Genomic DNA, 67,020 nt, shown 5'->3' with positions numbered 1-67,020 from the left:
CTTGGAAAGAAGCCAGTTATAAATAAATCAATCAACCCAAGACCGTTTTATCTTAAAGCGGAGGAATTCATAGCTTTATTGGACACTGACTTGTTTCCTCTCAGCCACAAAGAGAAAAAGACCCAAACAAAAGTCCCTACATATTCTTGTATAACTTAAAATACATTATATCATTACTACATATTTATACTTCAATAAATCTTAATCTATAAAGCACATTTCTTATAATTAATTGTTATCAAAAAATCTATAAACAAGCTCCATTCTGCCTCACTTCTCCGCCAGCTAACCTTGCATTTATTACTCTGCTTTTTAACAGGTTCATGCAAATCGCACCTTCCATTTTTTAATTTGATCCAAGCACCAGATGTAACCCAAAACTGCAAATACGTAGTATTTTTATTCACATGGGTCATTTTCCACACAATTATACCCACTATAAAAAAGCCTTTTCTCATATTCTATATATTTTAACTTCCAGAGTTTTCCACTAAACAGAACCACAGTATTTGGGATTCTCAACCAAGGAGTATATAATCCTACTACTACAATGTTATTACTTTTATACATTTTTTAAAAACTGTGTTAAGACTTAAAATTAAAGAAAAAAGCTCCACCAACTCTGACAATTAATAAACTAGTTGTTAATAGCCTAGTTCTTTTTTAAATAGAACAGTCCATTCAACCTAATATGTTAAGCACAACCTCAATACTACTAGAGATTGATTAGTTTTTTTTTTTTAATAAAAGACCCATAAACTTCCAAACTGTGATAGTTATCTTGGACTCACCTCTGAAGACTGCTGACGAGCTGGCTAGCTCTTTGAGCTGAGTCTTCCTTTCCCCAATACAACACCCTGGTAAGAGAACTATGGCTCTAGGAATCTCAGAGGTGACCCCCCACCCCAGGACTGCTTAGACTGGGGGAGAGGGGGGAGAGGCTAACTCACAGGAAACAGCTTTATACCAACCCCCAGTGATTTACAGTGGAAGAATACCTACCTACCCATGGCAGGGTTACAGTACCTAGCACAGTGCCTTGTCGGTAGAAAATTTAATAAACGCATGGCTGCTCTGTTAGCTTGGTGTTCAACCCTTTTGTACCAAAAGAGTAAAATAAAAAACCTGATACCTTGTTCCCCACCTGTCAGGGATTCTCCTGTCCTCTACAAAAATGAAAGAAAAATAACAATGACTTAGATCTTCAAGTCTTTTGTTTTCTAAAAGCCAAGACAGACCATTACTCTTGTTTACATTTGCCCTTCAACACTGCCATTCACTACAGATCCTCCCCTAGTGTTATAATTTCTACTTTCATTGCTTTACAACTGTTTGTTTAGACTGTTCACTTTCTCATGACACAGGAGAGGACATTATTTTCATGAGTGGGTTGCTTCTCAATTACAGGTAGGATGAGATATTTTTGAGTTTTCCAGCAGGCAGATAATTATACCTAGAATAAATTCTTGATACACTTCAATTCTTGGGTCAAAGTATTTGTCAGTCTTCCCCAATCTGGATGTCCCGTTCACTTTTTCATGTTTTATCAACCGTCACTTCTTATCTGAGTTTTAAGGCTTATTTCACTCTGGTTTTTGGTCACCTTTTATCTTCTATTTTCAAAAATGCATATTCAAATTAGGTAAAAGGAAACAGGTAAATTTGGAAAAAGTGGTTTCCGTTTTCAGATTTTGTAATTCCTGTTGCTTTTCAATGTAGAAGGGAATGTATCCTTGCAAAGAACATTTCGATGACCAACACAAATAATATATCGGTCTAAGAAGCAAACTTTGTAACAAAGGGACAAAGATCAGGTAGTTCATCATTAGGAAAAATAATAAGAAATATCACATGGAAGATTAGGCATTAACACCTGAATAAAGTTTAAAATTTCAGTTTCTAGGCAGGTATGACACCATTCCTTTTAAGATAATAATAGTGGGTGAAGATTTTCTACACTTCCCAGTGGATTTTCTAACAGTCTATAGGAAAACTATGTCATTTCATGTTTTTAATTTTGTCTTCATTTCAGAAGAAAAAGACCTGAGTGCTGACTTTTTTTTTTAATTTCTTAAACTTTCACAACATTGAGAAGTTTTTCTGCATTGTGTCTTCGCTGATGTCTAAAGAGATTTGAGCTCTGACTATAGGATTTCCCACACTGAACGCATTCATAAGGTTTCTCCCCAGTATGGATTCTCTGGTGATTGATAAGCCCAGAATTCTGGCTAAAGGCTTTTCCACATTCAAGACATTTGTAAGGTTTTTCTCCAGTGTGGACTCTCTGGTGCTGCACGAGGATGGAACTCCTGCTGAATGCTTTCCCACACTCAACACATCCATAGGGTTTCTCCCCACTGTGGATTCTCTGATGAAGAATAAGGGCTGAGCCCTGACTGAAGTGTTTCCCACATTCGTCACATATATGCTGTTTCTTTCGGGAGGGATTTCTCTTTCTTTCAAACCTGCCCTTAGGGAAACAGGTTTCTCCATATTTAAAGATTTGAGGAACACCTATATTGAGAGTGCCGGGAACTTCATGAGATTCTCCTGCTGAAGGAATCTCCTGCTTTGGAGCTAGAGCTCCATTTTCAGTCCTAGCATCATCATCTGAAATAAACAGAAAATGTAAATATCACTCACTTCCTATTTGGGAGGACAGACAACTGAAGAAAAAAAAAAGTTAAAAAAAAAATGAACTTGAAGTAAATAGCTTGTATATGTCTATAAACAGCACTATGAAACTGGTGATGATACTACTGCCTAGTCTCAAAAAAGAAAAATAGGAAAACAACTGATTATGAGGTTAATGAGGTGAGAGCATGAGAACATATGCGGAATTAAAAGGCTGTATCCTAGTGAGTAGTAGCACAGGGAGTGGGTTACATAATGGTGGTCAAAAATCAAAGGGTGGAAAAACTGCAGATGTTTCAGAGAGTCTAAGTTTGTTAGGAGACACAGAGATGCAGCTAAGGTCAGGAGAAAAATAAATCAAAATTTGCCATCAGGAAATCACATTGTTTTGCTTTGAAAAAGGGAGAGATTACATCAAAATACAAAATGTAAGTAACCAATCTGTCAGACAGTGATTTTTCTAAAATGAGCAAGGTAAGGCAGGTCAAAGCCAAGATTAGACTACAAGGAGAATATAGCAGTCCTGACAAGAAGCAGCTGAAGGTAAGCTGGGAGCATCCTGTGTTAACTTGGGACATGACACTTAGAAATTCAAGGCTCTTTTAATGACTGAAGTTTTCCTGTAAAAGCAACTTGCTGTATTTGGTATTTGTCATGGTATTTAGACAAGCTATGACTTCTAGGCCTGTTAGATGTGCACAGTGAAAGAAGAGCCTGAGTTACGAATTACCAACATGAGGTACCATCATCTACCTGTAGGCAGGAGTGGTATGAGCAAGTCTCATATAAGACCTTCCTGAAACTTTAAGCTTTGATGAATAAACAGTTACTAAAGGGTGAGCAGAAGCACTCAAGAAACTTGTACATAGTGAGAAAGTCTGTAACAAATGATTAAGAAAGAGACAGGTAGAAAAGGCTGACTAAGAGACACTGAAGAGTCAGAGGAGATTAGTGAGGTCTGGAGACTTGAATAACAGAGAAGTGAGTGTGAAGGTAACAAATGGCACAGAAAGAATTGAGTTCCCAAGTGTGGTAAAGACCAGAATGCTAAAATGAGGCGAGAATTATTCTATTCTACAGTTTAAAGAGGCAAGAATTAAGTCTATTCTACAGTTCAGGCAAGGGAGAAGTTTGCCACCCAGGAAGATGCCACCTCCAACAACCAAAGATACTGGTTCTCAAACTTTACTGCACAGAAGAACACCCCATAATTCAGAGGGGCAGCCTACTCAGAACTCATCTGGCTCACATTACCATTACCTTCAACTACCTCAAGAAATGATGCCCAAAGCAGTTGCAAACACAATTTCATTTTAATTCATATAAATATGAACAAGAAACCTAGCAGTTTTAGGAATATACAGGATTGTATCAAAGTAAGTATGTGGCATTAACTGCCACAAAGTTATGTGGCATTAACTGCCAAGATGCTGGGAAAGAATGGTGTTAGTGAATAATCTTTCCATTTAATTTTTCTGTACTTATGTTGAAGAAAAAACAAAAAAGCTGAAATTCAAAAAGATTTTGGTGATAACAAACAAAAAAACTAGATTTGAAGAGGAAAGCTTATTATACCAGGGGGACTAGGTAGGAGACTGGAAGGATGTAAAACAGGTGGCAAATAAGCAATACATAGGAACCTGGTCTACGGGTGGGTTATGGCTCAGAGTAAGTCAAATGCCCACCAGAAATGGGCAGGCCTTCAAAGAAAGACATAAAAGCAAAGAAAAGGTTGATGATGTTATGTTGAAGAATAAAAGACCCAAGGTCAGCAAACCAATTTTTATCACATAAGAACAGAAAACCTACAATGTGTCTATGTCTAAGCAACCAGGTGAAGGTGATTATTCCCCCTCCCTGCTCCCAGTAAAAATAAGCATAGAGTTCTGGACAAAAGGTCCACACTCTCACTCTCCAGCCCACAAGAGTTCCAGTCCTCACCACAGTGCCTTAGGGAATGGAGCTCCCAGGATGCCCACTTGAGCTGGTTTTCCACAGCATCAAGCTCAGAACTCGGTAATCCCTGAGCTTCTTCTTGAGATACTATCTCCTCCACTAACACTTCCCGTTTTCGTCGACGAAGAGAAACCTGGAAATGACAGGAATTGGTTCAGTTGAGAAGGAATTTGATGAGAATCAAAACTAAAACACACACCAAAGAAATCATACAAAACATATGCTGCAGAGGCCCAGAGGGCAAAGCAGCATAAATAATGAAGGGGGGAAGGGGAAGCATAAACATAATTCTAACTTAGTTGAGTGGAACTAATTCAGGAGCCGTGAATACTGCTATGCCAGTGCTCCTAACACAGGAAACTTACTGGCTGTCCAGGGTCATCTAGTTCACTCTCTAAATCCTCCAGGACCGTCACTGCCTCCTCTCCATTCTCTGGATGATGCTCTCGAACCCAAGTCTGTAGCTCCTTGGGGAGGATGGCAACAAACTGCTCCAGTACAACCAGCTCCAAGATTTGTTCTTTTGTGTGTGTCTCTGGCCTGAGCCACAGACGGCAAAGTTCTCGAAGCTGGCTCACAGCTTCCCGCGGCCCAGGTGAATCCTGGTATCCAAATTGCCTGAATCTCTGGCGGAAAACCTCCGGGTCAGGAAGATGGTTCCAGGGGATACTCGACCCCTCTTCACCATCAGGATCCTCCTCCAGCTTCACTCTTAGTATTTTTTCCTCTTCATCTGGAGTTGGGATGATAAGTATTGAATCCTCTTCCACTGACTGTGCAGACATCCTGATTTTTAATACTTCAAGGAAAGACAATCAAGGCAAGATACCTTAGGGAAATACCCAATTTTCTTCACAGGCACTCCTGAGGCACAAGAAATGAAAAATATATAAGTGACTAAATATTCTAAGAACCTGGACACAGACTGATTAAAGGAAATAAAAATGTATTCTTCTACTAGATTAAAAATTCCAATCAACAACCTGAACCAGAAGTTGGCAAACTACAGCTCATGGCAAAATCTGGCCTGCTGCCCATTTTTGTACAATGCGTATACTAAGAATAGTTTTCACACTTGTACATGGTTGGAAAAAAAATCAAAAGAACACTCCATGACATGTGAAAGTGACATGAAATTAAACCATCTGTCTCCATAAATAATTTCATTCATTTGTTCACATTACAATAGCAGAGTTGAGCAGTTGCAATAGGCACTATAGGGCATGAGAAACCTAATATTTACCCTGGTCCTTCAGAGAGAAAGTTTGCCAAAGTATGATCAACAAAACCTATTTCAACAATCAAAAGGATCTAAGTTAAGAACCAGCGCTTCTCAGTGTTACCTAAATGCATCTGACCCTTGAACACATTATCTACAATTCAGTACTGGTGTTCTTGACACACTTAGGTCATCTCAAAAGCAGGGACTGCTTTTTTATTATCTGTTTAAAAAAATTTTTTTTCACAAAACGTTTAAGGGTTATTTTTTAAATGTTTAAGAACTCCTATGACTTAAAATATACGTTAAAAAAAAATCACTTGCTCAGGAACAGATTAAATAATGTTGGAAAAAAGTAACCACTATGTGCCATAAAAGTTAATTATTTTTCAGTTACCCTCCACACCATAAACACCTTTAAATTAGGAACGACAGGCATTATTAAGCAAATTCTAGGGGAAAAAAGTACTCTCATAACACCTTTGTGGTGCAGATTCTTCCGCTGACACTGAATGACTCACAATCTCCCCAGCTACTACCTTCATGGAAACCTTGTGCCATTTCTGATCCTTTCCTTGGTATTTGCACAGTCATCCCATGCCATTGTCTACAACACGCGTTAAGAATGAGCCACGCAGCTGCTCAAAGTACCCATTCAGGCCCCAGAATATGAAAGCTAATTTCCAAAAACTTCCTGTAACCCTACCAAAAACAGGAATCAGAAAAGATCTTATCAGGTAACATACACACAAGTTTAATTAAATACTCTGTGGAGTGTGGCGACTTTATAAACATGTAGCTTTGGCCTATAGATCTGTTTCTATTCCAAGACCCTACCTTTCTACGGCTCAAGCATTCTATAGAAAAGAAATTTCTCTTCCTTTTACGTTCTCAAACAGCACCCTGGCGGTGGGATGTGAGGAGGTGCGGGGAGCCCAGGCCCGCGGTCCCGACCGTCTTTGCGCGGAGAGCCCGGTCCCTGGTGACCTCCCCACGCACTCCAGCAGAGTGCTGCTGGGAACCGCGCCCCCCCCCCCCCCCAACGACGTCAGCCCCTCTTCCCCGCACTTGGGGCGGCGGCTTTCCTCAGACCGAATGCCACCCGGCCACAACGGCGAACGAGCCCCAGCACTTCCGCCCGCGGCCGGCTGAACTACAAGTCCCAGCAGGCCCACGCGAGGCCCGCCCACTCCCACCTCCGCCCGAAAAGAATCCCAGAACTCTCCGCGAGATGCCTGGGCCTCGAAATAGAACAAAACCGGCCGATGGGGGAGGGGAATCGGGGGTCGCGAAGGACACAGGGGATGGAGGACTCTTCGAGGGTGCTGAAAGCCCGATCTGGCTTTCTGTCTTCCCTTGCCCGTCCCACAACTGCCGGGCACGGAGACCGCGGCCTGTCCCTCGCGCCACTGGAAGAAGCCGAGGAAGGTTCCCGTCAGGCTTCTTCGCTGACTCTTGCCAAGCAGTCTGCAGCCCCCAGGCCAGCGTCCCCCTCACACCCTTCCCCCTACTCGCACAAACCTCGGGCTCGGGCACCACAGCCGCTTCGCTGTCCTCGGCCGACGCAGAAACGCCGCTCAGAAGCCGTTTCCCAGCAGCCCCCGGCGCGGACTGCTTCCGGTCTGTGGGCCCCAGGAGGCGGGGGGAGGCGAAGCCCCACGTTGCCATGGAGATGTGCTCCGGGCCGGGGGAAGGGCTGTCCAACGACAATGACTGCTTTGAGGCTGCGCTTGGCCTCGCGCCTTCCTCCCCCGGTATCCCAGCCTTCTGGGTTCCGCTTGAAAGACTAGGAAAAGAAAGAATTCTGCCACTAAGACAGTCTTTACGGTTTCATAAGCCTTTTCACATGCGTTATCTCATGTGATCTTCACAGTAGTTCTCTGAAAGAAGTATTATGAATATTTATGAATGTTAATTACTTTGTACCAGGCACTGTCACCGTGCTTTACATGAAATTTCATTTTCACAACAACGCTGAGATAGTAAGAACTTTTGTTATTCCCATTTCACAGCTGAGATCATTGAGGCACAAGTAAATAGCTTGCCGAGTGCTCATAACTGGTAAGTGGGAAGCAAGATTTGAAACCAAGGCATGACTCTCACCTTTGCCTCCTACTTGCTATGCCATACAACTTTACTATGACCAGTGTACTTGTCAGGGAAACAAGATGAGACTCTTAACCAAGAGCTTTGGCAGTGAGCTCACATTGAATTTGCAGAATGCGTGGTCATTTTCTGACTTGAGGCTTGACAGTTTGTATTACAAAGCAGCTGCCAAAGTGATCGTTTAAAAACAGAACTCAGACAGCTTCATTCCCCTATTTAAAGACATTTAATGGATCCCTAACTGCCTTACTCCTGCTTGTGCTCCTACTCTTTGCCGCCCTATGGAGTGTATCCGGCCAAGCTGCTCTGTCCTTGGGATTTTTCAGGTAAGAATACTGGAGTGGGCTGCCATTTCCTCCTCCAGAGGAATCTTCCCCTACTGCCTTAATTATGACATAAAAATTCCTTACATTTTCCTGTAAGGCCCCACTAGTCTGTTCCCTGCCCCCACCCCCACTCTCCAACTCTGTAGGCTCATTGTGGTCTGGATCCTCAGCCTTCCTGACCACCTTTCCTCCTGGAAGCCTCTCCACTCTCATAGCGCTGGGTAGAAGTGATCTCATTTATTCACTTCTCTATTTTTTTTTGTTTGTTTTGTTTTTGTCCATAAGACCCATAGAGGCAGAGACCGTGCCTGTCTTATTCACCACAGTATCTCCACATAGGATACGGACAGCCTGGTACATGGGTTGTTGGTCAGTTGCCAAGTTGGGTCTGGCTGTGACCCCATGAACGGCAGCATGCCTGGCTCCTCTTTCCTTCACTCTTTCCTGGAGTTTGCTCAAATTCCTGCCCATTGAGTCGGTGACACCATCCAACCATCTCATCCTCTGCCACCCCCTTCTCCTTTTGCCTTCAATCTTTCCCAGCGTCATGGTCTTTTCCACTGAGTTGGCTCTTCGAATCAGGTGGCCAAAGTATTGGAGTTCTAGCTTAGCGTCAATCCTTCCAAAGGATATTCAGAGTTGATTTCCTTTAGGATTGACTAGAGAACTCGGTAAATATTTGTTGAATAAATGAATAAAGTGTGGGCTGCTCAGATTGCTGCTTTTGCTAGGTCACGTGGCAGGCCTCAGAAACCACAAAGAAAGAGCCCTGTTGTTTAAGGTCTGTGTTAGAAGTGCAGGTCCAGCCTTTCAGAAGCATTCCAATATTCTCAGGCTTCAGCTTTCTGCCTCTTCGGGAAAGTTCCCTTTGCAAAGAGCCCTCAGTCTGCTGGATTGGTGAATGAGAAAGCTCGCAAGTTAGCAGCTGATGGTATAGCACTCCACTACTCTCTAACTGGAGCTTTGCCCCCCCCAAAACCCCTGCTACTTCTGATGACTCATCTCTCTTCATTTAGGGGGTTTCTGAAATCTTTACTTTTTTCTTTCCTACTTGGCTATTGCCACCAACCTACTTGGCTGCTCTTCCCAACTGTTCTCTCTTTGGTGACTCTAAAAGCTAGCTCATGTTATTTTTCAGAGACAAACCAAAATTTAATTTCTCAAGGTTCATGCTGTGTGCTTTAGCAGAATTTGATGGAGGATCTTGTATATACATTTATAATAGATAAAAAATAAACCAGAATGAAAATCCTTTTTCTTTCTTTTTAAAAGCAAGCCATGTACCAAGTTTTTTGGTCCAAATTGTATAGGATAATTTAAATTGCGTTCTGTTAACCAATATGAGTGTGTTTCTGTAAGTATGCTTGTATGCGTGCTAAGTCGCTTCAGTCTTGTCCAACTTTTTGTGACCCTGTGGACCACAGCCCACCAGGCTCCTCTGCCCATGAAATTTTCCAGGCAAGAATCCTGGAGTGGGTTGCCATGCCCTCCTCCAGGGGATCTTCCCGATCCAGGATTGAACCTGCATCTCTTATGTCACCTGCACTGGCAGGTGGGTTTTTTGTAAGTATAGCTATGTCGAAATAAAGTTTTAAAAAGCAATAAATAAATAAAAGGTAGCTCAAGACATTTTTGTTTTATTTTGTCTTGCTTTAAGTGCTTTTACATCTAATTAATGCTGGAAAACTAAAAACATACACATCAAACAGAAGTACTTGGGCAGATTAAAAATGTTAAAATTTAATAAAACCCTTTGCCTGGGATTCATTCTATCATTCCTAATTCTTTCTGAGAGAGTAAATAAAATCACAATGAGTTTTTCTTCTCTACTCTTTTGAGAGCAGGGACTATAAACCTCGGTTTTGAAACCCCATCCTCTGAGTCCCAGGTTTGATTCCTCAGTCAGGAAGATCCCCTGGAGAAGGAAATGGCTACGCACTCTAGTATTCTTGCCTGGAGAATTCCACAGAGAGAGGAGCCTAGTGGGCTACAGTCCATGGGGTCACAAAGTGTCAGACACAACTGATTGACTAATACTTTCACTTTCGATGGAAACAGTGACATACTTTCTTGGGCTCTAAAATCACTGCAGATGGTGACTACAGCCATGAAATTAAAAGACGCTTGCTCCTTAGAAGAAAAGCTATGACCAAGCTAGACAGCATGTTAAAAAGCAGAGACATTCCTTTGCTGACAAAGGTCCGTCTAGTTAAAGCTATAGTTTTTCCATAGTCATATATGGATGTGAGAGTTGGACCATAAAGAAAGCTGAGCATCGAAGAATTGATGCTTTTGAACTGTGGTGTTAGAGAAGACTCTTGAAAGTCCCCTGGACTGTAAGGAGGTCAAACCAGTCAATCCTAAAGGAAATCAGGCCTGAGTATTCATTGGAAGGACTGATGCTGAAGCTGAAACTCCAATACTTTGGCCACCTGATATGAAGAACTGACTCACTGGAAAAGACCTTGATGCTAGGAAAAATTGAAGACAGGAGGAGAAGGGGATGACAGAGGATGAGGTGGTTGGATGGCATCACTGACTCAATAGACATGAATTTGAGCAAGCTCTGGGAGTTGGTGATGGACAGGGAGGCCTGGCGTGCTGCAGTCCATGGGGTCGCATAGAGTCAGACATGACTGAGCAGCTGAACTGAACTGAGTAGCAACAACACTATGCTCAGCCATAGGTAATAAGTTGTGATTGAGCTAAGCCATTCATGACTTATCTGTTTCCCTTTGCCATGAACTCACTCTGCCTAGCTAGAGATGGTCATATGATTCAGTTCATGGTCAATGAGATAACAAGGGAAAGTAGTCTCATTTATATCTCAATGAGATGGAAGTGTCTTTCAAGAAATTTATCTAACTCATATAAGCTGTCAGATGTCTTAGCATAAAGTTGTTCATAATATTCCCTTAATATACTGTCTATAGGATCAGTAGTGATGTCCCCTTTTTCATTCCTGACATTGGTAGTCTTGTTTATTTTTCTGCATATGTGTTGCTTGAAATTTATCAATTTTATTAATCTTTCAAGGAAACAACTTTTGGCTTTGTTTATTTGCTCTATTGTTTTTTATTTCATGGGGTTCTTCTCTTTTTAAAATAAGTTAATAGACAGTAAAATTAGTTCTGCTTTTAGCAGATAGCTCTAGGAGTTTTAATACATGTATAAATTATGAAGCTATCACCAAAATCATAATATAGGATAGTTCTATCATTCCACAAATGTCTCTCAAGATGTACTTACAAATTTTCTACTCCATAACCCATGACAACCACTGGTTTGCATGTATGAATGCTAAGTTGACTCAGTCATGTTTGACTCTTTGTGACCCTATGGACTGTAGCCCACCAGGCTCCTCTATCCATAGGGTTCTCCAGGCAAGAATACTGGAGTGGGTTGCCATGCCGTCCTCCAGAACCACTGGTTTATTATCCATCAAAATAGTTTTGACTTTTACACAGTGTAATATAAATGGAATCATAAAGTTAACCTTTTACGTAACTTTCATTAAGTATATTAACTTTGAGATTCATCTATGTTGTTGTTACATGTCTCAACTGTTCATTTCATTTTATTGCTGCCTATTGCTAAGTAGGATTTTACTGTAGGTATCGTTTGTGTATCCAGTTAGCATTGAAGGACTTTTGGGTTAATTCCAGATTTGGGCAATTTTAAATAGAGTTTCCCTGGTAGCTCAGATGGTAAAGAATCTGCCTGCAAGGCAGGAGACCTGGCTTTGATCCCTGGGTCAGGAAGATCCCCTGGAGAAGGGAATGGCTACCCACTCCAATATTCTTGCCTGGAGAATTCCATAGACAGAGGAGCCTGGGGTTGCATGGGGTTACAGTCCATGGAGTTGCAAAAAAGTTGGATACGACTGAGTGACTAACACAAGTGCACACTATAAATATTAATGGACAGGCTTTGTGATCATAAGTTTTTATCTCTCTGGAGTAAATATCTAGAAGTGGAATCGCTGGGTCATATAATTTTATGGACTGAAAGTTTGTGCCCACTTCCCAAACTCACTAGCTGAGGCCCTAACTCACAGTGTAATACTATTTGAAGCTGGGCACTTTGGGAGGTAATTAAGTTTATATACGGTCATGAGAGTGGGATTCATTCCCTTATAAAAGAGACACACAGAGCTGCTTCCTCTCTTTCTCTACCGTGTGAGGACAAGGGATAACGATGGCCATCTGCAAACCAGGAAGAGAGCCCCCCACCTGGGAACCAAATTCAGTTCAGTTCAGTCTCTCAGTCATGTTCGGCTCTTTGCAACCCCATAGACTGCAGCATGCCAGGCCTCCCTTGTCCATCACCAACTCCTGGAGCTTGCTCAAACTAATGTCCATCAAGTTGGTGATGCCATCCAACTATCTCATCCTCTGTCATCCCCTTCTCCTCCTGCCTTCAGTCATTCCCAGCATCAGGGGCTTTTCCAATGAGTCAGTTCTTTGCATCAGGTAGCCAAAGTATTGGAGTTTCAGCTTCAACATCAGTCCTTCAAATTAATATTAAGGACTGATTTCCTTTAGGATGGACTGGTTGGATCTCCTTACAGTCCGGGGGACTCTCAAGAGTCTTCTCCAACACCTCAGTTTAAAAGCATCAATTCTTCAGCACTTAGCTTTCTTTATAGTCCAACTCTCACATCCATACATGACTACTGGAAAAACCATAGCTTTGACTAGGTGGACCTTTGTCGGCAAAGGAATGTCTCTGCTTTTTAATGTGCTGTCTAGGTTTGTCATAGCTTTTCTTCCAAGGAGCAGGCATCTTTTAATTTCATGGCTGCAGTCACCATCTGCAGTGATTTTGGAGCCTAAGATAATGAAGTCTGTCACTGTTTTCATTGTTTTTCCATCCATTTGCCATGAAGTGATGGGACCAGATTCTATGATTTTAGTTTTCTGAATGTTGAGTTTTAAGCCAACTTTTTCACTCTCCTCTTTCACTTTCATCAGGAGGCTCTTTAGTTCCTCTTCACTTTCTACCATAAGGGTGGTATCATCTGCATATCTGAGGTTATTGATATTTCTCCCATCAATCTTGATCCCGGCTTGTGCCTCATCCGGCCTGGCATTTTGCATGATGTACTCTGCATATAAGTTAAATAAGCAGGGTGACAGGGAACCAAATTAGCTGACACCTTTACCTTGGACTTTCCAAATTTCAGAACTGTAAGAACAAATTTGTTATTTAAGCCACGACTGTATGATATTTTGTTATAACAGCTGGAGCTAATATATATGATTTTTTTAGTTTGAATAAACTGAATTTTTTAAATTAAAAGAAATATTGAGCTAAAACCAACATTTGGTACATAAAGAATGAATCTGGGAAATCATGATTGAAAATTCTATCTCTCTATATTCTTTTAATAGAGTGTTTGACAGAGGAAAATGTTTAATTTTGATGAACTCCAATTTATCCATTTTAAAATTTTATTCCTTCTGAGTGAGTTTGTTTCCCAGAAAGCATGGCTATAACATCACTAAAATGTTCTTCCATAAAATTGGATTAATATATTGGGTTGGCAAAAATGTTCATTTAGGCTTTTCTCTTACAGCTTATGAAAAAACCTGAATGAACTTATTCAACAATCTAATATTTTTTAAATCAACAGTAGTAAGAATGTAGGAAGATAACATATTTTTAAAAAGGTTCTATAAATTGTAAAGACCTCAATAAATGTTAGAGGCAATAATACTAAAAAAAATAAATAAATAAAATAAAATTTTATTCCTTGGGACTTCCCTGGTGGTCCAGTGGCTAAGTCTCCAAGCTCTCAATGCAGGGGGCCTGGGTTTGACCCCTGGTCAGGGAGCTAGATCCCTTGTGCCACAGCTAAGAGTTTGCATGCTGCAACTAAAGACTCCACATGTCCCAAAGAAGATCGAAGATCCTATGTGCCACAACCGAGACTCAGTACAGTCAAATAGATAAATACTTTAAAAATAAATAAAAGCAGTGGGGATTGGCACCAAGCTTCTGGGAGCAAAGCTCCTCTGAGCAGAATGAAGTGTTTCCCTCTCTCTTAAAGTGCTTGCCCCATGCCCTCTGTCATTGCTGTGCTGCTGTCCCTCCACTGTCTAGGGAGAGGAATTGAACGAAGAAAAAAGATACGGAACTTCCCTTATGCTCTCTGACCCTTAAGAACCCCTTTTCCATCTCTTGGGCTTCTCTGTGGGCACTTGTGGGTTTCAGGCTTCCTTTGAGTCTTGGCCAGGTGACACCAAAAAGAAAAAAAGGGTAAATTCAGTGGAACCTGAAATTCTAGTCTTCTTCCCCAGTCTGCTTTCTATTATCCACTTTGAGGAGTCCTCAGGGAGCTACTCTGTGATCTTTGTCCAGGATTCTCTCGGACTTTGGCCACCTGATGGGAAGAGCCAGCTCATTAGAAAAGACCCTGATGCTCGGGAAGACTGAAGGCAAAAGGATAAAGGGGTGGCAGAGGATGAGATGGTTAGATAGTATCACTGACTCAGTGGACTTGAATTTAAGTAAACTCTGGCAGATAGTGGAGGACAGAGGAGCCTGGTGTGCTATATAGTCCAGGGGGTAGCAAAGAGTCAGACACGACTGAGCGACTGGACAACTGTGGGACTCTCTTTGGAAAGAGACAGGGTTGGAGTATGCTTACTCCATCTTGCCTAGCACCAGAGCCTCTGTTTTTTACTTTTATCATTCTCTCTCTTCCACTTATTTTGGTTTTAAATGAAAAATATGAAAAGTGGCACCTGAGGGCTTCAGTCCCGCTTGTCTGTAGTATTCTTAGTTGCTCACTCCACCTGGGTCAGCTGCGCCTTCCAGCTCTTGCAACACTGCCTGCTATCATAACCAGTCACAAGAACATCTAGAGACTGAAAAGTATCACCTCTTTTTTATGTCTCTTTTTTAGAAGAAAGCAAACTTTTCCAGAGGCCAGGCAGCAGGCTTTCCCTAATGTCTCACTGGCCTAAATTGAGTGATATGCCAGTGCCTAAATCAAAACTGGGCTTCCCTGGTAGCTCAGTGGTAAAGAATTCACCTGCCAATGCAAGAGATGCAGGTTCGACCCCTGGATTGGGAAGATCCCCTAACGAAGGAAATGGCAACCCACTCCAGTATTCTTGCCTGGGAAATCCCAGGGACAGAGGAGCTTGGTGGGCTACAGTCCATTGGGTCAAAAAGAGTTGGACAACTTGGGGACTGAACAACAACAACAAAATCAAAATCACTTGCAGGTGGAGTGGAATTATTATTATTGGCCTAAACTGGTCATTTGTGGTTGAATGACTATCAAGAAATCAAACAGTAAAACCACCTTTGTTGCAAGACTGCTAAAAGCCAATGAATCAAAAGCAACATTTAATGGACTAATTCAGTTCTTTTGTGGCCTCACTTACATGTCCAACTGGAGATATTCTACCTACAATCCTGACAAGTCCTTCTTCAGTAGACTGGAGCCGGCAGAGCTGTATAGGAAAAGACGGCAGACGGCTATCCAGCTGATCATTAGCTCAGACAGTAGAGTTCCTTATTTTATCTGCCACCCCATGTCATTGTAGACTTCGAATAAAATCAGCCCTCCATCTGAAGACAAACAAGTTAATCTTAGCCTTTAATTCAAACTTGAGTAAGATTAAGAGATGCAGATAATAAGACATACCCATGAGGTTAAAATGTCAGGAATCAATAAAGTAAATAATTAGTATGTGCTCAATCACTTCAGTCATGTCCAACTCTTTTCGACCCTGTGGACTGTAGCCCACCAGGCTCCTCTATCTGTGGGATTCTCCAGGCAAGAATACTGGAGTGGGTTGCCATGCCCTCCATCACGGGATCTTCCTGACCCAGGGATTGGACCCGTGTCTCCTGCATCTCCTGCATTGCCGGCAGATTCTTTACCCACTGAGCCACCTAGGAAACCAAATAATTAGCATATAAGAGTAATTAGAGTTATTTAGCATATAGCTTTATAAAAGGAAGCATATTGAATCCAAGACAGAAATTATAAAACAATATTATTTACTAGACATCCAGGATTCATTGCTTATACAATCCATTCAGATCTTCTAGGACTGGGACTTCCCTGGTGCTCCAGTGGTCAGGGCTCTGCACTTCCAATGCCGGGGCACAGGTTCAATCCCTGGTCAGGGGAACTAGGATCCCACATGCTGCACAGAGTGGCCAAAAAATGTAAAACCAAATCTAGGACTGCTGGAACAGTCTCATCATGGCCTGTCCTAAGTGTTAGTGGCAAAGAGAAGATTCTTTGTCAGTCCCTTCACTAAACACTTGTCTGAATTTTATCTTCCAGATCATCTGCTTTTCAACAATCTGTAGTGTTTCTTCTTCTTTTTCTTTTTGATAGAATATAAGTGTTATTAGGGCAGAATTATAGAAAAGTCTTTTACCTTTTGTTTCCTCCAGTGTTCTTGTGGTAAAATAAACATGAAGTTTACCATTTTAACCATTTTTAAGTGTATAGTTCCCTTCATTCTTTCTGGAGCTATTTCTCCACTGATCTCCAGTAGCATATTGGGCACCTACCAACCTGGGGAGTTCCTCTTTCAGTGTCCTATCTTTTTGCCTTTTCATACTGTTCATGGGGTTCTCAAGGCAAGAATACTGAAGTGGTTTGCCATTCCCTTCTCCAGTGGACCACATTCTGTCAGACCTCTCCATCATGACCCGTCCATCTTGGGTGGTCCCATACGGCATGGCTTAGTTTCATTGAGTTAAACAAGGCTGTGGTCCATGTGATCATATTGGCTAGTTGTCCATGACTGTAGTCTGTCTGCCCCTGATCCCCTCTCTCAGTGCCTACCGTCTTTCCTGGGTTTCTCTTACCTTGGACGCGGGGTTGCTGTTCACGGCTGCTCCAGCAAAGCGCAGCCGCTGCTCCTTACCTCAGACGCAGGGTAGCTCCTCTCGGCTATGCCCGTGCGCTGTTGCAGCCGCAGACCAGCCCCAAGAAAAAGAAATGCAGAAAAGCAAAATGGCTGTCTGAGGAGGTCTTACAAATAGCTGTGAAAAGACAGGAAGTGAAAAGCAAAGGAGAAAAGGAAAGATATGCCCATTTGAATGCAGAGTTCCAAAGAACAGCAAGGAGAGATAAGAAAGCCTTCCTCAGTGATCAATGCAAAGAAATAGAGGAAAACAATAGAATGGGAAAGACTAGAAATCTCTTCAAGAAAATTAGAGATACCAAGGGAACATCTCATGCAAAGATGGGCTCAATAAAGGACAGAAATGGTAGGGACCTGACAGAAGCAGAAGATATTAAGAAGACTTGGCAAGAATCCACAGAAGAACTGTACAAAAAAGATCTTCACGACCCAGATAATCATGATGATGTGATCACTCACCTAGAGCCAGACATCCTGGAATGTGAAGTCAAGTGGGCCTTAGGAAGCATCACTATGAACAAAGCTAGTGGAGGTGATGGAATTCCAGTTGAGCTATTTCAAATCCTGAAAGATGATGCTGTGAAAGTGCTGCACTCAATATGCCAGCAAATTTGGAAAACTCTGCAGTGGCCACAGGACTGGAAAAGGTCAGTTTTCATTCCAATCCCAAAGAAAGGCAATACCAAAGAATGCTCAAACTATTTCACAATTGCACTCATCTCACACACTAACAAAGTGATGCTCAAAATTCTCCAAGCCAGGCTTCAACAATATGTGAACCGTGAACTTCCAGATGTTCAAGCTGGACTTCAAAAAGGCAGAGGAACCAGAGATCAAATTGCCAACATCCGTTGGATCATCGAAAAAGCAAGAGAGTTCCAGAAAAACATCTATTTCTCCTTTGTTGACTATGCCAAAGCCTTTGACTGTGTGGATCACAATAAACTGTGGAAAATTCTGAAAGAGATGGGAATACCAGACCACCTGACCTGCCTCTTGAGAAACCTGTATGCAGGTCAGGAAGCAACAGTTAAAACTGGACATGGAACAACAGACTGGTTCCAAATAGGAAAAGGGCTACATCAAGGCTGTATATTGTCACCCTGCTTATTTAACATATATGCAGAGTACATCATGAGAAACACTGGGCTGGAAGAAGCACAAGCTGGAATCAAGATTGCAGGGAGAAATATCAAGAACCTCAGATATGCAGATGACACCACCCTTATGGCAGAAAGTGAAGAAGAACTAAAGAGCCTCTTGACGAAAGTGAAAGAGGAGAGTGAAAAAGTTGGCTTAAAGTTCCACATTCAGAAAACTAAGATCATGGCATCTGGTCCCATCACTTCATGGCAGATAGATGGGGAAATAGTGGAAACAGTGGCTGACTTTATTTTTCTGGGCTCCAAAATCACTGCAGATGGTGATTGCATCCATGAAATTAAAAGACACTCCTTGGAAGGAAAGTTATGACCAACCTAGATAGCATATTAAAAAGCAGAGACATTACTTTTCCAACAAAGGTCCATCTAGTTAAGGCTATGGTTTTTCCAGTGGTCATGTATGGATGTGAGAGTTGGACTATAGAGAAAGCTGAGCGCTGAAGAATTGATGCTTTTGAACTGTGGTGTTGGAGAAGACTCTTGAGAGTCCCTTAGACTACAAAGAGATCCATCCAGTCCATCCTAAAGGAGATCAGTCCTGGGTGTTCATTGGAAGGACTGATGCTGAAGCTGAAACTCCAATACTTTGGCCACCTGATGCGAAGAGCTGACTCATTTGAAGAGACCCTGATGCTGGGAAAGATTGAGGGCAGGAAGAGAAGGGGATGACAGAGGATGTGATGGTTGGATCGCATCACCAACTTGATGGACATGGGTTTGGGTGAACTCCGGGAGTTGGTGATGGACAGGGAGGCCTGGCATGCTGCAGTTCATGGGGTCACAAAGTGTCGGACACGACTGAGTGACTGAACTGAACTGAAGTGTGTAGTTCAGTGGCATTAAATACATTCCTAATGCTGTACAATTGTGACAGTTATCCATTTCCAGAACTTTTTCATCACCCTGAACTGAAACTCTGTACCCATTAAAAACTCCGCAATCCTCTTTCCCCCAGTCCTGGTAATCAGTATTCTATGAATTTGCCTATTCTAGATACCTCATATAAATAAAATCATACAATATTCATCTTTATTTATCAGGCTTATTTCATTCACTGTGTTTTCAAGGTTCAGCACTGTTGCAGCATGTACAAATTTCTTCCACTACCCCAAAGCAGGGAGCTTCCGTGAAATCTTTTGGAAGCTGATTTGGTATACTGTGCTCAGTCACACATTGAGCGACTGACCCCATAGGCTATAGCCCACCAGGCTCCTCTGTCCATGCAATTCTCCAGGAAAAAATACTGAAGTGGGTAGCCATTCCCTTCTCCAGGGGATCTTCCCCATCCAGGGATTGAAGCCGGGTCTCCTGCATTGCAGGCAGATTCTCTACTACTGAGCCACCAGGGATACATGAGCTAAATCAAGATAAAGCACAGATGTTTACAGACATAGTTAAGTCTCTGGCAGCTTGATTCTGAGATGCTGAGTGTAGTTCCAGGGACGGGGTTTGGCAGTGCCAGTCTTGCTCTTCAGGATGCATGTTGTCTCCATATGAGTAAAAGTCAGTCATGACTCTTTGTGACCCCATGGACTATACAGTCCATGGAATTCTCCAGGCCAGAATACTGGAGTGGGTAGCCTTTCCCTTCTCCAGGAGATCTTCCCACCCCAGGGATCAAACCCAAGTCTCCCACATGGCAGGCAAATTCTTTACCAGCCACCAGGGAACAGGTAGTAATGTAGGTCTTTCATAAAAGTGAAGTGCCATAAAGTGAACTTTCAAAACACAGAGGCTACCCGTACTTGTTTTTACTAATTGAAATAAATCTGAGGAGGATTTTTACTTTCAAGGAAAAAGGCAATGATAGCCTTCAATGTTTCCTTTGCCTCAAGCAGCCCAAGCAGCGTGAGTGGCACTGGGAAGCTCCTCCCCGGAGAACTACCCTCAGCATCTCAGCATCAAGCCACTGTAACTTTGAACTGTGTCTAAGGTAACCACTTCTTTGCTTTACACCGTTTCAGCCTATGGAAGTTTTCAGAGGAGCACTCTTCTTTCAGATAGCGGGAGAAACCTGTACTGATGTAGGTCTTTTGTAAAAGCGAAGTAGTGTAAAGTGAACTTTTGAAAAGTGGGGGATACCTGTGTCAGAATTTCATTGCTTTTTAAGGCTAAATAATATTCCATTGTATGCATATAGCATGCTTTTGCTTATCTGTTGATTTACTGACGAACACTTGGGTTGCTTCCCCCTTTTGGCTATTGTGAATGATGCTGCTATGAACATAGGTGTACAAGTGTCTGTTTGAGTCCATGCTTTCAACTCTTTTGGGTCTATATTAGGAGTGGAATTGCCAGATCATAGGTAATTCTATGTTTAGCTTTTTGAGGAAACATTAAGCTGTTTTCCACAGTGGCTCTACCAGTTTACATTCCCATCAGCAATCCACCAGGGTTCCAATTTCTCTACATCTTTGCCAACACTTGTTATTTTTTTGTATTTTTGATCAGCCATCATGATGGATATGAGGTGGTATCTCATTGAGGCTTTGATTCGCGTTTCCCAAAAGATAAGTGATACAGAACATTTTTTCCAATTCTTATTGGTAATTTATATATCTTCTTTGCAAAAGTGTCTATTCATGTCTTTTGCCCACTTTTTAAATGGGTTGTTTGGTTATTTTCTTTTTTTGTTGAGTTGTAGGAGTTCTTCATACATTCTGGATATTAATCCTTTATCAGATATATGATTTTCAAATATTTTCATTCCACAAATATTTGAGTTTCTATTATGGGCCATGCATTCTGTCTGACACTTGAGAAACACCAGTGAATGAAGTACCTCATGTTCTCAAGAAACGTAAAATAGTGAAGTCAATACAGGAGTAGATATAGTATCCATTTAGTGGATAAAAGGCTATCACATTGCAAAAAAAAAAAAAAAATGGAGCTTATCTTTTATAGCCGATGTTTTTGCTTCCTGGATCCCCACCCCACTGGGTAGGGAGTGTGATGGTTCAAGAGTTGAATTAAATTATTCAGTCTATTTTAAATTCAACTCCCTATCATGGCCATTTCTCCCTCTACCCTTCTTCGCCATCTGGAAGTCTGTTGGGCAATTGTTTTCCTAATGTACTCAGTGACAAGCCCAGCTTCCTCCCCTTTCAAGCTCTCTCCCAGCCCCCTCCAGCACTTCTGCAGAGGTGAAACAACATCTGTGTCTGACCTCTTTGTCTCACCATTCCCAGGATCAGGAGGGCTTTTAGTTTTTCTTTCTTTTGCTGTCTCACGACTTTCTTCTCAAAGTATCATTCACTCTCCTCTGCCTTGGGATTTACTTGCAGTTTGATATTTTATTTTACTTTAAAATATTTTATTGGTGTGTAGTTGATTTACAATGTTGTGTTAGTTCCAGGTGGACAGCGAAGTGAGTCAGTTATACATATACATATATCTACTCCTTTTTAGGTTCTTTTCCCATATAGGTCATTGCAGAGTATTGAGTAGAGTTCGCTGTGCTATACAGTAGGCCCTCATTACTTATGGTTTATTAATTTATACATTTATACATTAATTTATTATTTATACAGTAAAGTGTATATGTCTCCCAATCTCCCCAGCTACCATGTTTGTTTTCTACAGCTGTGACTCTTTCTGTTTTGTAAATAAGTTTATTTGTACCATTTGTTTAGATTCTACGTGTAAGTGATATTGTATGCTTGTTTTTCTCTGACTTCAGTCAGTATGACAATCTCTGGGTCTATCCGTGTTGCTGCAAATGGCATTGCTGTTCTTTTTTTTATGGCTGAGTGCATTAAAAAAAAAAAGATTTATTTATCTTTGGCTGTGTTGGGTCTTTCTTGCTGCTTGCAGGCTTTCTCTAGTTGCAGAAAGCGGGAGCTACTCTCTAGTTGGGGTGCATGGGCTTCTTACGGCGGTGGCTTCTCTGTTTGCAGAGCGTGGCCTCCAGGCGTTTGGGCCTCAGCTGTGGTGTGTGGGCTCATTAGTTGTGGTCTGCAGGCTCTAAAGCGCGGGCTTAGCAATTGTGGCACAAGGGCTTAGTTGCTCCACAGCATGTGGGGTCTTCCCAGAGCCCCAGTTGAATCTGTGTCCCCTGCATTGGCAGGTGGATTCTTAGCCACCAGACCACCAGGGAAGCCCTTGAGTGCATTTCAATATTTTAAAAATACTTTATTTCATGTGATAAATGTGATGCCAGAGTGAGAACAGATTGCTATGGAATCAACAGAAGGGTGTGGGGGTGATCCCAACCAACTGTTAAGGTGTCACAGCTTCCTGGAGGAAGTGGCATCTGAGCTAAAATCTGAAGAACATACAGGAGTTAGATAAAGTGTAGAGGCTGGATAAGAGTTTAAAAGGAATACATACAAAGGCCCAGAGGTAGGAGAAAGACTTCTAATCCAAAATGTGTTTGGCATACAACCCAGCAATCCCACTGCTGGGCATACACACCAAGGAAACCAGAATTGAAAGAGACACGTGTACCCCAATGTTCATCGCAGCACTGTTTATAATAGCTCGGACATGGAAGCAACCTAGATGTCCATCAGCAGACAAATGGATAAGAAAGCTGTGGTACATATACACAATGGAATATTACTCAGCCATTAAAAAGAATGCATTTGAGTCAGTTCTAATGAGGTGGATGAAACTGGAGCCTATTATACAGAGTGAAGTAAGCCAGAAAGAAAAACACCAGTATAGTATATTAACGCATATATATGGAATTTAGAAAGATGGTAATGATGACCCTATATGCGAGACAGCAAAAGAAACACAGATGTAAAGAACAGACTTTTGGACTCTGTGGGAGAAGGCGAGGGTGAGATGATTTGAGAGAATAGCATTGAAACATGTATATTATTATATGTGAAATAGATCACCAGTCCAGGTTCGATGCATGAGACAGGGTGATCAGGGCTGGTGCACTGGGATGACCCTGAGGGATGGGATGGGAGGGAGGTGGGAGAGGGGGTTCAGGATGGGGGACACATGTATACCCGTGGCTGATTTATGTCAATGTATGGCAAAAACCACTACAATATTGTAAAGTAATTAGCCTCCAATTAAAATAAATAAATTAATTTTTTAAATATTTGGCATAGAGAATTAAAGACGTAGTAACAAGAGAGAGAAAGCAGAAATGATAAGCAGTAGTCAGATCATGACAAGCCTCAAACACTTTGTTTAGGAGTTCTGACTTTATAATAAAGCAATGGGATGCTTGTGTTATAGGCAAAAAAGGGACATAAATTTATATTTTAAAAAGATCACTGTGGCTGAAAGAGATGAAGGCACATGAAGGAGACAAAACTAAAGGCCGTTTTGCTCCCTGTCACTCAGGGATTAGCCACAGTCTTGACTTTTTAAGAATACACTAGAAGAATATAGAGTTCATTCAGCATGTTTTCAGTGTTGAAGAGGTGGATCCAGAAGGGAGGAAAAAGGATGAAGAAATAAGAGAAAATGACTGACGGCAGCCAACATCCTTCAGAGGTGAGGAGGAAAGGTGAGGGACCAGAAAAGAGAGCCGCCACCCCTCTTTCATTCTGAAAAAAGGGGAGAGGAAATGATGGGGGAGATGCAACTAAGCTGACAACCTTGATGGGCTTCTGATTGTTTTTTGTTGTTGTTGTTTGTAGTGAAGGAGGCAAAATCATAGCCATGTGCTCAGGAAAAGTTAAGTGGCCAAGGAGGAGTATGGCATACACTGTTTCAACACAGTTGGTTCCCAACCCCCAGCTACTGTGCTATCTTCCTGCTTATAGTTGGTCAGTTGCTCAGTCATGTCCGACTCTTTGCTACCCATGGACTACAGCAATTGCCAGGTTTCCCCGTCCATCATCAACTCCCAGAGCTTGCTCAAACTCATGTCCACTGAGTCGGTGATGCCATCCAACCATCTCTTCCCCTATAGTCCCCTTCTCCTCCTGCCTTCAATCTTTTCCCAGCACCTGGGTCTTTTCCAGTGAGTTGCCTCTTTGCATCAGTTGGCCAAAGTATTGGAGCTTCAACCCTAGGGGTTGAAAACACTTGCTTTACCAGACATACTTGCAACAGGGGAGCATATGTGGAAGTTTGTTGGGGCTTCTTAGAAAGCTAATTTTTTTCTAGTAATGGAGATGGCCATGGCTGGAGCCCCCTTTCCTCTTTCTCCCTGACTTGACCCCAGATGCCATTCCAGAGCTGGGACAGCACTCCCTCTTATCTGAGAAAGTAAGTATGAAGCAAAGGCCCAAAGTGCAGAGACAGCAGCCAGAGAAGTCATTGTTCAGCTGCTGACTGACAGCCAGCAGCAACCTGCCTCCAGATATCTGGTTGGGGAGTCTAATTTGTTTAAGCCACCAAAGGATTTGCTGGATTTTGTATTCAGCATTCCTGATACAAGAAGTTTCAAGGGTAGTGGCAAACATCTGACCTGGTCGCTGAAGAGAACTAGAGAGGAGAAGGGGGAACATAGGATTATAGATAATAATGAAGGCTCAAATGAAGTGAAATTAATTCTAAAAACATCCAATTTCATTTTGGAGTGCTTACTATCTGTGGGAATTAATTTGATGGGGATGCTAATAATTTTTTAAATCAAATTTAGCTCAAGTCATATTAATTCTCTGGTTAGATAAACTAGTACCTCCTACTTATTAGGAGACCTGTATAGGAGCAAGATAACTCAAAGAGCCCAGTGACACCCTTTAAAGATTCATTATTCTAAGAGGATATGATTCACTTCACTTTTCTGGTGGAATAGTTCAGATTATTCACAGTGAAAAGAATGTAATCTTGCAAAGCCTATGGCATAACCAAGTGAAGAAGTACACTTCCCTCAGAATACCTGATTTAGATTCTGTCCTTTTATTCACATAGTACTCTATAAGCACTATGAGTACTTTCTATGAGTACTATTCACAAAAAACTCTTTCTATAATTAAGCGGTAATTCACAACACATATATCTTTTGCTGCTTTAATAGATGGCATGTTCCTCTCTTTAATTACAAAAAGCATGAGACCCAAATAAAAAGATTCCTATGTTTTTAATAAATGAAAATATACAAACTCAGTATTTATGCATATTTACTAGAGCTACAAAGTATGACCACTAACAAAATTCTAAAATCAAAATGTATATTCACCTCTCCCCTTACTAATCTTATTTATCAATATTCTAACTAAGCAGAGCACATACTCCCACATTTGTTTCCAGAGTTACTCCAAGCACTAAACATGGCTGGATTTTCTGATAATGAAATGTTTATACTTCATGAGGAACAAAGAAGTTCCCCATGGGCCCTCTCTTCCCTTCTTCCAAAGGGAGAAGGTTGTCTCTTTTCATGGTTGTCTCCATAGTTGGTAACTGTGGCACCATGGGAGACACAACAATCCACGTATTTTTTAAAAAATCTATTTGTTTACATTTGGCTGTGTTGGGTCCTAGTTGTGGCACATGGGCTGTTGCCCTGGCAGCATGTGGCATGTGGGGTCCTGGTAGCTCCCCAGCCAGGGATTAAACCCACATCCTCTGCATTGGAAGGTGGATTCTTAACCACTGGACCATCAGGGAAGTCTCAGTCCATGTATTCTTGTAATACATATAGAATTCTATCAAGAATCCCTGGAAAGGGGGACATTATGTTATATACTGTCAGAATAATAATTTAAAAAACATATCTGTCATTTAAACAAGAGACTCTGATTGAATTAAATGTGGTATATCTCAATGGACTCTTTAAATTAAACTTTAGTGATTTCCTCATTTGTACAAGAGCATCAAAATCCAAGGTCTTACAACATGATAAATTGTCTAGAAACTCATCTTACTAAGAATGATGAGAAAGACCCAGAAAAGGTTGTCCTGTGATGCTTGAAACACCTTCACAGCTGATTCAGGCCAGAACAGAGGTCATGAAGAACTCTGCAGGAGAGCCATCAGCTGTTAACGGTTCCCATTTCCAGGTGTGTACATCAGCCTTGTTTGGACCGTCTTTTCTTCATCTTTCTTTTTTATGTTAAGGTGATCATCAACTTGATATAAGCACACACAGAAAACTGTTCATTATTAGGACACTCATTATGGTTATGCCAATCCCTGAAGACATGTAGCGCCATCTTAATACTTTCACTGAGATATTTCCAATATAAATTCTAAAGGAGATAATTATTTTTTTCTACACAAGAAAAATATTTAATTCTACACAATTTTTTTTTTCGAATCATGTATTCTGAAGGAAGTGTCCTTCTTCACTTGGTTGGGCCATAGACTTTGCAAGATTACATTCTCTTCATTGTAAATAATCAGAACTTCTCGACCCCAGTGGTGTGAATTATCTTAGAATAACAAATCCTTAAAGGGTGTCAGTGGATACTGAGTTATCTTGCACTTATATAGGTCTCCTGATAAGTAGGAGGTGCTAGTTTATCTAACCAGAGAATTAATATGACTTGGGCTAAACTGGATAAAAAATTGATAAAATTGATAAAAACTTGGTAAAAAATTAGCATATTAGCACCCCTTAGTATCAAAAACAGTATATAGGCTCTTTATACATCAACTATACCTCAATTTTAAACATGCAAACAAAACAGTATGTAAGTTCTTGTGAATTTTCTTAAGAGATGATTCAAGTCCCTTCACTCACCTGCTTCCTAACAATGACCCTGGACGTTTCAGCACAGGTCTTGAGGTACATATTCTTTTTGGTCTCCTCGAGCCTGGCTGGCTATAGTCCATGGGGTCGCAGAGTCAGACATGAGTGTCTGAGCAATTCAAAAACAGAAAATAAAATAGGACATTTATTTTATATTTTGGCCACACAGTGTGGCTTTTGGGATCTTAATTCCCTGATCAGGGATTGAACCCAGGCCCATGGCACTGAAAACATGAATCCTAGCCATTGACTGCCAGGAAATTCCCAGGAAAATTTTTTTAAAAACTAATTTAATCTTTGGTCTAACAACTCCAATGTTCAAGTAATGAAATGGAGAACATCCATTTATATGTCAACTCACACATTCCTTCTCAACAGGGAAAATGTACTTGTCTAAAAAGGAACATACTAGTTTATTGTTTGTGTTAATAATGTAGACAGTTGAATGTGTCTGAGAGTATCTTTGCAAGAGCTGCACTAGGGATGGGGGAGAAAGGGAGAATAGAGGATGAGATTGTTGGATGGCGTCACCTGCTTGATGGATGTGAATCTGAGCAAGCTCTAGGAGTTGGTGATGGACAGGTGATGGCATGCTGTAGTCCATGGAGTCAAAAAGTCAGACATGACTAAGTGAATGAACTGAACTGAGGGATGGAACTCTATAGCTTTAGAATCCCAAACATCTGAATAGACCCTGTACTGAAAAGCAGAGAAGTAAACATTGCTGGCAGAAAATATTCCACATTCTCTCCTGTGGCTTTAATAACCTTTGAAAGGAAACTGGTGCCAACCAAAACTACCGATTTATATTAAAGGAGTATAGATGCCATGTGCCTTCTCCCTCAGAGAAAAATTTCTCAATAAATGCTTCGATTCCCTCACAACACAGATGGGATTTTTTCTCCAGCATGTTTCTTCCTATGTCTGAAAAGATTAGAGCTCTGACTAAAGGATTCCCACATTCATGACATTTGAAGGGTTTTTCCCCAGTATGGATTCTTTGATGCTGAATCAGGACTGTACTTTGGCTGAAAGACTCTGCACACACTTCACATGTATAATGTTTCTCTCCACTGTAAGTTCTCTGATGTAGATTAAGGACTGAGCTCTGACTAAAGGCTTTCCCACATTCATAACATTTGAAGGGTTTTTCCCCAGTATGGATTCTTCGATGCTGAATCAGGACTGTACTTTGGCTGAAAGACTCTGCACACACTTCACATGTATTAGGTTTCTCTCCACTGTAAGTTCTCTGATGTAGATTAAGGACTGAGCTCTGACTAAAGGCTTTCCCACATTCATAACATTTGAAGGGTTTTTCCCCAGTATGGATTCTTCGATGCTGAATCAGGACTGTACTTCAGCTGAAAGACTTTGCACACACTTCACATGTATAAGGTTTCTCTCCACTGTAGATTCTCTGATGTAGATTAAGGGCTAAACTCTGACTAAAGACTTTGCCACATTCATCACACTGTGTTGTTTTTTTCAAGGACAGTTTCCCTGTCTTCTTTCAAACTTTGTGTCTTGTTCACAGGTTCTTCTAAATGTGAGACTCTGGGGAGCATTCACTTGAAGAGTGTTAGAAACTGTAATGCAGTTCTTTATCTGAAGAATTCTTTTGCCTTAAAGCAGATTTCACATTTTTAGTTCTGGTGTCTCTATCTGAAATGGTACACAGACAAGAAAATGTAATCATCTCTTTGTTCAGAGGGAAGGAAAAGGAAATAGAATGATCTGAATGGAGCATAGATTATTTTTGAGCTAGCATGTTTGCAATATAACATCAATGTAGAGCATGGCGCCATGCATGCGTGCTCAGTCACATCTGACTCTTTGTGACCCCAAGGACTGCAGCCCACCGGGCTCCTCTCTCCATGGGATTTCCCAGGCAAGGCAACTGGAGTGGGTAGCCATTTCCTTCTCCATGGGATCTTCCCGGCCCAGGGGTGGAACCCCTGTCTCTTAGATCTCCTGCATTGGTAGGCGGATTCTTTACTGGGGAGCCACCTGAGATTTTAGAGGATGGAGAAGGTAAGGCAGAAAACACTGAGAACATCATAAGGCAAAAGAGGTTTACATACTGATGAGGCAGTCAATGATAAGATGAAAAGCTCTGTGCAAAAGATAGAATGGTGAGTAGGGGTAAAAAGATACTTTAGAGACTGAGGAAAGTCTGGAAGAAAAGAGAGGCCTAAAAGACAAGAAATTATTGGAGAACAGAGGAGCAACTAAAGGAGAAGAATTCAATATGGTAGTGGGTAGCAATAAGCAAGATTTAGTACAAGTATCAATAAACAGAAGTTAGAATGATAAATTAATCACATGATGGGGCCACTACCTCCCTCACCATTTCATCTGAAGGAGCAGAGCTTCTTCAACGCCCACCGCAGCTGCTTTTCTGTGGGCCTGGGCTGGTGACATGGTATCTCCTGAGGGATTTCACAAGTTGGTAGTTTCTTTGCGAGCATGTCCTCATTTTGTCCAAGAAAGACCTAGAAACAGTTTGGTATTACTGAGGCTGAGGAAGGGAATCAGGTTGGGACTTGAGGATAAAATAACAGAAGAAACTATCTTGGGACACCGGAAAGGGGAAGGAAAAAAATAGAGGCACACCCTGATTTCGGGCAGAGCCGGGGGTCCATTCTCCACACTATACAGCGGGTTGTGCCGAGTGGAGCACAGTTTGGGAGCGCGACCCTCAATGATGTGCCAGGGCTCCTGACTGCACCTCGCCCCTCACTCCCACCACCGCCTTCTCACCTGTTCAGCCTCCCCATCGTGCTCCTTCTCCATCTCCTCGAGCATCTCCACGGCATCCTCTCTGCTCTCTGGTCGGTTCTCTTGGAACAAGGCCTGCAGCTCCTCGGGCAGGATGGCCAGGAACTGCTCCAGCACCAGCAGCTCCAGGATTTGCTCCTTGCTGAGCACCTCGGGCCTCAGCCACTGACAGCAAAGCTCGTGGAGCTGGCTCAGGGCTTCCCGAGGCCCCGCGGAGTCAGAGTAGCCAAACCGCCTGAAGCGCCGGTGGAAGGCCTCTGAGCTCAGAGAAGCTGCTGTAGTGGTGGCCAGAGGCTATATTACAGGTCTGCCTTCATTAACACAAGGCAGTCAGGGTCCCCTGAAGTTTGTGGAAGGAGTTTTGATGACTCTCAATTTTGCAGACATCTGGACTGGGAGTAGCTTGGGACCACTAGGCTTTAATCTTCAAGGAGGTGAAATTCTCCTTAAGGACATTCCATAAATATGATTCAAGAGACAAGTGGAAACAAGACAAATGCTTTTCAGAACATCACAGTTATGAGAAATGTTAAGATTGTACCAAAAGTATCCTTAATCTTAACAGAAGCCAACTTTCAAAGAATACTTCCTTCTTTAAGAGAATCAAAGGGCTCATAGGCATTCACCTTCATGAATACTTTGCAATTCATTCTGAAAATCATAATCATGCCCAGGAGGCTGACTACACGTTACAATCAGAGATCAGTCAGGGTTGCAGAGGAACTCCTAGAGAAGAGAAATAAGGGAAGCCTGAGGAAATTTATGACTCTGGGACAGGCTCAAAGGGCCAATTAATTATTTTTAGCCTGCTGCAAGGAGCACTAAGGAATAGACTCATGAGATTACTTTTGCATGGATTTTTTTTTTCAATGTTACTAACTTTTAAAACAATATTGCTTTGGCATTAAAGGAATCATTCAGAGGAAAAAAGCATATTCCTCCATTTTAATGTATTTCCATATTTTCATGTTCATGTCTACTGCTCATCTGTAATATCTAATTTACTTAATCTCTGTATTATAGATTATTTCTAATTTTTACTATTATAAACAATGCTGGGAAGCACATTTTCAGAAAAATAGACTATTTTCCAAAAAACATGCTAATTTTCAAATTATTTCCTTTAAAGATGTCCCAAGGATTTGACTTACTGGGGTCAAAAGAAGAGCGGCAAAATATCTGGCAATTTATTATCAAATAAATTATAGAAAACACTGCATCAAATCACAATGTCACCGGCAACATAGTGATGTATGGGGAGCAACAATTGCTCCAAGTATCACTAGCTTGTTAGCAGGAAGGGGGTGGGAAGACACTTTGCTCAGTAGCGTTTTGGTATATGTATCACTAGTAACTGATGACTAATTAGAAATGTTATATGTGCCCCTATTTTTTCTCTTTCCCATTTTTTTCCCCATTTCACCAAAAACTTCTAGGCACTCAAGATATGGCAGTCACCTGAACAAAGCAGGTGGTGTGGCTAGATAAAGCTTATACTCTAGCAGGAGAGAGACAAGGAAGTTACCAAATAAATGATACAAGCTTACACAGTGAGATGCCCCACCATAAAGGGTAACAATGACAGAGAATTTACTAGGTGCCAAGCACTCTTCTAATAAATCTTAACAAATACCAACTCATTTAAATTCCCAGTGACTTGGTGGTAAAGAATCCCCCTACCAATGCAGGAGACCTGGGTTCCATCCTCTGTTGGTAAGGTCCCCTGGAGAAGGAAGTGGCAACCCATTCCAGTATTCTGGCCGGGAAAATCCCATGGACAGAGGAGCCTGGTGGGCTACAATTCTTGGGATCACAAAAGAGTCGGAAACCACTTAGCAACTAAACAACAAAACAGTATTTAGATCCCCACAAAAGACCTGTAAGGTTCTTTTCATCTCCACGTGGTAGATGCGGAACCTGCCAGGGCAAGCTCAGGCAGGTAACAGACCAAGCGAAGGAGCAGGGCTGGGGTCTGGGTTCAGGCCATCCACACTTCGTGCAGTGCTGCGCGGTCCAGAGGCCGTGCCCGCGGTCCCAGGGAAGAGGAGCAGCAGACACAGATGGTACTAGGCCGGAACAGAATCGGGTCGAGACCTGAGCGACAGGAGGGGTTAGAGGCCACGTGTCAGGAGCCGTCTAGGGGAAGGCCCTAAGCTTAAAGCATCCTCTGGAAGTCGAAAGCGTGGCCACTGGGACGCACCCCGCGTCTCCCCGCACTAGGAGCCGAATCTGTGCCAGATCCACAGTTGCTCTCACTTCCACCCAGGAGACCAAACCCTCATCATCGCGCGAGGGTCCCTAATGAACCCGGTCTCTGGAGGGCAGGCTGCGCCCGGAGCCCCAGATCCGGGGGTTCTTTTCTGAAGGGACCGACTCTCTCTTGGAAATATCTCCTCTAATGAACCGTCTCCCGACGGTCCCCGGACACCTTCCTCCCCTGTGCCGGAGGAGGACAGACTCGGTGAGGTCACAAGAGGGGAGTTGGGGGGGAAGGGGTGCGCGGGAGGGCGGGTAAGCGCGCGGGGGGTGATGCGAGGAGGTCTAGCTTTGGGGTCGGGGGTCGGGCGCCCCGGGGTGCTGGGTGAGGACAAGAGGAGGGGGGGCGCTGACGCGCGGTGAGAGGCCCGGAGGTGCAGGGACGGTGGGGGCCCCGGGGAAGCAAGGGCGGCGTGAAGAAGGGGTAGCCGGGGGATACTGGGCTGTGAAGGGTATGAAGAAGGGGTGATCGGTTAGAACGGGCGGGAAGGGTGGGGGGACTGCCTGGAGGTGGTGTCAAGGTCCGTGGGCGACCTTTCCCCGCCCCCTGGGTGACCGTCGCTTCTCCCCGAGCCCTCGAAGCGCGGAGAGACCTCAACTCTAACCTCCGGCCTGGGAAGGACTGCCCCGGGTTTTGGGCGAGAAGCCTGGGAAGCGCCCGACTGGTTGCTTCCGGTCCCCGGGGTGGACAGGGGGCGGGGCTTGGGATGCGGCGTGGTTGCCATGGAGACGAGCCAAGGCCGCAGCCTCCCGCCTCCAGAGAGGGAAGAGCGAAACGCCCAACTGGTGGGAACCCAGCTGCTCGGGGCTCCAGTTCAAAGAAACCAGCATTATTACTTCTTAGAGTACTTTTACTTACATCATTTCCTTTGCTCTTCAATAACCCAGTAGGGTTATTCCCATTTTATAGTTTCTGTTACTTGGCCAAGGTCACGGAGGAGACTCCTGTGCATTCCACCCCTATGCACAACTTTCTGTAATGCCAGATGCGCCCCTGAGGTTGGCTGCGCTCTAAGTATCATGGTACGTTCGTGCTAAGTCGCTTCAGTAGTGTCCCACTCTTTGCGATCCTATGGACTATAGCCCCGCCAGGGTCCTCTGTCCATGCGATTCTCCAGTCAAGAATACTGAATTGGGTTGCCATGCCCTTCTCCAAAGTATCCTGGTAAGGAATGGGTTTGATTGACCCTACCACCCTCCCCCAGGCTTTTGATCGCAGAGAAGAACAAATTCTGACTCCATGTTGGAATTGTTTGTTTGACTTGCTTTTCCTTGCAGTTGTTATTATAATCATACATAATGGCCTTCCTCGGGGCGGGGGGGGGGGGGAATATAGCCCCTCTGCCAAACTGTTACACTAAAGGGCCTTTGTTCAGAACCCTGTCCACCTGTAGGTGGTAGGAAAGAAGAAATTCACACATCCCCTGCCTGACACTTGCCTTCTGGGAAATATTTGCAAGACTAATAGCCTTTTCATTACCTTTGTTTCCTCACCTCCTCCAATCTCTGATCTATAAAAGAACCTGGCATCCAGACCTCAACAAGATGGTTGTTTTGAGACATTGATTTGCCATCTTCTCGGTCCGCTGGCTCTCCGAATAAAGTCGTATTCCCTGCCTCACCGGGTAGCACTTTGACAAGAGAACTCAATGGCCTTTGAAAGGTGAGAACCCGTTCAGGCACATACATATTTTGGCATCAATATATATGCATATATTTCCTCAGATAATCTTGAGTAAATTTAAAAATAAATTTCAGGCTAAATGAGCTACAAGGCAATAGTCCCACACATTGGCTCAGTCTTCCACCCACTTGCTGTAGGGACTCTTGGAGATATACTTGTAGAAGGAAGTGGGGAATTAGAGAGAGGGCAGCAATGTTTGAAAATAAATGACAAAAACAAGGGGAAAAACCCTTTTGGTATGAGGAATACAGCAATTACAGTAAACAAACCTGAGAGTTCTGTAGCAGTCCTGTGGCTGGGACGCTGGGCTTTCACTGCCGAGGGCCTGGGTTCAATCCCTGGTCAGGGAACTAAGATCCACAGGAGGCATTGGTTCTGCCAATAAAAAGAAAATAGAAAGATATATTAGTACTGGAGTCTGAAGTGATGAGACAGAAAGCTGGTTTACTCAGTCTATACCAAATCTAGGGGGGTTAGGGAGAAATTTACTTTTTTTTTTTCTTTGCTGCTCCATGGGGCTTGCAGGATCTTAGTTCCCTGACTAAGGATCAAACCTAGGTCCTCGGCAGTGAGAGCACAGAGTCCTAACCACTGGACTGCCAAGGAATTTGTGAAACTTACATTTTAATTAACCTACTGTGGTATTAAATTTGAAGAATTGTGTTTTGGAAGAAATTCCTGTTTCTCCAGGGTTATTTCAGGGGATAAGATTTTTGCTGAGATAACTGCTAACATAAATAGAAAGACAACCCAAAAGTGTACAAGGGGAAGTCTTTATTGTGGTGGAGCATAGGTTAAATAACTCAAGGCAATGGGGACTCTGAATTAATTCCTCAAGGCAGTGCTTGGCAATGGTGTGAAGTCTTAGAAGGTGGTTTAAGGAGAAAATGAACAGCAGTCAAAAGCTGCAAGGAGAATAAGAAACTGAAAAACCATATGATTTGGCAGGAAGTCAGCTGTGAGTTCATCAGCTAAGATTCTACTAAATAGTCACATCCAAGAAGCTAAACTTTTTTTTATAAAAAGGAGCAAATGTAAAAGATTGCTGATAATAGTTTACTTGATAGGGTTTTTTGTTGTTGTTTTTGCCTTTTGTTTTTTTAACATTTGGGGGTAGGGTGGAAAGAATTGAACAGAAACAATGTCCCAGTAGAGCAAGCATCTAACTATATACCAGATGCATGGTGAACACTGGGACTTCAAATGTAAGATACAGACTCTTTTTATTTTTTTATTGAGGTACAGTTGCTTTAAAATGTTATACTAAAATGACTCAATTATACACTTATGTACATTCTTTTTTTCTTAAAGATATAGATTCTTTCTCTTTAGGAACTGATAGATTAATTAAGGAGAAGGGATTGAACCTGGGCCTCCTGCATTGGGAGCATGGAGTCTTAGCCTCTTGACCACCATGGAAATCCCCTAAGCAGAATTTGTTGGATTGAAGGATGTTAAGGTGTGAGTGACGACTGAGGATGCGGATGAAGAAGTCAGAAGAGCTGTAGTTTTTAAAGACTTGACAGGCCAGGTAAAATTTTAAGCAGGGTCTTGAGCGGGTGACTCACACATATCTGCATTTCAGGTAGAACTCTCTGATGGCAATGTGAAGGATGGTTTGTGGGGAGACCAAGCTCAAGATACTGTGAGCAGCTCTGAAGCTATTGCAAGGATCCAGGCTGTAACTGATGAAGGAATGAACGAATGCAGAGGGGGAGAGGATGGAGGCAGATTTAGGAAACATTTGGGAGGCTGGTATTTGTTGAATGATAGCTTGACAAAGGTGCATACTATATCATTGGAGAAGTTTTTCTTTTTTTTGTTTTATTTTATTTTTCGTTTATTTTTATTAGTTGGAGGCTAATTACTTTACAATATTGTAGTGGGTTTTGTCAAACATTGACATGAATCAGCCATGGATTTACACGTATTCCCCATCCCGATCCCCCCTCCCACCTCCCTCTCCACCCAATCCCTCTGGGTCTTCCCAGTGCACCAGGCCCGAGCACTTGTCTCATGCATTCAACCTGGGCTGGTGATCTGTTTCACTATAGATAATATACATGTTTCGATGCTGTTCTCTCGAAACATCCCACCCTCGCCTTCTCCCACAGAGTCCAAAAGTCTGTTCTGTACATCTGTGTCTCTTTTTCTGCTTTGCATATAAGGTTATCATTACCATCTTTCTAAATCCCATATATATGTGTTAGTATGCTGTAATGTTCTTTATCTTTCTGGCTTACTTCACTCTGTATAATGGGCTCCAGTTTCATCCATCTCATTAGAACTGATTCAAATGAATTCTTCTTAATGGTTGAGTAATACTCCATGGTGTATATGTACCACAGCTTCCTTATCCATTCGTCTGCCAATGGGCATCTAGGTTGCTTCCATGTCCTGGCTATTATAAACAGTGCTGTGATGAACACTGGGGTACACATGTCTCTTTCAGATCTGGTTTCCTCGGTGTGTATGCCCAGAAGTGGGATTGCTGGGTCATATGGCAGTTCTGTTTCCAGTTTTTTAAGAAATCTCCACACTGTTCTCCATAGCGGCTGTACTAGTTGGCATTCCCACCAACAGTGTAAGAGGGTTCCCTTTTCTCCCCACCCTCTCCAGCATTTATTGCTTGTAGACTTTTGGATAGCAGCCATCCTGACTGGCGTGCAATGGTACCTCATTGTGGTTTTGATTTGCATTTCTCTGATAATAGTTTTTTTTTTTTAAGAAAACAGTATGAGTAGGTTTGACAGTGCTCATGTGGGCATTTGAGGGCTATTTTCGGTAGACTGAATGTGAGGCTGAATGAGATGCTTTAATCAATACCATATAATCATATAGCACAAAGTTGGACATTTTGTGAAAATGTGACATTATGGACATTGGACATTATGTGAAAATAAACATCAAATGTACTCTATATCTGAATGATTCTCCTGTGTAAATATATTAAACTCCCTATAAATTTCATAAGCTACTGATAAACACAGTGAAGGAAGAGAGCAATCCCTTTATGGTAACATTTAGAGACAGTCACTCCTCAACCTCCTATTTGCCTTCATCACAACAGTCCTTCATCCCAGAATATTTGCTTTCTACCTGGTTAGGAGATTTTAGCGGTGTGGCTCTCTTTCCATCTGTGAACATACCTGCTTTTTTCCTTAACCAGGTGCGTTAGAGATGAGCTGCCATATTTCTATAAGGGTTAGATGAAGAAATTTAGCTGTAGAAATAAGAAACAATTTGCTTACAGTGGAACTACAATTTCCAGAGGGTGGTGGATATGTTACCGAAGGTGGGATCTGGCTGCTTGCTGCCTAAAAGCCAATAAAAAGGTCAGCTTGGTGGAGAGGAAAATTTGCTTTATTTCAGATGCTGGCAACTGAGGGGGAGGGTGGCCATCTATCCAAAAGCCAGCTCCCCACCTGAGAAGCAGGGAGTAAGAGCTTTTATAGACAGAGGGAGGGGGCTACAGGCAGAAACAGCAGAGTCAGCCCAGTGATCTTGAAATTGGTCACTGGTGTTTGACCAGCATCATCTTGATGGTTTTAGGTATGGTTCTTCCAGGGTCAGTTTGTTTCCATTTCCTTGAGGCAAATTCTCAGAATTGTGGCAGCTTATGTCATGGCGACAGCCTGGTCATCACTTACTTAACGTCTTCCACCTGGTAGGGCTTTCAGTGTCTATAAAACATCTCACAAGAGATGGCTCAGAATATCGATGGCCCTTGAGAAGGAACTAAAGGTCCTTGACTTTGCTGAGTGACATGGCTAAAATAATAATAATAATAATAAATTGAAATAAATAAACACTTTGCTGAATCATTATTCAAAGTGAGAAAAAGGACATTTTCAGGCATGCTAAATATATAAAAAAAAAAAGTTTACCTCCCATGCCTCCTTTTTCAGGAGACTATTGGAAGTCTACCAAAAAGAGAGTAAACCAAGTAAGAAGATATGGGTAGGGGATTCCACACAGGTAAAATTAAGGAAATTCCCAAGAGGGGATGACAGGAGATCCTAGGTGGCAGTCTGGAGTTAAGAAACTGAGGGACGGTGAGCTCAAGGACCGTGCCTTCAAAGGGGAAAAAGGGTGCAATGGATACTGAGTGTGTTTGTTTTGATATGTTCCAGTGTTGACATTTACCCTCTGGCTGAATGTCAAAGAAGAATTAGTGATTGGCAGATAGAAGGCTGAGAGCTAAGTCCTTATCTTCCATAATGTGAACTTAATAATGTGTCTGTGTGCTTAATCAGTCATGCCAACTCTTTGCAACCCTTTGGCCTGTAGGCCTTCAGGTTCCTCTGTCCTTGAGATTTTTCAAGCAAGAATACTGGAATGAGTTGCTATTTCTTTCTCCAGGGATCTTCCCCGACCCAGAACCAGCATCTCCTGCATTGCAGGTGGATTCTTTTTCTGCTGGGCCATCCTGGAAACCCCTAATCAATAATACTTAATGTGAAATATAGAAAGGAAATATCTGTACTAACAGGTTATTTTAAAAGTATTTAAAAGTATAAAAGCTCTCATAGAAGGAGCTGTAAGAGATGAAGGGGGATGCATTCATGGGGAGCAGGAGCTGGGGAAGGGATCGCCCTTGTCCGTTCTAGGTCTTGTAGACCAATTTGAATATTATGTATATTATATATATGAGGTATATTATTACATCAGTTATAGAGAATAAATATAATTGCACCTCCATTCCCCTTTAAGCCTTCTGTATGGAGGCTTCCACCCTCACTTGCTCATTTGTCTTCCCTGTTGCCAAATCTAATTTACTTTCTTTAGTTCTCATCGTCTCAGCATTTTGCATTATTAACTATGGTACTTCTTCCACTTTGAACTCTCTTCCCTTCATTTTCACTGCTCCTCTGTCTTCAGGTTCTCGTCCTTCTTCTGAACACTCCTTACAGTGGTTCCTCTTGCTCTGCAATTGCATGTGTTAAGAGTGTTCCCCATTGTTCTGCCTTTGGTTCCTGCACTTTTCATGTTGTAGACTCTGTGGGCCAGTTCATCTATTTCTACCCATAAGATTTCAACCGCCATCTCTAAGCTAATCAGTTCCAATTTATATCTTGAGCCTCCTCCTCACAGAGCTGAGTGCTTATCAAACATCACTGCTCGTTTGTTTCATAGGCATGTTAAACTAAACATGAGTGGCCCTCTCACACTCGCCTTTTTTCCTTCCTTATTCCCTGGACTGTCACCACCGTTCACCCATCCCCCCAGGAGAAAGCGGGAATCTTCCAAGGTTTGTCGATTTCACTCCTGTACACGTCAGGAAGGGTGTGTGTCCCGTTCATCCTGTGCTCCCTGTGTCCTCTTTCCCTTTATGGTAGCTGGGACACTGCTGTCTACTTAATTCATGCTCCATTAATACATGAATGAAAAAGACGAGAATCAAACTGATAAATGGGTCAGTTTCCTGCTAGCAATGAGACTATGGGAGTGGACTGGAAATGATATGCAATATGATGTATACTGGTTGTGGGAGTCCAGGGTGGTAAGATCTAAAGGAGATGAAGGGCACAGCCAAAATGCTAAATCTGAAATTCAGCAAAGACGGTTCAGACAGATTTAAAGGCATAGTTACCGGAGAAGACAGGTAATCCACGAGGAGGAGCGCAGTAGGTCAGAGAGTTGCTGCAGGTACATACATTGGAATAAAAGCATAATGACTTTATGACAGTTTAAGGTGAAGAAATGAAGGCAATACATTTCATACAGGACTGAAAATCATATCTGGGAAGACTGCAGAGTCCTGTGACAGGGAGATATATGGTTAGAGCTTCAGAGCCTGCTGTGACCTTGAGGGTTTAGCACACTACTTACGTGACGTGGAGTCTTGCTTCTCGCCACTCTCCCTAGGCATGGGTTCCAGGTCTTCATTTATGAGTTGGTTCTCCAGAAACTGAAACTGGACTTTTGGTGCTGTATTCTTTCTTAGGTTTGCCATAGTAGATTACCATAAACTTGGTACCTATGAACAGCAAGAGTTCGTTATCTCGTAGTTCTGGAGACTAGAGTCTAAAATCAAGGTGTTGGCAGGGTCACACTCTATGAAGCCTCTAGAGAAGAATCCCTCTTTGCCTCTCCTACTTTCTGATGGTTGCTGGATCTCTACAGCACTCTGATCTCTGCCTGTCATTATATGGCCTTCTTCTTTCTGCATCTAAGTGTAGCTTCTTGTCTCATCTCCTTTCTAAGTTTTCATGGGATGTAGGGCCCACCCTAATCCAATATGACCTCATGTTGACTAATTACATCTGCAAAAATTGTGCGTTTCTAGATAAAGTCACATTCTGAGCTTCCAGATGGAAGGACACAATTTTGGGAGGACAATATTCAACCCGATTCAGTACCTTTGCCATACAGCAGTTTTATTGAAATCACCCTCTTTGCCTGCTCAGTAAACCTGACATTGGCCTTCTATTTTCCCTTTATCTGCAAATATGATGTTACAATTTGGCAGTAGGGGGCGCTGGAGGAAGGGCTTCCCGGCCTGGTCCTGGGGTGCTGGCTCAGTCTGTGGCTTTCCCGGTAGCAGAGCCCTCCTGCACGCCCCGGGGCACAGGGCAGTGTCCTAACACATTACCTCCAATGAGGGACTCCGTGGCACTCTATAGAGGGAAGCCTTCCAGCAAGATCCACTGCCATGGTGTCGCATCTCCTCTCTATCCAGTGAGTCATGACTGCACCGCAGAGGAGGCTCCGAATAATCAAGCGGAAAAAATGACATCTGTATATGGAAGTCGGTCGCTTACCCCAGTCACCCCAGTGCATGCGCCAAAGCTAGTGTGGGCTCAAAAGTACGGACCTCCCTACTCAAGACTGACCTGGCAAGCATTATACTGCCGAGTGTTTAATGTGTCAACAGCGGGACAACAACGCTGTCACCCCTAAGCGTCTCAGATGGCATCGCTCCCCATGGGGGACCAACCAGCCACCTGGGGGGCCGTGGTTACCCTGGACCCATTCCTTCATAGAGGAGGCAGATTCATTGCCACGGAATATACATGACTCTGGATATGGATTTGCCTTCAGAGAACTGAACATAGCACTTGAGCCCCACCCCCCATCTGTATACATATAGAATGCTTTATCTACTTTGATACTCTGTGCACTTTCGCTTCTCATGAAAGAACTCATTTCACAGCAAAGGAAATAGAATAATTGGCTTATTCCCATTGAATCAAATAGTCTTACCACACCCCATCACCTGGAGCGATTGGCCTGATTGAAAGTTGAAATGGAGATTCAGTTGTGGTGCCAGTTGGGAGACAACACCCCAGAACAATGGGATTCTGTCTTACAGGGAAGACTTCACACTTTGAATCAGTGACACTTGCGCTGTTCTCTCTGCCATAGCCGGAACACATGGATGTGAGCATCAAGGGGTGGAAGTGGGAGAGGCTCCTTTCACTCTTAAACTCAATAACCCATTTGTAGAACTGGTCTTCCTTCCCCAGAAGCTTTGAGCAATGCTGGTTTGGAAGTCATTAGTCCCAGGGGAGGGATGTTTCCACCCACAGATACAATGGTTCAGCTGAAAGTGGAGAATGGTTCAATTGGAAAGTGAGACTGCCTCCTGGGCAGCTTGGACCTCTTATTTGTTGTTGTTGTTCAGTCACCAAGTCATGTCTGACTGTTTGCAACCCCATGGACTGTACCTTGCCAGGCTTCCATGTCCCTCACTGTCTCCCAGAGTTTGCCCAAGTTCATGTCCATTGAATCGGCGATGCCATCCAACCATCTCATCCTCTGTCATCCTCTTCTTCTGCCTTTGATCTTTCCCAGGATCAGCATCTTTTCCAATGACTTGACTCTGCATTAGGTGGCCAAAGTTTTGGAGCTGCAACTTCAGCATCAGTCCTTCCATTGAGCGTTCAGGGTTGATTTCCTTTAAGATGAAGGGTCTGACCTCCTTGCTGTCCAAGGGACTCTCAATCGTCTCCTACAGCACCACAGTTTGAAAGCATCAATTCTTTGGCACTCTGACTTATTTATGAGCCTCTTCTACTACCGATCAACTGGCCAAAAAAAAGGGGGAAGAGGAAGGTACTGTAGATGAGGTGCATGAGCATGGGCTTCTACTACACAACACAGGTGAGGAGGATTGTGTCTGAAACCAGAGAGTTATCTGAAACAGCTTCTGAGTCCTTCCATGCCTAAGAGTGAAAGTTACTGGAAAACTACAGAAACCAGGAAAGGCAGGACTGAAGACTCAAGCCGTCTTGGGAGTAAAGGTTTGGATCCCTCTAGCAGGTAATGAACCTCAACCAGCTGAATTTCTGGCGGAGGATGGGGAAAATGTGATGTGGACTGGGCAATGGACGAACGAAGAGATGGGTACCATTGACAGCCTCATGGCAAAGCACAGAAACAATGGCGGTAGCGTGTGTGTGTGTGTGTGCGCGCGCGCGCGCTCACACTCTGCGACCCCATGGACGGTAGCCCGCCAGGGGCTCCTCTGTCCATGGGATTTTCCAGGCAAGGATACTGGAGTGGGTTGCCATTTCCTTCTCTGGGGGATCTTCCTGACCCAGGGATCAGACTCGCCTCTCTTGTTTCTCCTGCATTGGCAGGTAGATTCTTTACCACTGCACCACCTGGGAAGCCCCAGTGGATGGCTTCATACATATTCTCATTACATATATGTGTGTTTATTGAATACACTATGTTGTTCTCCTATCTCCTTGCTAGTTTTATTTTACATACAGGTAATTGAAATTTTACGATTTATTCTTATGGTAACAGGATATTCATTGGGACTCTGCCCGAATTTGAGGACTGGTTATAACCAGTGGTGGACCCAGTGCCTGTTAAAACTATGCACCTCCACATTTCAAGAGAAAGGTAAGAACTTTACTTTTAAGATGGAAAAGCATATTCTGATACAGGACAAACTAGAGTTCTTTCATTGATGTACAGAAGTTCGAAGCTGTGTAGAAGGCTGCACGTGGAATCTGAAGAACCAGAGGTCTCTCCTCTCTTGTATCACTGGGCTACTGCTCAGCTATTATTTGAACCTTTAAGGGTCTTGTCTTCTACTTTCAAATCTCGGACACAGCTTGTTTCGCCACACAGTTTCTCCCAATCCCCCTACTCTATGATGACGTTTTCTTCTTATGTCTCTGAATAACTTGACTGTAGCACGTGTTTAGCCCTGATTGTGTTCTGAGTATAAATTTCCTTTCCTTATTTGATGCAATGCATGGCTCCTCCACCAGCCCCAGTCCACTTGATCCTAAGCTCTTTTTTTTTTTTTTTGATCCTAAGCTCTTTGAGGACTATGTCTCATTCCTTTTCTGCATCATCCACCAAAAACACACACATGAATACACACACAATGAATATGTCCTGATTAACTGCTCTTCCTCACTTACTACACTGATTATCTGCTTCTTGCTCCAAATTTAGTATTTCAGCTAATCCAGTGTTTCCCAACCTATTCTGACTAGAGATCACCTTTGACCTTACTGTGTTAAATTTACTCGAAATTACCTGGAAATTTTAAAAAAGTCATCAATTTTGATATAGAGCAGGGATCTATATAAAACACTTTGTTTGGGATTAATATATTGTACCATAAAATTATTTCAATATATACTCTGTAATATTTATAACTTTCCCCCATTACTTAAAAATAATTATAAGAATTAAAATAACATACTATAGTTCCAAAAAATTTTAAAAATAGAGCTACTATATCATACAGCTATTCCACTTGGGAGTTTATACCCCAAAGGTTTGAAAACAGAGTCTTAAAAAGATATTTGTACATCCGTGTTTATAGCAGCATTATTCACAGAAGATGGAAGCCGAACAAGTGTCCACCAACAGGTGAATACATAAGCAAAATGTGGCATAAACACACAATGGAATGTTACTCAGTCTTAAACATGGAGGGAATTCTGGCACATGATACAATCTGGATGAATCTTGAGGATATAATGCTAAGTGAAACAAGCTAGTCATAAAAAGACAAATACTGTGTGATTTCACTTATATGAGTGTAGTCAATACAGTAGTCAAATTCACAGAGGCAGAAAGTAGAATGGTAGATTCCAGGGGCTAGGGTAGTGAGTAGGGGGAGTCATTTGATATAAAGTTTCAGTTTTTCAATATAGAAAGAGTTCTGGAGGTTGGTTGCATAATATGAATATACTTAACACTACTGAACGGTACACTTAAAAATGGTTAAGATGGTACATTTTTTTGTGTATATTTTACAGCAATTAAAAAAAATCCAAGAGTCCATAAAATAAAACTCTTAAATGAGATTGTTTAGGAACCAATGGAAAAATTATTGTGAGAAATTAAAGACTGAAGTAGATGGAGTGACATCCTGTGTTCATGGATTAGAAGACCTGACATCATAAAAATGACTGTTCTCTCTAAAATTATCTGTAGATTTCATGCAATGCCAATGAACATTTCAACACTTTTTCTGTAAATTAAAATACTGATACTAACATTTATACGGAAGTGCAAAGAGTTAAGAGAAGCCAAGACACTCTTCTTTTTTTTTTTCAATTGAAGTATAGTTGATGTACAATATTATATGTTCAGTTCAGTTCAGTTCAGTCACTCAGACATGTCCGACTCTTTGCAACCCCATGGACTGCAGCACACCAGGCCTCCCGGTCCATCACCAACTCCCAGAGCCTGCTCAAACTCATGTCCGTTGAGTCGGTGATACCATCCAATGATCTCATCCTCTGTCATCCCCTTCTCCTCCCGCCTTCAATCTTTCCCAGCATCAGGGTCTTTTCCAATGAGTCAGTTCTTCGCATCAGGTGGCCAGAGTATTGGAGTTTCAGCTTCAGCATCCGTCCTTCAAATGAATATTCAGGACTGACTTCCTTTAGGATTGACTGGTTGGATCTCCTTTCTGTCCAAGGGACTCTCAAGAGTCTTCTCCAACACCACATTTCAAAAGCATCAATTTTTCAGCGCTCAGCTTTCTTTATATTCCAACTCTCACATCCATATGTGACTACTGGAAAAGCTTTGACTAGGTGGACGTTTGTTGTATGTATGTACAAAGTAATGTATGTTACAAGAATACAATATACTGATTGATAATTTTTGAAGATTAGATTCTACACAGTTATAAAATACTAGCTATGTTCCCCATGTTGTACAATATATCTTTGCAGCGTATTTTATACATAACAGTTTGTACCTTACTCTCTAACCCCTAATTAGCCCCTCTTGCCTTCCCTCTCCCAACTGGTAACCACTTCTTTGTTCTCTATGTCTGTGAGTCTGTCTCTTTCTTGTTCTATCCACTAGTTTGTGGAATTTTTTAGATTTCACATGTAAGTGATATCATATAGTATTTGTCTTTCTCTGTCTGACCTACTGCACTTCATAATGCTCTCCAAGTCCATCCATGGTGTTGCAGATGGCACTGTGGATGGACACTTAGTTTGTTTCCATGTCTTGGCGATTATAAATAATGCTGCTATGAACACTGGGATACATGTATCCTTTTGAATTAGTGGGTTTTTTTTCCCCAGATATATACCCAAGAATTGCTTGGTCATACAGTAGCTCTATTTTTTAACTTTATATTTAACTGAAGGACAGTTGCTTTACAGTATTGTACTGGTTTCTGCCATGATGCTGCTGCTGCTGCTGCTAAGTCGCTTCAGTCGTGTCCGACTCTGTGCGACCCCATAGACGGCAACCCACCAGGCTCCCCCGTCCCTGGGATTCTCCAGGCAAGAACACTGGAGTGGGTTGCCATTTCCTTCTCCAATGTATTAAAGTGAAAAGTGAAAGTGAAGTTGCTCAGTCATGTCCGACTCCCAGCGACCCCATGGACCGCAGCCCACCAGGCTCCCCCGTCCATGGGATTTTCCAGGCAAGAGTACTGGAGTGGGGTGCCATTGCCTTCTCCGGGTTCTGCCATACATCAACATAAATCAGCTGTAGGTTTACTTACCTCCCCTCCCTCTTTATTTTTTTTTCTCCCCTCCCTCTTTAAACTCCCTCCCACCTCCCACCCAATCCCACCCCTCTAGGTTGTCACAGAGCCCCAGTTTGAGTTACCTGAGTCATAGAGCAAATCCCCACTGGCGATCTATTTAACATACGGTATTGTAAATGCTTCCACGCCACTCTCTCCTTCTGCCCCACCCTCTCCTTCCCCTCCTCTTTGTCTGCATCTCCATCCATTGCTGCCTGCAAATAGGTTCATCAGTACCATCTTTCTAGATTCCATATAGTAGTTCTGTTTTTAGTTTTTAGAGAAACCATAATGGGCTTCCCTGGTGGCTCAGATGGTAAAAGCATCTGCCAACGATGTGGGAGACCCAGGTTCGATCCCTGGGTTGGGAAGATCCCGTGGAGAAGGAAATGGCAACCCACTCCAGTATTCTTGCCTGGAAAATCCCATGGACAGAGGAGCCTGGTAGGCTACAGTTTGTGGGGCCACAAAGAGTCGGACATGACTGAGTGACTTCACTTTCACTTTTAACTGTATGATAATATTAAATTACAATTAAATATTGAAAGATTTATTTGTATTTCTATGTGTGTGTCCTAAGTCACCTAAGTTGTGTCCGACTCTTTGCAACACTATGGACGGCAGTCCACCGGGCTCCTCTGTCCATGGGATTCTCCAGGCAAGAATACTGGAGTGGGTTGCTGTGCCCTCCTCCAGGGGATCTTTCTGACCCACAGATGGAACCTGCGTCTCTTGTTTCTCCTGTATTGGCAGGCGGGTTCTTTACCACTAGCACCACCTGGGAAGCCCATATTTGCATTTAAATATATTTTAACTCAATATTGTATTATCACTATCAGTTCAGTTCAGTCACTCAGTTGTGTCCGACTCTGCAACCCCTTGAATCGCAGCATGCCAGGCCTCCCTGTCTATCACAAACTCCTGGAGATTACTCAAACTCATGCCCATTGAGTCGGTGATGCCATCCAACCATCTCATCCTCTGTCATCCCCTTCTCCTCCTGCCCCCAATCCCTCCTAGCATCAGGGTCTTTTCCAATGAGTCAACTCTTCGCATGATGTGGCCAAAGTACTGGAGTTTCAGCTTCAGCATCCGTCCTTCAAATGAATATTCAGGACTGATCTCCTTTAGGATGGACTGGTTGGATCTCCTTGCAGTCCAAGGGACTCTCAAGAGTCTTCTCCAACACCACAGTTCAAAAGCATCAATTTTTCAGCGCTCTGCTTTCTTCACAGTCCAACTCTCACATCCATACATGACCACTGGAAAAACCATAGCCTTGACCAGACGGACCTTTGTTGGCAAAGTAATGTCTCTGCGTTTTAATATGCTATATAGGTTGGTCATAACTTTCCTTCCAAGGAGTAAGTGTCTTTTAATTTCATGGTTGCAATCACTATCTGCAGTGATTTTGGAGCCCCCCAAAATAAAGTCAGACACTGTTTCCACTGTCTCCCCATCTATTTCCCATGAGGTGATGGGACCAGATGCCATGATTTTAGTTTTCTGAATGTGGAACTTTAAGCCAACTTTTTCACTCTCCTCTTTCACATTCATCAATAGACTTTTTAGTTCTTCTTCACTTTCTGCCATAAGGGTGGTGTCATCTGCATATCTGAGGTTATTGATATTTCTCCCAGCAATCTTATTCCAGCTTGTGCTTCTTCCAGCCCAGTGTTTCTCATGATGTACTCTGCATATAAGTTAAATAAGCAGGGTAACAATATACAGCCTTGATGTACTCCTTTTCCTATTTGGAACCAGTCTGTTGTTCCATGTTCAGTTTTAACTGTTGCTTCCTGACCTGCATACAGGTTTCTCAAGAGGCAGGTCAGGTGGTCTGGTATTCCCATCTCTTTCAGAATTTTCCACAGTTTATTGTGATCCACACAGTCAAAGGCTTTGGCATAATCAATAAAGGAGAAATAGATGTTTTTCTGGAACTCTCTTGCTTTTTCAATGATGCAGTGGATGTTGGCAATTTGATCTCTGGTTCCTCTGCCTTTTCTAAAACCAGCTTGAACATCTGGAAGTTCATGGTTCACGTATTGCTGAAGCCTGGCTTGGAGAATTTTGAGCATTAATTATCACTATACTGATACTGCTGCTAAGTCACTTCAGTAGTGTCCGACTCTGTGCGACCCCATCCCTGGGATTCTCCAGGCAAGAATACTGGAGTGGGTTGCCATTTCCTTCTTCAATGCATAAAAGTGAAAAGTGAAAGTGAAGTCGCTCAGTCATGTCCGACTCTTCGCGACCCCATGGACTGCAGCCTAACAGGTTCCTCCGTCCATGGGATTTTCCAGGCAAGAGTACTGGAGTGGGGTGCCATTGCCTTCTCAGAGTTATCACTATAGAGGAGGTGAAATGGTCCACAGCAGTAATACAGTGTTTCTTGCTTTCTTTTCCACAAGAGGGCGCAAGGTGAATATGATTTTCATGTTCATTGATTCACTCGTGCCTTTGGCTGTGGCCGGGGATGACCACTTATTCCCATCTTGGTAGAGTTGACAAACTACTATTGTTAATATCTAAACAACTGTCTTTGGTGTCAGGGAGCTGTTGAAGGGGTACCCAGATGAAGAAGTCATGATTTAAGCACTCACAATCTCATGGGAACACAAACTCAGAGAGGGAACAAAAATAACACATTTGGAGAGCTCGCTAAGGGCCCAAGGAGTCCCGCAGACGGTGAGTTGGGGTGTTCCTTCAGAGAGGTTGGAACGCTTGGGGGTGGTGTGTTTGAATGCTTCAGAGCCGTGGCGTGGACTGCGCCTCAACTGTGGGGGCACTGAGGTGGGGTGGGGAGGGGTGGGGGGGTAGTGTGGGGGCTGCTGTGGGAATGTAGGAAATTCTACACCAGCAGACCTGGGGTGTAGTCAACACTCTGCCTTCAAACATTGGGCAGTTTCTGAGGTCTGTTCTCCTTCCTTTGTCCCTTGAAATCTGTTCTGTTCCCTCAAGGGCCCATGACCTTCACACAGTCACCCCCCCTGCCCACTGCCCCCCAAACTCCCCACCCACAACCCAAGACCTTCTCAGGTGTAGTTCACTCTCTCCTCACAGAGGCCTATCCTTGTCCAGAGCCCTTCCCTCCTAGAGACTGGTGCTTTCCTTCAGGCCTTCCCGCTTCTCCGAGGGTTTGCTCCCTGGTCTCTCTCCTGGCCCGTCCTCCTCAATGCCAGGATTGCTGTCCTTCTTCCCCCTGGTGTCACACCTGTCAGCCGGTCAGCTCCCCCTCTGGAGGCCTGCAAAGTGTCGACTTAAAAAATAGTCACAACCTGCAATGTGATCGTTCTCCTCTGGGACTCACCCCCCACATCCAGGGCTCTGTGGGGTGTGGGTCACGGTCTGTGTGTGTGTGTGGTTTTTACTCACCCTACTATGAACACAACCCCTGAGTTTAGGAATGTTTCCCCATCATGGTAGCCACCCAGAGTGTTAAATAGTGGAAGGGATTTATGGTTTACTTTTTAGGCATAGGAAACAGCTCAACTGGTGTAATGGAATCTGACTCAGATGGAATCTGATATTCTTGGGGCCCTACTGTGAGGAGATCTAGATGTGCCTTGTGAAAAGTGAAATGTTAGTCGATCAGGTATATCTGATTTTTGGGACCTTATGGACTGGAGCCCGCTAGGCTCCTCTGTCCATGGGATTTTCTCCAGGCAAGAATATGGGAGGGAGGTGGGGGGCGGGGTTCAGGATGGGGGGGACACATGTGCACCTGTGACTGATTCACGCCGATGTATGGCAAAACCCATCACAATACTATAAAGTAATTATCCTCCTATTAAAAAAAAATACTGAAACAGATTTCCATGACTTCCTCCAGGGGATCTTCCTCCCTGAGTGCCCTTAGGCCCCAGGAACTCACACTGGAATTGACGACTGTGACATCTTTGTTTCCTGATATGGTAGGAAATATTCCATTTCTCAAAAGGGCCTGATTTGCAGGACCGCTGGGGCGCTGGTGGCCTTCCCTCATGGCTCAGATGGTAAAGCGTCTGTCTACAATGCGGGAGACCCAGGTTCGATCCCTGGGTTGGGACGATCCCCTGGAGAAAGAAATGGCAACCCATTCCAGTACTCTTGCCTGGAAAATCCTATGGACGGAGGAGCCTGGTAGGCTGCAGTCCATGGGGTCACTACGAGTCGGACACGACTGAGCGACTTCACTTTCACTATGGGGCACTGGTGAATATGGCTGGCATGAATTCACACCTCTGCTTTTCCCTTGGTGGCCTTGTCTTCACATTGTACCCTGGGCATTTCGATTTGATATTTCCAAAGCAATGACACTGCTTATGGACTCTGAACCTGAGGCGTGGAAAAGGTGTGCACCGCCCTTGCAGATCTTAAACCTTGTTCCAAGTGAACTCATCTGCGATACAGTGTGATGGTGAGGGGGAATCACAGGGTCACGTGCGCAGGCCTGCCTCCTGGTGCTGCCCTTCCTGCCCGGGCACCTGGGCAAGTGAAAGGACCTCTTGGAGTTTCCGTGTCCTTATCTGTAAAATGAAGCCAATGAGAGCAATTACCACGTGGGATTGTCCTGAGAAGTAAAGGAGGTAACAGTAAATGAGACAGTGTTTCCTAAGCACCTAGGAAATTGCTTACACTAAAAGGAAGTGCTAAAAAAAAATGCAGGTATAATTATTACGGGGGCTTCCCTTGGTGGCTCAGTTGGTAAAGAACCTGCCTGCAATGCAGAAGATGCATGTTCAATCCGTGGGTCGGGGAGATCCCCTGGAGGAGGAAATGGCAACCTACTCCAGTATCCTGGCCTGGAAAATTCCACGGACGGAGGAGTCTGGAGGGCTATACAGTCCATGGGGTCGCAAGAGTCAGAGATGACTTAGTGACTAAACCCCCACCCCCACCATTATTATTATCAGTGTTTTTTCTTCATCGGTGACACTCAAGTGGGATCGCCAAGGGCAGACTGAACGATCTCCAGGAGGCTCCTTCAAGCTCTGAGTTTCTCAGAAATGACCTGCCAGACCCGCTGGGCGGGTTAGTGACTCAATCCTGATAACTTCCCTCTTCTGTTTATCTCCTCTGGCAACCCCACCCCACCCTACCCCGCCCTGCAACACCTCGGTCAGCTGCTCTTTGTGCGAAATTCCTCTGAAAGAGCGAGTGGTTTCAGTTCTGGGTGCAGTGGCTTCGCCATCTGGGGAGTCAGCCCCAGGCAAGCGGCTTCCAGAGGAGTCATCAGGACCTCTGCTCACATTCAAGTTTCTAGATATGAATAGGACACTGTATTGGTTGCCCTGAAAGCCACCTGGTGTATGCACGTGTTTTCATTTCTATTCTGGAACAAAATCTCACTCAGCTTACAATGGGGCAGCGTTTCTGGGCCTGAGGGGAGGCCGAACCTTCACTGACATGTCCAGCTGGTCAGGTTGTCTCTTCCCCTAAAGACGTTTCTGTTTCCTGGCATTTTTGCTGCCTTCCGGCTTTAGAACAGAGCCACGAGTAAACGCTTCACACTCTGCGTGTGCCTTGAGGTGCGGCAGGACCGAGAAGAGGGCTCCCGTGAGCCCAGTTTGGACCCAGGTGCTATTTCCCCAAGTGACCGAGGGAAGGCGTGAGTGTTTCCCCAGGACCAGGCTCAGCCACTCAAATGAGAAAGCTGGCCTGGGGTCAGCTTGTATCCCAACTGAGAAGGCTGCCCGACTCTCGGAAGCCCACAGTTTTGAGGCTCCATCAGACACCTGGAGGCTGAGGAAGGAGTCTGGAGTGACTGGAAAGAGATCCCCAAAGACTAGGAGATCTTTGAAGAACACACAAAAATACCTCAGGGAAGAAACGACTTGCTTCACGGGGAGGGCTGATGCCAGAGCATCACAGAATTCCAAGTTATAAGCACTTCCTGCCCTTCCTTCCCCTCCACCCTGCGAGTGGTCACAGCAAAGGGTGAAAGTCATAAAAGAGGTTGGAGGGAAAAGAGAAAAGTGTCAGAATGTTTCCCCCTGCAGGTGTGATGGGAAACCCAGCCCAAGAATGAAATTTAAAGTTTTTATTATTGTTGAAAAGCTGGCTTAAAATTCACATTCAAAAAACAAAGACCCTGGCATCTGGTCCCATCACTTCATGGCAAATAGATGGGGAAAAAGTGGAAACAGTGACAGGTTTTATTTTTCTTGGACTCCAAAATCACTGCATATGGTGACTAGAGTCATGAAATGAAAAAACACTTGCTCCTTGGAAGAAAAACTATGACAAACCTAGACAGCATATTAAAAAGCAGAGACATCACTTTGCTGACAAAGGTCCATCTAGTCAAATCTATGGTTTTTCCAGTAGTCATGTATGGTTGTGAGAGTTGGACCGTAAAGGCTGAGTACCAAAGAATTGATGCTTTTGAACTGTGGTGCTGGAGAAGACTCTTGAGAGCCCCTTGGACAGCAAGATCAAACCAATCAATCCTAAAGGAAATCAACCCTGAATATTCATGTAAGGACTGATCCTGAAGCTGAAGCTCCAATAGTTTGGCCACCTGATGCAAAGAGCCAACTCACTGAAAAAGACTCTGATGCTGGGAGAGATTGAGGGCAAGAGGAAAAAAGGGTGACAGAGGATGAGACAGTTGGCTGACGCTGGCCGACGCTAAGAGTCAGCCACGACTGAGCAACTGAATAATAGCAACAACAACTTAAATTACTAGACCTGCCATGACAAGAGGATCTTTGGTTACTTATAAGTAACCAGATGGAGCAATAACTGCAGGGAAGGTGTTTCTATGGGGGGTGAAGTTGGAGCATGACCAAAAGCCTACTTTTTGTTTAAATGCTCCTTGGTGGTAGCATGTCAAAGCCAGGGTGATATCTAGTCAGCCTGTAAATAGGGACGCTCATGGAGTTTTGCCTCTGACCAGATTGTAATGGCAACTGATCACATGTATATTACAGCACCAGTGGTTCTGAGATGAAGTTCCACCCCAGGACAGGGTTGGTGGGATTGGACAGTGTCTGAGTTATTTAGAAGTGCTATAGGCTGGTGCGGGCTTCCCTGGTGGCTCAGAGGTTAAAGCGTCTGCCTGCAATGCGGGAAACCTGGGTTCAATCCCTGGGTTGGGAAGGTCCCCTGAAGAAGGAAATGGCAACCCACTCTAATATTCTTGCCTGGAGAATCCCACAGATGGAGGAGCCTGGTGGGCTACAGTCCACGGGGTCACAAAGAGTCAGACACAACTGAGCGACTTCACTTTCACTTTCATAGGCTGGTTTGGTGGGGGGCGGAATTCAAGGATTAGGAAAGAGGAAAAAAACTCAAAATATCTTCATATAAATGGAAATTATTTTAAAAAATCTACCAACACATGAAAGTTAACTATGTTGGATTTAAAAATGAGCATCAACTCCCCCACCCTGCCCCAGAGCTTTAAGTGGCTTGCCTAGAGCCCAAGGGGTCTATAGACACCCTAAGCATTGGTGAGGGTGATGGTCTCAATTTTAGAGAGTGGCTAGCTAAAATAGGAGTGTATCTGATGACTAGGGACACCTTCAGCAGTTCATGAACACATGCTGCTTGCTCTAGCTCCCAAGGAAGAAAGGGTGTGGAGACGCATTTGCTGGTTGCAGGTAAGGAGGCTTAACATGGAAGACATGGGCATATTTTATAACAATACAAGCTATGGTGAATGTCAGGATTTGTTAAAACGTGATTAAATGACAGCATGCCTCAAAACAAACATTAAAATTGAATAGAATGAATTTAACTGCTAAACCAAAGCACATAAATTATGTTTTCAAAAGGCAGCAAAATTCTGCTCCTAGCCAAGGTAGAGTGGTAGAGACTGTATTTACTTTCCTGCCTGAAACAACCAAAAGAAAAGGAAAAAAAAAAAAGGATGATATATATGAAACAATGGTTGTCAAGAGCCTGGACATCAGGCAACAGAAGACAGTGATCCTTGTGGTAAAGGAAACAAATGATTGCCCCAGCTTATTGCTTTGAGGGGGCTTCCCTGGTGGCTCAGCGGTAAAGAATCCACCTGTAATGCAGGAGACCCAGGTTCGATCCCTGGATTGGGAAGATCCCCTGGAGAAGGAACTGGCAACCCACTTCAGTATTCTTGCCTGTGAAATTCCATGGACAGAGGAGCCTGGTGGGCTACAGTCCATGGGGTCCGAAAGAGTCAGATACAACTGAGCGACTAAACAAGACATTGCTTTGAGAATTTTCAGATCAAAGTACAAGGAAAGGGACGCAAGCCTAGCAAGACCCAATTCCATGCTGCCTCTAAGAAATCCATTTAGTGTAAGGACATAAATCGAGACGAAAAGCAAATGGGTAGTTGCCAAAAAGTGGGGGAGGGGAAATGAAAACACCTGCTTAGTGGGTCTGGGGTTTTCTGTTGGAGTGATGAAAACATTTTGGAACTGAATAGAGGAAGTGATTACACAGCGTTGTGAATGTACTAAATGCCACTGAACTGAATACTTTAAAATGGTTATTTTGATGTTATATTAATTTCCCCTAAAAAAAAAACCTAACCAAGCATACAAAGGAACAAAAATAACCAGCAGAAACCAGAGACCCACAGAAGATAATAATTATAAAACTCAGACTTAAAAATAATTATGCTTGCTGTGTTCATTAAAAGATGAAAGATGAAACTGAGAGTTTTGACAGAGAAATATAAACTGTAAAAAAAAAAAAAAAAAGCAACAGTGTTTTGCTGTCCATTGTTCCAGGTTCATCTCTATGTGAGGGTTTCTGATCTTGGACCTGATTAGTTCCCAGGAAATAATCAAAAGTTAAGCCATTAGAGGTCATACCCTTGTATATGCACTCCATAAAGTTTTGGGAAATCCATTTTATTCCATAAAAGTACAAAAGCTGTTGAAAACAAATGTAAATATTATAAAATATTAAGCATATTAGTGAAGTGTGTGGAAAAGACACTGTAAAGGCTCATTTGTGGGTGTTTTTCTATGCATTTTTACATCTGTGGCATCGTGGAGTTTGGTAATCTCCATTCAACTCATTTGATAAACATTTACTGAGCATCTTAAAAAAAAAAAGAAATTCTAGAACTATAGATACAATAATCACATTAGTAAGTCAGTGAATGGGCTTAACAGTGGCATAGACAGCTGAAGAGATAATTAATTGAATTTTTAATGGATTGGGAGACAGTATCCAGAATACAGTATTGAGATGTGAAGGTAAAAGACAAAAAGTTACAGAGAGGAGTCTCATAAGGAAGGGAGAGGATGAGGGGGACAGAGCAGTATTTGGAGAGTTAGTAATTGAGAATTTTCAGAAATTAATGAAAGATATTAAGCTGTACATTTATAGTTGATTTCTAAACAGAAACAATGGAACCTAGAAGACAATGGAATGATATCTTCAAAATGTTAAAAGAAAATAACTATCTGTTAAAGGATGGTGTATAAAGTAAATGCTCCAGCAGTTCATAAATGGGACGTTAACTTAGGATAAGAGAAAGATGACAGGATTATAGTAGATGGGGAAGGATTGAGCAGGGCACTGCTGGACAGATTTCCCACCCAAGGGATGTTTCCCAGGCAAATGGTCAGGAAATCTCAGGGTCTATTTATGGAAAAGTGAGTCAGTCTGATGGGTGAAGTTAAGTTACCAGGATGGCTCAGTTGGTAAAGAATCTGTCTGCAATGCAGGAGACCCCGGTTCGCACCCCAGTATTCTTGGGCTTCCATCGTGGCTCAGCTGGTAAAGAATCCACCTGCAATGCATGAGACTTGGGTTCGATCCCTGCATTGGGAAGACCTCCTGGAGAAGGGACCAGCTACCCACTCCAGTATTCTTGCCTGGAGAATTCCACGAACTATGTAGTCCATGGAGTTGTAAAGAGTTGGATACTACTGAGCGGCTTTCACTTTTACCAGGGGTGGGATAGAAATTGAGTCTGAAATTGGTCAGTAGGAGCTAGACGGTGAATGACCTCATCCTGCAAATGAATGAAATACTGAAGGTGCTTTTGTGGCATCCTTGGTTTTTTTCTTGGTGGGATGCTACTGCTAAAAGGCTTTCTCAGAATTTTCTGATAGAGGTATAAATCATCCTGTCCCTTGCTACTTTGCTATGACTGCAATGAAATTTAGATAAGTGCCAGCTTCAGCCTGCACTATACTTTTACTCCCTTGAGAGGAAATATTATTAAATTACCATTTTAAAATAATCCAATTGCAATGAATCTTATTTCCCCTTTGATTTGTTCCTTTCGAGCCAGGCAAGACAGTAAAGCAGGGAGGGAAGAGAAAATAAAGAAGTTCCCTTTCAAAGTTGTTTCCACATGGCTGACCTTTTGAATTATTTTCTTATTTTCTAAGCACCACATTTCTTGGAGGCCTAACCTTTCTCTTCCTGTCTTCAGAAGGGCAGAGATATTCCTTATAAAGCTGTACTGTCTTAATCGGTCTACATGAGCTCTGTCCGTTTTGCTTTTCCTGTGTATTCCCCACCTCTGAGTGCCAATCCCATTTGACCCCAACCCAGCTTCCAACTCTCATATGTTTAGTGTCCATACTTGCATAGTTCATTAATCTTTAAAAGCTATGGGGTTTTTTTGGTGTTTTTTTTTTGGGGGGGGGAGTGCACCCGGGCTTAGCTGTGGCATTTGGAAGTTTTAGTTGTGGCATGCAAGTTGCAGTATGTGGGATCTAGCTTCCTAATGAGGGGTCTCTCGTGGGCCCCCTCTGCCTCGGGAGTGTGGAATCTTAGCCACTGGACCACCAGGGACGTCCCTATGGTGCTTATGTGTCCTTTATGTGTCCTTTAATAGCATCAATGACACTTGCTTTTAGAATCCTATAATTTGACCTACCAGACTAAACTCTAATTTTCCATTCCATTCTCTTTCCCTTGTATCTCTTGGGATTTTTCATTTTTAGCTCTTTCCTTTAAGATTCCTCAGCTTCCCAAAAGGTACAAGAAAAGGTGCTCAGCATGACAAATATCAGGAAAATGCGACTCAAAACCACAATGAGATATCACCTCACACCTAGAATGGCTATTGTCAAAAAGACAAGAGCACGTGTAGAAGTAGGTGTGGAGAAAAGGGAACCCTGGTGCACTGTTAGTAAAAATGCAAATTGGTGCAGTTACATGGAAAACAGTATGAAGTTTCCACAAAAAAAATAATAGAACCGACATATGACCCAGCAATTCCACTTCTGGGTTTATTTCCAAAGGAACCGAGATAAAGATCTCACAGAGACAGCTGCTCTCCCGTGTGCATCGCAGTTTCCTTCACAGTAGCCAAGATATGGAAACGACCGGAGTGTCCGTCAATGGATGAATGGATACATTTTTCACCTAATTTTATTTTTATTTTCATGTTAAACATAGAGATGGAAAAATAGAGTCTTATATGTCCCTAAAAAGTTACAATGGAATACTTTTCAGCTGTGAGAAAGAAGAGAATCCTGCCATTTTCACAATTTGGATGAACCTTGAATGCATTGTGCTAAGTAAAATGAATCAGAGAGAGAAAGACAAATACTGCATGGGATCACTTATATGTGGAATCTAAAAAGTCAAACTCACAGACAAAATAGAGTGGTAGTTGCTAGGCTTTGGGGAATTGGGGGAAAGAAGAGATATTGGGGAAAAAGTACGAACTTCCAGTTTTAAGATGAACAGGTTTGGGTATCTAATGTACTTTTTGTAGTTGCATAAGTTGGAAGCTGACATAACTGAATTGAGACATTTCTTCTTTTCTAATACTGGTATTTAGTGCTTCTAATTACTCCTATTGCAGTATCCCACAAATTATGATATGCTATACTTTCATTTTCATTCTCTTCAAAATATTTTTAAATTTTCTGTTTGACTTCTTTTTGATTCATGGGTCATTTAGGAGTGTGCTATTTAGCTTCTAGATATTTGGGTTTTCCTGAAATCTTTCTTTGATTTCTAGTATAATTCCTTTTTCTTAGAAGCAGCGTAAGGCTGGGTCTTGCTTTTTTATCCAAAGAATCTGAACATTTACATTTCATGTGATTATTGGTTATGTTTAAGTCTCTCATCTTGATATTTGCTTTCTATTTGTCCCATTTGTTCTTTGTTCTTTTCCCTCTTTTTCTGCCTTCTTTGAGATTGAATGAGGATTTTTTTATGATTCTATCTTGTTTGTTGCCTTACTAACTATAACTCTTTATCATGTTTTAGAGCTTGCTTTAGGGTTTAGAGAAGACATCTTTAATGTATCAAGTGATATTATACTAATTCATATATATTATAGGACCTTGCAACAGGGTATACTTCCATATCTTCCCTCCAGCTTTTGTGCTATTGTTGTCATATATTTTATTTCTGAACCTCACATTATATGGTTATTATTTTTGCTTAAGCAGTCAATTATCTTATAATGTGATTTAAGGGATGAAAACATTTTTCAGTATCTACCCATACAATTACTGTTGATGTTCTTCATTCTTTTGAATAAATCCAGTTTTCCATCTGGCATCACTGTCCTTGTACCTGAAAGACTTCTTAAGTATTTCTTGAGTACAGATTACTAGTGATAGATTCTTCCAGCTTTTGTTTGTCTGGAAAAGGATTCATTTTGCCTTCTTTCATTGAAAGGTACTTTTGTTGAGTAAAGAATTTTAGGTTGATGGAATTTTCTCCCCAATATTTTAGAGATGTTGCTACATTGTCTTCTATCTTGATTTTTTTTCCCAGTGGGAAATCTGCTGTCATTCTTTGTCTCTGTGTAATGTGTCTTTTTTCTCCCTTTAGCTATTTTTAAAATTTCCTCTTTATCATTGCTTTTGAGAACTTTAATTAAGATGTGCCTTGGTGTAACTTCTTTTTTGTGTGTGCTTGAGTTTTATTGAATTTCTCAGTTCTGCAGGCCTATGATTTTATAGAATTTAGAAAGTTTTGGCCATCATTTTTACAGAGTTTTTTCTGCCAGCGCTCTGTCCCCTCATGTTCAGGGACTCCAGGTGTGTGTATTTGACCACTCAACGTTATCCCACAGTTCACTGATGCTCTCTTCATTCATTTTAGACTTTTTTCTCTTATATGTTTTATTTTGGATAGTTTCTATTGTCTTTTCAAGTTCATGAATCTTTTCTCCTCTAATATCTGAGTAGTTGCTTTAGGGTTTACATCTTATATCTTTAACTTATTACAATCTGTCTTCAAGTGATATTATATCCTTTCACATATGATACTTACACTTCTTCCTTCCTAGCATTTATGTTGTTCATTTTATACTTGTTTAAATTGGCCACCTCATGCGAAGAGTTGACTCATTGGAAAAGACCCTGATGCTGGGAGGGATTGGGGGCAGGAGAAGAAGGGGATGACAGAGGATGAGATGGCTGGATGGCATCACCGACTCGATGGACATGAGTTTGAGTAAACTCCGGGAGTTTGTGATGGACAGGGAGGCCTGGCATGCTGCGATTCACGGGGTCTCAAAGAGTTGGACACAACTGAGCGACTGAACTGAACTGAACTGAACTGAAAACTTGTTTATATTTGTTATAAACCCCACAATACAATGTTATTACTTTTGTTAAGCCATCGATTGTTTTTAAAAAAAATTTAAATAATAAGAAACATCTTATATAATTGCCCATGTAGTTACCATTTCTGGTGCACTTAATTCCTTTGTGTAGGTCCAGATTTACCTTTGACATCATTTTTCTTCTGCCTGAAGGATGTCCCTTAACATTTTTTATAGTGCAAGTCTGATGATGAATTCTTTCAGCTTTCATATGTCTAAAATAATTTATATTTTACTTTCATTTTTTCAAAGATACTTTTTCATTGGATGTAGAATTTAAGGTCAACAATTTCTTCTTCCAGTATTTTAAAGATATTGCTCCATGTCTTCTTGCTTATGTTGCTTTCAGTAAGAATTCTGTGGTTCTTACTCTGTCTCTCTGTACATAACTTTTGCCCACCTCCGGCCCCAGCTACCTTTAAGATTTTCTCATCCCTGTTTTTTTTCCTAATATTTTGTGACTTGGTATCATTTTCTTCATTTTTTTTTTTTTAATGCTTGAGTTCCTTGGATCTTTGGGTTTCTAGTTTGCAAAACATTAGGAAAAATTTCAGACATGATTAAGTCAAGTATCTTTTTGACCCAACCATTCTCTCTGCTGTGAAGACTCTGCTTATCTATGTTAGGTTGCTTGAAACTGTCCCACTGTTCACTGAGGGTCTCTTTTTCCCTTATTTTGTCAAATCTAGCCCACCATCAATACCATCCTGTGCATTTTTCATTTCATACATTGTAGGTTTTAATCTAAAAGTTTGATTTAGATCTTTTAAAAAATATATCTCACATTTCTATTTAACTTTTTGAACATACAGAATACAGTTATAATTGTCTTAATATCTGCATCTGCTTATTATAACAACTGTCAGTTCTGGGTTGGTTTCAATTGATATGTTACTGTCCTTATTGCGAATTGTAGTTTTCTGCTTCTTCATCATCTGGTGACTTTTGTTTTGATACCAGACATTGTGGATTTTGCTTTGTTGGGTACTACATATTTTGTTGTTGTTGTTGTTCTGTGAATATTGGTAACGTTTGTCTGGGATGCAGTTGTGTTTCTTAGAAAAAGTCTGAGCTTTTCAAGTCTTACTTTTGAGTAGTGCTGTTTTGTTGTTGTTCAGTCACTCAGTGGCTTCGACTCTCTGCGACCCCATGGGCGGCAGCACGCCAGGCTTCCCTGTCCTTCACTATCTCCCGGAGTTTGCTCAAGCTCATGTTCATTGAGTCGGTGATGCCATCTATTATCTTACCCTCTGCCACCCTCTTCAGAGTCCCCTGGATTGCAAGGAGGTTGAACCAGTCAATCCTAAAGGAGATCAACCCTTAATATTCATTGGAAGGACTGATGCTGAAGCTGAGATACTTTGGCCACCTGATGTGAAGAGCCAACTGGAAAAAGACCCTGTTTTTGGAAAAGATTGAAGGCAAAAGGAAAGGTGCTTAGTTTAGAGTTAATTGTTTCCCCTTATTGAGGCAAGGCCTTCCTGGGAATTCTGCTCAATGTTCTGTTAAGTACGAGATTTTCCAGTCTAGCTGGTGGGAATAGGCACTGTTCCTAGCTGGATGCCAGGCGCTGTTTTCCAATCCTTTCAGAAAGGTTTGTCCCCCAGCCGTGGGCAGTTTCCTCTGAATCCTGTGCTGGTCGTTTCTCTGCTGAATACCCAAGGGCGACCCTCTGCAGGTCTCTGGGATTCTCTCTCTGTCCTAAGCACTTCAGCCACCTTGGTTTCCCTGTGACTCTCAGCTCGCAGACTCAGGGAGACTGCTGGATGCTGCCTGGGTTCCCTCAGCCTGCCCTGCAGCCTGGAAACTCTCTCCAGGCAGGAAGCTGGACAGTCACGGGACTCACCTGATTGGCTTCTTGTCTCACGGATTCCCCGCTACCTGAAATCCAGTTGTAGTCTTTAAACCTGTTGTGTCACACACTGTGTCTTGTTTGCTTGTTGGTTTGAGACAGGAGTATAGAATCTAGTCCCTGTTACTCTTCACCTTGGATGGAACCAAACGTTCCTTCCTTTGTTTTCTTAACTTGGGATTTTAAGTAGTCTCCATAAGTAGCTTTTACGTTCTTGAATTGTTTCTTTAATAGTTCTCTTCCCTAAGTTCTCTCTCTTCCCTCTTTCTAAAACTTTTTCTGCTCTCTGCATTGTCTTTATTTCCAGCTTTTGTTTTTTTATCTGTTTATTTGATTTCCAGTATTCATGTTAAAGGCTTCCTCCAATTGTCAGGTGATTTCTAGTTTCTTATTCATGTTTAAGAGGATATTCATTTAAAAGCAAAGTGGAAGCTCTTGCCTTTTTACCCAATAGTATATTTTACATTTACAGCAGTTAACTTCACCAAATTACACACTCACCTTTATGCCCCTTATTCCAAAGTTCCTCTCTATATTTATTTATTTGCTAAAATTTCTCCTCCAAGGTTGCTGTCAAAAAGGGGTTTTTGTTTGTTTGTTTGTTTGCTTTTAATCTGGTAAAACTCTGTAGACTTTGTGAGTCTGGGGTTATGTTTATTTCATCCTCACATTTAAATAGTAATATTGGGGACTTCCCTGGTAGTCCAGTGGTTAAGAATCCACCTTCCAATGCAGGGGACGTGGGTTTGATCCCTGGGTGGGGAACGAGGATCACACATGATGAAGGGCAGCTAAGCCCACCCACCACAATTTAGAGAAGCCTAGGCACTGCAAGGAGGATCCTGCGTGCGATAATTAAGACCCAACACAGCCAAATAAATAAATATATTTTTAAAAAAGCAATATAGCTGGACATAGAATTCTAGTTCAAAGCTCTTTTTTCCGCAACACTTCCAAAATCATCATTCCATGACGCTAACAGTAGTGGCTGCTGACAAGTCTGATGCCTGTCTGGTTCTGGGCTGCCTTTAGATTCTTTGTCTCACACACAGTGCTTCTTTTTTCCTTTTCTTTTTTCCAAATGTCCTTAATGAAGCCAGGATGTCAGATCCCTTTCAAGAGAAGGGTGATGACTCTATGTGATTTAATCCTACCTGCAGCTGGGGCTGTAACTCCCACCACACCGTCTGTGGGCCCAGCTGCTGACTGATCACCCTGCAAGACAGATTCTGCAGCTGAGGGAAACTGCCAACCGCAGAATCATGGAAAACGCCAAGTCCTTTGTCAGTTTGCTCTCAGAGATGAAGATAGAAGAAGGAGCCCCCAAGAGGAGGAAGGTGATGGCCTACAGGAGTCAACAGCAACCCTCAGCTTATGGCCAGCAAGCAAACAGAGGCCTGGGGTCTACAGCTGCAGGGATCTTAATTCTGCCAATGAGCCAAGTGAGCAGGAAATGGACTCGTCCATAACACCCTCAAAAAACAATACAGCCCGCTAAGCTTTGATTTTTATCTAGCATAGGAGGAGCCATATATCAGATTTCTGACCTCCAGAATCATTTCATGTCTGTGTTTGACACCATGAAGTTTGTGATAATTTGTTACCACATCAATACAAGGCTACCCTAGAGCCTTACACAAATGTCAAAGACCATTAAACAAATTGAGATGACTGTGAGTCCTGTAGGAAGGAGACCCTTATGTCCTCAGCCTTGGGCATTACTATATTCCCAGATGCCTATCTCAAGGAACAGGAATGTATATATATACATATATATACACATACACCATTGATTGTGATTTGCACCCCTACTTTATAAATACTAAATGCGAAAAAGAATCTGGAGTTTAGAACTGATTGCATTAGAATTGACTGATGAGTTTGAAACTGATTAAATTCTGTGTAGCCTTCAGGGCCAAAACAAATCCTGAAGAAGGGAGGAAGAAAGATGCCAGGGATGGCTCTAGTAGCACCAGGACGGGAGAATGGCCTGTCTACCTGCTCCCCGCTGACTCCCTTGGCCCTGCCCTTGCTCCTCTGACTATCAGAGCCCCCCACCCCTTTAGGCCCAGAGGAGAAGGACAGTAACATTGTATCCGTTGTGTGCCTTAGGTTTAATATCTTCTTCTCTTCTTGCTCAGGAAGAAGGTAAAAATCAAGAGCCCAGAGCCATGGCCTGCCTCTCTGGTGCAGGTGAAGTTTAGTAATAAAGGAATCTCATAAGACAGGCCTTCCCTCATGGCTCAGCCGTAAGGAATCAGTCTGCAATGCAGGAGATGCAGGAGGCACCGGTTTGATCCCTGGGTCAGGAAGATCCCCTGGAGGAGGGCATGGCAACTCACTCCAGTATTCTTGCCTGGAGAATCCCATGGACAGAGGAGCCTGGTGGGCTACAGTCCATAGCATTGCAAAGAGTTAGACAGGACTTAAGCAACTGACCACGCATGCATGAGCTAAACTGTAAGTGAAAAACCATTGAAAACCCCACCAGCTTACTTAGAATCAAATAGCTCCCTATGAAGGTGGATTTTAAATTTTGTCCCATCTACATATTTTCAACTTTATGTTATGGGAATATGAAAACACGTACAAAAAATAGAGAAACTGATGTAATGAGTGCCAATGTGTTATCCAGCTTCAACGATCATCAACAATAATCTAGTTTCATCTCTTTCCTCACAGCTTGGTCTTTGCATGAGAATATTTTAAAGGAAATCCCAGCCACCATGTAATTTCACCTATAAATACTTGAGTGCGCCTTTCCACTAAACAAGGATATTATTTTTAAAGAAATTATTCCTTTGGCATTATTATTATAACAAATGTAATCTTAAAATTATAAGAATTTGATGGAGAAGGAAATGGCAACCCACTCTAGTATTCTTGCCTGAAAAATCCCATGGACAGAGGAACCTGGTGGGCTACACTCCATGGGGTCACAAGAGTCAAACGCAACTGAAGGAGCTTAGCATGCACATAAGGATTTGAAGTGGACCATTGCGCAAGAGGCTACAAGCTGGAATTAGAGGGGAAAGACTCGAAGTAACGTGTTTAGCTCTGTATTAGTTTCTCGTTGCTGCTGTAACAAATAACTACAACTTTAGTGTCTTTAAACAACACAAATTTATTACCTTACTTTGCAGTTTTGAGGGTCAAAATCCAAAAAAACAGTGTTTGTGGCTCACAATAAAGGTGTCCGTAGGCCTTCCTTCCTTTCTGAAGCCCTAGGGGAGAATCTGTCCTTGACTTACCCAGTTTCTAGAGGCCACCCACATTCCTTGTCTCATGGTACCCTTCCTCTATCTCCAAAGTCAGATATGTTGCATGGCTTTGACCATTTTTTCTTTTGTGGCTACATCTCCCTCTCTGTCCCTTCTGCTTCTCTCTTCCACTGTTAAGGACCTGTAGATTCCTGGGCCCACCAGGATAATCCAAGGTGATCTCCTTATTTTAAGGTCAGCTGACTGTCAACCTTAGTTTCATCTGCAAACCTGATTCTGCTTTGCCGTGAAACCTAACATTGTCCCACATTCCAGGAATAAATTAGGATGCAAGCATCTTTAGGGGCCATCATTATTTGACTTACCACAAGCCCCCTCCTCCATTAGGTGTGTGGTTGGGGACAGAAGCTGGGAGAAGCAAATAATAGCAATATCTGGAAGGAATTAAAGTTCTACAGGGTTGGCTAAAAAGTTTGTTTTGATTTTTCCCTAAGATGTTATGGAAAAACCTGAATGAACTTTTGGGTCAACCCAATACTGGCACGGTGGTGAAGAATCCTCCTACCAATGCAGGAGACTTGGATTTGATCCCTGGGTCAGGAAGATCCCCTGAAGTAGGAAACGGCAACCCACTCCAATATCCTTGCCTGGATAATTCCGTGGATGGAGGAGCCCGGCAGGCTAACAGTCTAGGGGGTCGAAAGAGTCAGGCACGACTGAGCAACTGAACATGAACACGTATAGCAATACATACGGAGAAGGCAACGGCAGCCACCCCAGTGCTCTTGCCTGGAAAATCCCAGGGACGGAGGAGCCTGGTAGGCTGCAGTCCATGGGGTCAGACTGCAGTGACTTCACTTTCACTTTTCACCTTCATGCATTAGAGAAGGAAATGGCAACCCACTCCAGTGTTCTTGCCTGGAGAATCCCAGGGACAGGGGAGCCTGGTGGGCTGCAGTCCATGGGGTCGGACTGCAGTGACTTCACTTTCACTTTTCACTTTCATGCATTAGAGAAGGAAATGGCAACCCACTCCAGTGTTCTTGCCTGGAGAATCCCAGGGACAGGGGAGCCTGGTAGGCTGCCGTCTATGGAGTCACACAGAGTTGGTCACGACTGAAGCGACTTAGCAGCAGCAGCAGCAGCAATACACAAGAAGCTTCAGGGAAAAGTCTTCCAGTGTCCCTAATCAGAAGGAAAGAGATATGAAAGATGCAAGGAAAACTGAGAAGTTCCTTTGTGTGATTTGCCAGCCTTGGCTGTGTGTTTGGAGTAGGAGGGTGGTTGTGAAATTCTCCGTTTTTCTCTCTAAACAGGGATTTAGTTGTGATAGGAAAAGTCACCGTGGAACTTTTAAAAATTATAGGACTGTAAACCCATGATAAAGATGGGTCTTTGGCCCACAGATGAGGTGGCTGGCATGTGCTGCTCATGTGCCTCTGTCAGGAAGGCCAGGAAGGAGAACAGCGTCAGGATGAGGGGAGGGACCCCAAGGTCCCCCGCTGGGCATCAACTTACAAAGAGGCCAGTTGACTTGGATGTGAATCACACTGGTCTGAACAAGAGCACAAACCCAAGAAAAAATATTGTTGAATGAGGTGCTAATGACTTCATTTTATCTATTCTTCTGAGACATTAAGAAATATCAGGCTTCATTTGTTCAGATTTACTAAGGGTTGCATGGAAGAGGGAACATTTTTGAAAATAAAAAACAAAAAGAAGAGCAAAATCTTGTTTTCATTTGGCTCACACCTGTCTCTTAATGCGTCGTTTCCAGGCCTGAACTGCATTTTTTGTAAACCAGGGTTTACCTGTGAACTTTCCTTTCTTTAGGATAGCTGATTGCCAGAATTTGCTGACACGTGGATGCTCATGTGGTGATCCACACCTGCTGCTTGTTGTTTTTTTGTAAAACCTCCTGAAGTTTTACAGGAGGTTAACTTGGAAACCATTTCCAAATACTATCACTTAAGTGTTCCTCACTCATATTTTCTGTTTTCTAAAATTGTATTATTAATAATGTGCAACTCTCATGTGTATTTTTATGAAGCTAGCAGTGCCTTGTCGTTTGTGTTTCTGTGTGTGTGTGTACACACTGCACACTTTTACCTGTGCATGGACATAAAGGAACCAACCAGTCACAGAGGAAACACCAAATACTGTTCTGCTTCCACCCCAAAGTGGCTGCTTAAGGTTGGTTGAATTATATTATTGTGGATGTGAGTAAGACATTTGCATGCAGGGCAAATCAGAGCAAGCAAAGCGCTGAGGCAGACTCATAATGTTTTATCTTCATTCCACTGTAAAACAAAGCTGTGGTTGCAGCCACGGTTGTGGGTCGTGCTCTCCATATTTATTTATTCAGCTTCAAAAGAAAGGCTCGTCCTGCCTTTGCCATGTGCAGGCCATGTTCAATGAGCCACCCACCTTCCTTGTGACCAGTTCAGGAGACAGACACAAGGACCCCAGACACTTGCAGGCTCCTCTCTCAGGGACATGGGAGGGGGGTCCCTCTTGGAGGCTGTGTAGGTGCCTCCACCCTGCCCTCCGCACTTCCCTCAGGACCCATCTTGCCAGGGTTCCCGCCCAACTCTGCCAAGAACGTCTATGAGGCAGAGACTGATGGAAAGAAAGTGAGTGGGAGGCAGCTCAACTGAGCGTTCACTCCAGGAGTTGCAGTGTTGCTTGTGCTGTTTGACTTGAGGACGGGCCTGTCCTCTAGCTTCAAGCTTTGCTCCCAGCTTGTGCTTCCTCATGAAACTGGGGCTCCAGGGAGGAGGGGAGCCCCTCTGGCAGCCAGGAGGAGCCAGAAGAAGCCCTG

The 67,020-nt window shown here is 42.8% G+C and overlaps 1 protein-coding gene and 1 pseudogene across 2 annotated transcripts in view; both read right to left on the bottom strand.

The window, feature by feature from the left end:
* The window catches only part of ZNF24 (zinc finger protein 24), a 10,403-nt gene extending 2,967 nt beyond the window's left edge, over positions 1-7,436 (bottom strand). Inside the window, exons 1-4 of one of the 2 annotated variants that reach the window (XM_043444322.1) lie at positions 7,331-7,436; positions 4,956-5,454; positions 4,576-4,723; positions 1-2,610 (exon numbers count right to left, since the gene is read on the bottom strand). The exon at positions 1-2,610 is cut by the window's left edge and continues 2,967 nt beyond it. In XM_043444322.1, coding sequence (XP_043300257.1) covers positions 2,072-2,610; positions 4,576-4,723; positions 4,956-5,375 — 1,107 coding nt within the window. In that variant the 5' untranslated portion in view covers positions 5,376-5,454; positions 7,331-7,436 and the 3' untranslated portion in view covers positions 1-2,071. Of the gene's footprint in view, positions 2,611-4,575; positions 4,724-4,955; positions 5,455-6,646; positions 6,765-7,330 lie in introns of those variants that run through there. The other variant, XM_043444323.1, reaches the window with a different exon arrangement.
* Positions 7,437-27,185: 19,749 nt separating this feature from the next.
* Positions 27,186-30,325, bottom strand: LOC122425539 (annotated as a pseudogene).
* Between the last annotated feature and the right edge of the window lie 36,695 nt (positions 30,326-67,020).

Source organism: Cervus canadensis, chromosome 23 (assembly GCF_019320065.1).
Source record: "Cervus canadensis isolate Bull #8, Minnesota chromosome 23, ASM1932006v1, whole genome shotgun sequence".
Classification (NCBI taxonomy): Eukaryota; Metazoa; Chordata; class Mammalia; order Artiodactyla; family Cervidae; genus Cervus; species Cervus canadensis.
This window is presented reverse-complemented; position numbering and strand designations above follow the sequence as displayed.